A 72089-nucleotide genomic window follows, 5' to 3' on the forward strand; every position below is an offset into this window, starting at 1 on the left:
CGTCGAGTATATATTGGGAGACCCCTATAGGCATAAAACCTTTATCCTTAGGAAGTCGTGTCGGCCGCCCAACTGATCGCAATGCACTGAACACAACATTCAGGAAGATTGACCACCCGTACCTTAAAAATTATTCTGCGGTTTTGCGAAAAGTTTGGCACACCCTCTACCTAGAACTCCAGAGCAGTTCCTTTTGAACTTTTTCAGACTCTATAATGGAAAAAGTCCATCCGAGCATTTGTCACTTCGGGCTCGTTAAAACATCGAAGGAGACTAGAGTCATCTTTAGCTTTTTCTCGACTCTTTAAAATTGAAAAAGTAAGTTGTGTCTAAAGCGTCGTTAAAATTTATTTTAAACGGAACAATCACCCCTTTTTCCTGCGTTGATCTTTAGGTTGAGAAAATGGAGCACACCAACCAAGGAATTCCCCTTGCTGGAAATCCTAGTCCCTTCTCCACTTGGGGAGATGTTGGTGCGCCCCATATGGCCACATTGTCGCTTCCAGGACTGACAGTTGGCTTGCCGGTCTGGCTCTTCTCAACCAATGTCGTTCAGAACACCACTATTCCTGAACAGTCGAATCAACAGTTAGACCAGACCAGAGTTACCCACCAGCCTTCTACTTCATCTAATTCTTCCTCTCCTCCTTCCTCTTCGCTTGACGGAACTGGTAAAGCCAAAAGCCAAGTTCCTAAGGAGAAGAAGGAAAAGAAGAAGAAAGAGCCAAAAGCGACTGGGGGCAAACAAGTGTCGTCTGACAAAAATCCACACACAGCACTGACTAGGCCTAAATCGCCATGTGTCATATGCAAGGGAGACCACTTCCACAGAGATTGTCCCTGCATCCCTCGGATACTAAGGGACTGGTCTCCCCGTTTGCACAATTCGGTGGCGTCAACCTCTGATAGCCATGTTGACAGCACACCGTCAACTAGTGAAAGTGAAGCCACAGGATAGAGAGGGAAAGCTAGATTTCCATGCAAACTGTGTGAAGGCGACCATGCCATCCACCGTTGTCCCTTCTTAGACGAGGCTAAAAGAGTTTTGGAAGATCGCCCGGTTTTACCAACGCAACTTCTTCCTGGATATCAAAGACTCCTGCCAAGTCCTTCACCAGTTGAGAACCCGGCTGGCCCGCTCAGGTGGTCAGCCGAAGCACCTATCATTGAGGATGAACCGTCTGAATCCATACCTGACAAAATTCAAAAGGTTGAAGTGGCAGTTGACCCGGTTTTGCCTTCAGAGGTTCTATCTTCGAATGATACCATCACAGAAGAGAATAAAAACGACACCATCCAAATTCTCTTCATCAACACAGACCCCAACGAACAAGGGGGCAATTTTCCCATTCCTTTATTGCAGGAAGGAACTTCGTCAGAGTCATACCCGGCCGTATATTCGGTCCCACCACCAAGCAACCTAGTTGTCTCGTTCGACTGGAACCAACTAGGCAGACCCCGTTTGCCACCAAGCATACCATTCAGAATTATCATTCAAATATACAGAATGGTCATGGCTGGCACCATCATCGATGAGGGGGCATCTGTGAGTATCCTTTCCTCTATTGCTTGGAAAGCACTTGGTTTGCCGCGCTTTTGCCTGAAATGAGAAATCTGACAGGCTTTGATAAAGGAACCAGTTGACCTTTAGGGATCCTCCCCAATGTGCCTATCACATTGAAAGGGAAGACCATTCAAATGAACGTGATGGTCGTTCAAGGACCCTTGGATTATAACCTACTCCTTGGACGAGACTACATATATTGCATGGGAGCCATCGTCTCCTCACTCTTTAGAGTAATGTGTTTTCCACACGAAGGAAGAGTGGTCAAGCTCGTAGACCAGCTTTCATTTCCCAGATCACGCATCGCAAATAGTCATATACCATCCCTAAATGATCTCTTCACGCAAGAAATGTCTCAACCCACGGTCCGTCCTCCTGATGAGCGCGAGTAATCCGGGAGGATATGACTAGAACCCAGGGGGCATGCGTCCTGGTCTGCTTCGGCAGGAAAACTTTGGGTATAGGGTAGGTTTCCACGGGGGAATATGACTAGTCTGTAGCCCGCCCATGCTGGAAGAGGGTTATTCTAGAATAAGATTCTTTTGTTAAAGTTATGTGAGTTGACAGACGGAGTCTCTCACCTTTGTCTATTTCGGTAGATATCGCTGAAGAAGTGTTTTGTTTGAAAGATTAACGAGACAATCTTTGGGTAACCTGAAAGAGGTAGGCCTCTCCCGGTAAAACAAATGTTTTATTGGACTAAGAAGGGGTAACCTTGAAATCGTACTTTATGCCTGGGGGCATGCAAACATTTTGGAGTGAAAGCAAGGGGCGGCTATTTATTTTTTAAATTTTTAGGTCCTCCCTTTAAACCTGTAGGTCTAACCCTTTAAACTCGTAGGATTAGTCGTTTCCGAACTTGCATAATGAAAGGATCTGGAGCAAAGCTTTATAAGATCTAAGCTCCATAAAAAATAGCATCTTCCATGAGACATTCTTATCATATGATTGGATTAATCGAGCAGTTTTAGCACACAGTTCATGCTCGTTAAAAAATAAACGCAAGATCCGAGCAGTTTTAGTGCATAGTTCATGCTCGTTAAAAAATAAACTTAAGACTGAGCAGTGTTTTTCCATGTTTAAGCTCGTTAAAAGATGAACTATCTTCCAGTAAATAACCACCGTGAATGTAACATCATCAGCCATTAAAGCCTTGGTCGTGTTTGCACCGTCACCTCCACTTTTCCATTGGCCGATCGTTCACCTCCATATGATTGTTTACCCATTTTGAGGAACAGCTGCGAAGAGTGATTTCATTAGCCATCCTTGTGACACTGCCGTGATTGGAAAATTCCAACCCGTACCTGGAATCAGCTGCTAACCCGTTTTATCACTCGTTCCTCAAAAGACGAGTCTTCTTTAAGCTCTTTTCATCTGACTCGTAAAATATGAAAAAATTGCCGAGTTTTGGCCTTCCAGCTCGATAAAGTGACCGGAAGAGCTATCCCTCCTCTAGATTTTAATATTTTTGGACCTGAGGGATTATTGCACAAAAAGATCGAGCGCTTGTTTTTGTTCAGCTCGTTAAAACTATCGAAAACTCATCCCTTCTGTATTGTTTTATACTTTTTCGGACTTAAGGGATTAGATGACAAAAAAGGACTTTCGGAGTTGACTTTACGTACCTTTTCAGACTCTCTAAAAATGAAAAGGACTGAGTTATCTTTGTCGTTAGACTCGTTAAAAGCATTAAATAGCGACAAACTTGTCTTTAGACAAGAACGAGTTTCACTATCGCTAGGCTCGTTAAAACATAGCGATGGGCTTGCCCGAAGGGCAAGTTATAGAACAAGCATATGTTATCCTCCTCAAGCTTGAAAAAAATAAAGAGGTACTGGTCAGCAATGACTGGGGAAAATTTGGGAGAAACTCAAGAAAACTTTGATGGTAGCAAGTCACTCTTGAACATGACACTTCCACTCCGTGCCTGAGTCGGGTTGGGTTGTTTCATTCACCAGTCACATCACCACGGTCTCGCCATACCATCCATATTTGGGGTGATGCTACCGATCCATCGCATAAGTGTCGCCATATGTTCAAGAGAAGTCGTTCAGAGAAGTCAACCGTGTCCCATCCACTGTCATACATCATCCTTCATCCTTTCATGACCGCCACCCTGAATCATATGTCATCAGATCGTTTTCACCTCCATCAAAATCATTTGCTCCATTCCGTGTCACTGATGTGGGATTCATTAAGGCCCTCCTTTGACGGATCACTTCTTGTCGACATCAGCTCATTATCCAAGAAGTTGATCTAGGAACAACCCCTTCAGTACTTTGAAGCTTGCATGCCTCAATGGCAAGTTTCTCACTTCCGGCGACAGGTATAAATCAATGACCTTCGACCGAAAGATTTTGCGTGGTGTTCGACGCCAAGTCCTTTATTCACACCACGTGAATTGTACTGCAGCACCTTGAGGGTCATTATCATTATCGGTGATTCCTCTCGCGCTTGTTAACGGTTTACCTCATTGACCGGTAATCAAGCGATGTCTTTCCATGTTCGACTTCAGAACATTTCTCACATGGATCGACTTGTACTTAGAGTGAAGATCGAACGAGTTTGAAGACCCCGGATCTAGTTTCATCCATCCGGGCTGCGATATATATTCAGGAAAGATAAAGACATTGACATGTACATCATTGCAGCAGATAATCATCCTACCCAAAGGATGATAATTTCATCAAAATTATCAGTCTACCATCAGACGATTGTCTGTTCTATGTACAGAAAAATGAATTTATAAAGCTGAGCATGGGAATGCCCACCTCAGATAGATCATGAAAGCAGTATGAAAAATAATGTGTTGTATTGTATCTTATTACAGGTTTCCTCCCAGCATTGGATGAACTTCGGATCCTCCTGATAAAGCATTTCACCCGATAAACGGCCTCATACTTTAGGGGGCAACTGTTGTAGACATTTTTGTGCCTTACAGCATTGAGCATGAAATGTCCATAATCCAAGGGATCCAAAGTCCCTAAACATGTTGTTCCTACCCCTAGAGGAACAAGGCTAACAAACCACAGCAATTCACAAAAGTTCTCCACCAGAAACGGCTCAAAAACAAGTCAATTCAGGATCAATTCAGAGGCTCCACTAGCTGTCTGCGCTGAAATGCAGAAGTTATACTGGCTAGGTGCACTGCAACGCAGGTAGAAGCACTACCAGGGTGCGCTGAGCGGGAAGTGACAAATGGCAAGTTCATTCAACGAGGTGGAAAGACCTTGGAAGCTTCCAGAATCTTCTCCAATGACACTTGCCTCAAGAAGTTCGACTAGTGATGAGTAAGAGGCTCTTAGTCTCCAAGTGGAAGCAAGAACTGACAGAGGGAGGGGACACTAGTCAGATCTCAAGCTGACTCATCCTCTCTCCAAACATCTATATATGGATCTCTCCTCCATGAGATCCGAGGGCTGGAATTTTGTTATTGCAAAGAATTTCTCTTGGTTTGAGATTGGAATCATTGGGTTCTTAATGCTTTAAAGGAAGGTGAAGATAGGAATTTTATTTGTTGGGAAGGAGATGTTGGATTGGAGCCCTCTTGGTTGTATCTCCTCCTAAACCTTGTTATTCATCAATAAAGCTATCTTGGTTTCTCCTATATACTGATGTATCTTTGATGTATGATTGCATTAGTATGTTTAGTTTATTTCTAATCCTGAACTAGTTATGAATATGAATCTATGTCTTTGTGTAGTGTTCTCTTCTTGTGATCTTGCAGAAACCTGTTGAAGTTGGGCGAGTGAGAAGGCAAGTAGCTGGGAACTCTCAAAGAGAAGAGAAACCGGATCGAGGGACAAACGGAAGACACCGGTTAGTCCATCCATCTCTCTTCATTCTTAATTCATAAAGGAAGAATACTAGAATAGCGGTTTCTGTTTGTTGCTAAGGCACTGTCACACCTTAGGTGGATAGGATCGTCCTGCATAGGAATTTTTCCCCACAACAATTATGCCAAGGATTGTCCCCATCATGATGAGGTTAGTATTTTATTAAGATGTGCCCCAGGGACACTGGTTGTGTTGAAAGAACCCTTTCCATCACATAAGACTTCACTGGTAGATCAAACTCAATCCTCTACATCTTTAGGTTCTCAAGTTTTGATGAGTGGAATGACACCTATCTCTATTGCTACTCGATCAAAAGATTATCATACTCCTACCAAACTAGTTGTGGAAAATGATGCCACTAATACACATTCTACTTCCACTCCACCCAATTCTGGTCCTCTTCATATTGAACGACCTAGTAGTGATTCCAATATCTGACCACCTCCCAAAGGTGTTCTTCGGAAGTCATCATATAATCTGAATGCGTGTGTTGGTCAACATTATAATATTGTGGAAGATTTAGCTCAAGCACCTTCGGTGATGCAAGCTTTGGAAGTCTTCCAGAATTGTCCATCGCAAAGGAAAGAATTACTAGCCGCCATACGAGGAACTAATCTTATAGATTTGAATCTAATTACTTTTAACCGTGAGAACCATGTTCCTCATCTCTCACATGAAATCACCTTCTTGATACAATTTATTATTAAGGGGAAGACTATTCATAGGACTGTTATTGATGAGGGTGCATCTACTTCCATCATGTCCCTTTCATGTTGGAAAGCTATTAGCTCTCCACCTCTCAACCAGTCCCCCAATAACTTGGAAGCCTTCGATGGTAGATGTTCACATCCATACTATATTCCCAATGACTTGTTGATATCATTGGAAGGAAAAACTGTTAACCTGGAAGTAGAAGTTGTTGATGCTAATCTGAATTACAATCTTCTACTTGGTCCTAGCTGGACTCATGCAATGTTTTGCATGGTTTCCGCTTTGTTCCGAGTGCTCCGTTTTCCTCATTAAGGGAAAATATTCACTTTTGATCAGCTCGCCTTTTTCTCTTCCAACTCTTTAAATTCTAATCATCCATATGTTTGGAATACCAATATCCCTTATGAGAGTGTTGGGGAAGGTCTTTTTAATGACTCTTACCTTATGGGAAAATTTTCCCCTCCACCTCCGAACGTAGCTTTAATTAACATGATCTTGACTTGTCATGATCCTTCGGTCATTCCCCATCATGATCAGATTGAATTTTTTTGCGATGTTATGTTCCTTAGCCCTAAAGAGCAAGAATATTAAGTTGTCATTTCGGTTTCTGTGAAAACATCTAAGATTCATGATCATTTTAGTTTGAGTCTAGATGCATATTCGCAATCTCCCTGGCTTGGTTCTTGGGGCTCTACCGACCCTTTTAATGAGACATTTCCAACTGATGAAAGTATCACAGAAGTCATGTCTCTTGAGGAAACTCCATGGAATGATGCCCATTATCGCTCCTTGTTTCTCCCAAGCTTTAGTGATATCTCTTCTTGTCTAGAAACCTGCGTTTCTGATGTAACAACTCATCCGCTTCAGACACCTATTTTTGTTCGTGAAGTGTTGTCCGAAGGAAACATGGGGAACATGTTGAATACCTTTTCCAGTGAAATCTCAGCACAACCTCAGGTTGTCAAAATATTTCACTTGGGGGCATATTTATCTTGCAATGAGCTTAACATTTTTGTGTCCCCCGTCATGATACTTTCTCACTGAGTATTTACCATTTTCCAATTATCACAAAGGGGCATTGATCCTCTCACTCGTAACCCTCACTCACCCGAGGGGCATGGGGGAATTTCCATTTTTTATGTCATCCCACTAATTGGCCGAGTTGATGCTTACATGTCATGCCAACAATGAAAATATGGTTTGACTCTCTCTTGATCAATTACATGAGTCATGAAATGGGCTCCATCTGAAGTATTATGCATGATTTCATGTAAATACTTTGTAATTTAATGTGTTATTCATTAGTGTGTGTTTCATTTTGATGTGTTTGTTTGCTTTTGAAAACATGTTTTCCTCTGCTTACCATGTGTTTTACTTGGTTTGTAGATGTCATCAAACCTTTTTGTGGGTTTTTTTAATGGATCTTGTTGTAGTGCACGTAATTTATCTTCTGCCACATGGGTAATCTCTGACCCTAATGGTGTGTTAGTGAATTTACAAGGCATATTTTTAGGTCGTACTACTAATAACATTGTCGAATATAGTGCGGTTATCTATCTTTTGTGGGAAGCCATTGCTCTTGGCATTAGAGAGTTAGTCGTTAATCTTGATTCACAACTCATTGTACTACACTTAACAAACAATATTTAGTTAGAAACCCTCGGATTTTGAGAATGTATTTGCGAGTTCGTCTTTTTGAATAAGACTTTGTTTATATCACTTATCAACATATTCTAAGATGCTTAAACACATTAATAGACACATTAGCTAATTATGTATTAGATAGACATATGCGACATATGTAAAACAAAAACCATCACATAGTGAAAAAAATAGGAAAACATGTATATATCTATATATATATATATATATATATATATATATATATATATATATATATATATATATATATATATATATATATATATACATATAGATATATATAGTGTTTGCAAAAAGTTTATTACATCGAAATGTCAAAAAATGTGTTCTGAGACAAATTTCTTCTCAAGCCTACATAAGTGCAGAAAATAAAGACTAGAGATGGCTATTCACCCACATGGTGGTCATGATAGCATGACACAACTCTAATGACTCAATTCAATAACCAATGTAGTCTGGCAGGTAGCCCTACAATGTGCCTCTGATATCATAGTGGAACCTCATTAATTGATGCATATTCTGGAATGCCCCTTGCCAGTACTTCCAGATTACACTCAACCTCAATGATCGATTCTACTCCCTCCTCATAAGGAGCATCCTCTATCTAGTGTTCCATTCACCTCGCTATTGGAGAAACCCCTGAAGGTCTCTCTGGTCCAACATCTACAAAAATCACAAGCATAAAATCTCAGTGCACATATATTAAAAAAAAAAAAACTTCAAAAACTTTAAAAATTGGTTTTTACCTACATCAATCCATTGTGCACCTGGTGGAAGTCGAATATCAGGATCTACTTGGAAATATATGCCAGTATATGCCTAATCATCTATCACGATTAGTTGTTGTTGCAACCATCCAAAAAATGCTAGGGGAAAAGACATCTATCGACTGCCTCCCTACTGAGGCATAAGCTCACCCCACCTCATCAATGTGGATCTCTGGGTGCTGGTGCATTTATTTCTATCCACTGATATCGAAACAACGGCGCATGTTCTAGGACAAACATCACCAATATGGATCTAAAACTGATTTTTTTCAGCCTTTCAGACTTGCACTTCGTAAGTTGGCTCTTCATATTGACCAACAACCCCTCACACCAATCAAAGACCATTCGAATTAGACAATCAATTGTGTACTAGAAATGAAACTTTGTTTATTCATGCAATGCCTAAGCCCCATCTATTCAGGCCATAGTATGAAGGATTGTTCGTAGTGTGATATTTGTGATGGTCTTTTTATCTATCTTCCCACTCTGGGTCTTTCAAGTGCCTGGACAATGCCTCACAATCAACATATCCATGCTCTCTCGTTGAGTGCGAGAACCAGGAAACTAAATCTATTTTCCCTTTCTAAACAAATCAATAATGAAATAAATGTCTGCAAAATTTATTTCGAGTTCTTGGTCCCCAATCATGAATAGTTATCGATCCAGATCCCACCAACTAATCAAATGCTATAGTAACTCTACCTGCCTCCTAATACTAGGAATCCAGAAGAATTTCAGCAACCCACAGTCTCAAAGGGTAGCAATGCAATTTGGGTGTTGGGTTACTTGATGGTCCTCGACTTCGTGTCCTCTTTCTTTACATTTGATCACCATTTTTGGTTGCTTAAATTGTAAAACATCCATCAAACAACATTCCATGAGTTTCTATGGAAGGAAATTAGGAAATAAAGCATTAAGTGTGGAGGATTTTCCATAAGATTCGCGACTTTGTACCAGTGTGACTATCCATAAAAATTTTTGTGCTTCCAGCATGCTGCCATAGTTGGTCACAGGCTGAACAATGTAGATCTGATGGGTAAAACTCGTGTTGGTCACCCTCAACATATTTTTTTCCTAAGCCCTCCAAGCAGCCTAGTCTATGGATGAAAGTACATAAAAATACAACCAAATTGAAGGGAAGGGAAAAATATCTTACTTGCAGTGAACGACTTGACAAATGGTGTCCGATATTGATCGTACTCTCCGCTTGAAGATCGAGGTAAAATAGGGTAAAAAATCTCTCTAATTTGCATAATGGTAAAATGGTGAAAACGATTTACTTTTTGGGCCTTTAATAAGTTTTTAAATGACATTTTTACCAAATTAGGGCATTTTTCACTTATATTTTAATATTTCTCCTCGAAATTGGTAATGTATGTTTCAATTGTGTAGTGACAAGTCATAGAACATGGTGACAGTGATTAATTCTGACAGATTCAACGATTTTTATTTTATCAATTTTTGGACTCGTAAAAGATAAACAAAAAAGCAACCCCCTGGAGTCATCTTTAAGATCTTTTTTTACTCTCGAAACATGAAAAGGTTGTCGAATACTTGTCATTTCAAACTCGCTAAAATAAATGAAATGACGTCTACTCAGTATAAGTTTAGCCCTTTCCCGACTGAGATAGACTTGTTGGCATTATGACAGAGGTTTAGCACTATGACACAGGTGTTGTCCTTGATGGCAACTCACTCAGATGACAGATCTTAGTTCAGGCTCTCAGAATGAAGGAAACAGAGATATATGTAGGTTCCCTTTGACCAACGCATGTATACACGTGGGTTAGACGACCAAAAGGTGCATATACGTATACACACACTTTCATGTAGGAAAAAGTGCGTACAAGTTGGAAAACTTGGTTTTGGTCCGTGGTATTTGGTCCTTGCTATTTTGATCCATGGTATTGGTACAAGGCATCTTGTCCGAAGTGTTTACCCCAGGTATTTGGTCCAAGGTATTGCTTCTAAGTGGTTTTGGACCATGGTATTGAGTAAGGCCTAAGACTATAAAAGGAGGAGGAGATCATTAGGCAAAGGAACTCAAGCATTGAATATCTAATGAAGAGCAAGATCTAAACTACTGGTCATTGGGTAACGGTGCATAGCTGGATCTGAATCAAGGAGGAACCTGAGCGCATGATCAAGGATAAGTTCTATTGATGGGTCAAGATCTTAAAACTTGAAGAAAAATATCTTTGTGTGGTTTTGATCTTTTACTATTGATGCATATCGTAATCTGTAAACTTGATGATCTGTGTATAACTGATGTCTGATTAATTACAAAGGTTAAATCATCTTTTATAGATCTGTATGAAGGTTCAATATATCAAAGGTGCGTATACACGCTGGTTCTGCATTCTAAAACAATGTATACATAGGTTGGCCTTGGGAAGAGTGCGTATGCAAGCAAGTTTTTCACATTGAAGTAGCATACATCTCATAGAGTATGCTTTAGCTACTTCTGTTTTGCTACTGTAGTATTTTTGGATTCTGGCTTGGGTTCTGGTTACTGGTACAGTATTCTGGTTACAACTTTCAGAGAAGAGATTGGTTGATTCAGTTTGGTTGGTACAAGTAGATTGGTTGATGCAGAAGTTTGATTGATGTTATTGATGGATCTAGTCTGAAAATTTATGAAACGAGGTCCCTAGAAGAAAATAGAAGGTTGTAGCCTTCTGTAGGTCAGCACCTACATACTAGTAAACACATCAGCTAGTACAAGAGCTAAGGGGGTTGAAGCTCCCTTCCAGGAGGAACTGGAGAACAAAAGAAGGTTGTAACCTTCTATAGGTAAAAGCCTGTGTACTGGTATAAGACTACACTAGTACAGAAACATTGTAAAAAGAAGTTTCTTATTAAAAGAAGATAGAGACGAATTGTAGTAGGTGGTTTTCACCCACATTGGGTTTCCACCTTATATCTTGTGTTCTTGTGTGTGATTTTCTGCTCTATTTTTACTGCACCTGGTTACTGTTTATATGGTTGGTGATGGATAGATTAATGATCAACATCTAAAGAATTAACTAAATTATAAGTCTGCAGGTTATACGCTAGTTATATCAACTATAGTTGCGTATATACACAGGTTTCACTAACTGATGTAGCGTATACAAATCTGATTGTGAAATGAAAAATAATTGACTTGCTAATACTGATTCACCCCCCCCCCCACATCAGTATTATTTCCAACAACTGGTATCAGAGCAGGTCCTTCAGAAGAAGCTTGATCGCTTGAAGGAAGATCCATCATCGTGAGTAACCAAGAAAAAGAAGGATCTATCAGACCTCCAATCTTTGATGGGAGCAACTTCGTCTATTGGAAGGTAAGAACCACAGCATATCTTCAGTCTGAAGGAACAAATGTCTAGGAGATTGTAGAAGGAGGATATACCTTTCCCTCAGCTATTCCTACAGATGCAGCAGGTAAAAAGCAATATGAAACCAATGCTAAGGCTATCAATATATTATTGGGAAGTCTATCACAATCAGAATTTGTCAAAGTTATGCAGCTCAAATCCGCCAAGTAAATGTGGGACAAGATTGTTCTAAGCTATGAAGGAGATTCTCAGGTAAAACGTGCAAAACTACAAACTCTCAGAATACAATATGAAACTCTCAAAATGCATAATGATGAAAGTATAGCTAATTACTTCTTACGAGTAGATGAAATTGTTAATTGCATGAAGAATTTGGGTGAAGAGATAAAAGAAGTTACTTTAGTTGAAAAGATTTTAAGATCCTTGTCTACTAAGTTTGAATCAAAAGTGTCTACCATAGAAGAAAAGCAGGATCTTCATACTATTACTATGACACAGCTGCACGGAATATTAACTGCTTTCAAAATGAGAAAAAGAGGTCCATCAGATATGAGAGAAGTTGCATTCAAAGCTGCAGGAAGAGAAGAATTAGGGCATATTTCAGAAGGAGAGGAAGAAGTAATCTTCGTCAAAAACCTTCAACGGGGTTCCGGAAGATTCAGAGGTAAACTACCTTTAAAATGTTTTGCTTGTGGAAGATTCGGTCATTATGCTGCCAAATGTCCTCATAAAGACAAGTTTGATAAAGGTAAAGAACCAGCAAAATGGAATAGAAAACAAAGTGTAAGTAAGAAGAGTTACTATACGCATGAAGATAGCGATGGTCTATCAAACAGTGATGAAGATGAAAATAGTGATAACTATAGACTTCTGATGGCTTTTGAAGATGATGATTTCTTGGATGCTTTAGATGAAGATGGTCTTTATGAAGAAATTTCTAAACTTAAATTTTGTTTAGAAGAAAAGAATATGATTATAGATACTCTGACATTCCAACTTGCTGAAAGGGAAAAACACAATGAAAAATTAGAATGTGAAATTGTGGGTCTAAGAAAAGATATTGAGAAAACAAAAGCTCTCAATCTCAGATTTGTGAAAGGATCAGAAACTTTAGATGAAATAATCAAAGTACAACATTCTCCTCAGATAAAAATAGGTCTTGTATATACTGAAGAAGCATCTCAAGCACCAAAGTCGTCAACCTCCAAAAGCTATCTTGATGCAGCAAAGAAAAGGGAACAGTTTGACAATCATTAGCAAAGGCATAAAGCAGATCACCAGGTAAATCGGGTCCAACCTACTTCAAGGATGAAAAGAAGCTACAACCAACCTCAGGTAAATCATACTCAATTTGGTTCAAGAAGGAATGCCAATGGAAACTACAATCACCAGGTCAATAGGTTCGATAATCGCAGGAATTTCTTTAATGGCCAATGTTTCTCATGTCATAACTTTGGACACAAAGCTACTCAATGTGTTGCTTACAAGACCATCATGACTAGAGAAGCATGAAATCAAAGGAATGTGACTGGGATCATGAAAAGGACCTGCAATAACTTCTTTGCTCTTGAAAATGAAATAGAATGCTCTATTTGTAACAACTTTGGTCATGAAGATTCTAAATGCAGGAATAATTTTCGGCAAACATCTCAGAAGGAGCAGACTTCATTGGGTCCCAAAACATGGGGAAAGAAAGAACCGCAAACAGAAAGATTTGGTATAGCTCTGTATGCTGAAGGACAAGAAAATCAATGGTATATCAACAGTGGATGCTCGAAACACATGATAGGTGATAAAGAAAAGCTTCAATCTGTTGAAAATAATACTGAGAGGGGGGGTGAATCAGTATTATTTTGTCAAATTATTTTTCAATTTATACAAAGAAATGTATACGCTACTTCAGTTAATGAAAACAGCGTGTATACGCAACTCTGTCTAATTAAACTCACGTATAACTTGTAGACTTATATTTAATTTATTCTTTAGATGTTGATCATTAATCTGTGTGTCAGAACCATATAACAATAACCAGGAACATAAAAGTAGAGCAGACAGTCACACAACAGAACACAAGATATAAGGTGGAAACCTAATGTGGGTGAAAACCACCTACTACAATATGTCTCTATCTTCTTTCAATTAGAAACTTCTTTTTACAATGATTATGTACTGGTGCAGTCTTATACCAGCACGCAGGCTTCAACCTGCAGAAGGCTACAACCTTCTCTCGTTCTCCAAGTTCTCCTGTAAGGAAGCTACAACCCCCTTAGCTCTTGTACTAGCTGAGGTACTAGTATGTAGGTGCTGACCTACAGAAGGCTACAACCTTCTCTTTTCTTCCAGGGACCACGTTTCATAAATTTTTAGACTGGATCCATGAATATCAATCAAACATCAAGTAGATCTGCAACAACCAATCTCCTTTGTACAAATATTGAATCAACCAATAACTTCTCAGAATGTTGTAACTAGAAAATAGTACTAGTAACCAGACACCAATTATGAACCCAGAACATTGCAGCAATAAACAAAAGCCGCTAAAACATATTTCAAGAGATGTACGCTACTTCACCAATATAAACCTGCGTACATACACAACTATGTCAAATCCAACCAGCGTATACGTAGTCTTCACTTGCTTAACCTGCGTGTATACACGCCTCTGCTGTGTCAAACCTGCGTACAGATCTATAAAAGATAATTTATCCTTTTACTTAATCAGACATTAGTTATACCCAGATTATCATATTTATAGATCTAATCATGTGCCAAATATAATAGATCAAAATCACACAATGATACTACTATTCAAGCCTTGAGATCTCAACCCATCAATAGATCTTAACCATCGTGTAATGCTCAGGTTCCTCCTTGATTCAGATCCAGCTACAGCTCACCAACCAATCACCATTATTCCAAATCTTGCTCCTCTCAAGATATTCAACACATAAGTCCATGCCCTTGCCAAATGATCTCCTTCCCTTTTTATAGTCTTAGGCCTTACTCAAACCATGGTCCAAAACCATTGAGAACTAATACTAGGGACCCAATACTTGGGTTCAACACTTTAAATGCAATACCAAGGACCAAAACCATAGGTTCAAATATGTCAGACTAAATACCATGGACAAACCATAAGTTTTCCCACATGTACGCCCTTTTCTTTGCATGAAAGTGTGTGCATACGTATACGCGGTTTATGATCAGTACACCCGCGTGTATACGTGACTTTGTTACGAGGAACCTGCGTATACCTCATTTTCTTTCATTCTGAGAGCCTGAATTGTGATCTGCCATTTGAATGAGTTGCCATCAAGGACAACACTTATGTCATAGAGCCAAACGTGTGCCAAACCTGTGTCATAATGCCAACAATCTCCCCCTTTGGACTTGATGGCAACCCAAAGTTACTCAAAGTCATTCTCCCCTTTTGACATCAAGGGAAAATGGTTATGCTCCCCCTGAGTCCATGCTAAAGTCTCAGCTTTGCTGTGCTGTCCAAGCTCCCCCTAACTTGTAGGCAAGGTCTGCAAGAATATGTTCTATAAAAGAAACATGACTTTATACATCATAAAGGACCTTCATATCACCAAAGACTCATACATACATCCATCTCCCATCCAAATGGGAATATACCAGTATTGACTCATCCACCCAACTAAGTGGGGATACATGATAAAATAAGAACATTACATCATTCATCCCAGGCATAGTGGAGGAACCCAAATAGGCCATTAGATGACCTTGATAAAAGAAATATAAGGCATAGAGACAAAATATCTACAGCGAGACTCTGATAGTTATCAACAACAAACATCAGCAACATTTGTCAATCATTATTCAGACCAGTACCCATGTTCTCCTTCTGCACTTGTTCTACCTGAAATCAAACCAACTGTGAATTTGAACCAAGATCTTCTAAGATAACGCCAAAAATGCATTATTAGAAGAATATATGCTCCCCCTAAACCTGTGCCATATGGTCTCTGTCAGACCCATATCGGACTCTTTTCATCTTGAGCCTAACCTCACTGCTTTTCTTTAAACCAACATGTACCTTAATAAACCGGTGTATGTACGTGGATCCTCCTCATTCAACTCGCGTACAACCACTTTTCTCTGAAACAGACAAGATTCAATAGAAAGTTGATGCATCAACTACCCCCAGCTTCTGTCTGAGGTATTCAAATGTCTCCCTGGGCAGTGGTTTGGTGAGGATATCAACAACTTGTTCCTTAGAGGGAACATACTCCAATTTGACCTTTTGTTCAAGCACTTGTTCCTGGAGAAAATGATACTTGATCGGTATGTGCTTAGTCTTTGAATGCATGATAGGATTCTTTGAAACACTTATTGCACTTGTATTATCACAAAAAATGGAGATAGGGGGAGTACAAGCGATTTGAAGGTCTTGCAATGTTTGCATCATCCAAAGGAGTTGTGTGCAGCAAGATGCAGCAGCTACGTATTCTGCTTCAGCTGTAGATAATGCAATAGTACTTTGTTTCTTGCTAAACCCAGATACTAATCTAGGACCCATGAAGAATGCACCACCACTAGTGCTTTTTCTGTCATCCACGCTTCCTGCCCAATCCACATCTGTATATGCATGAAGTGTGAGATCTGTACTTCTAGGATACCATAAGCCATAGTTTTGAGTTCCTTGAAGATACTTGAAAATTCTCTTAACTTCCTGAAGAAAAGTTTCCTTTGGATTTGCCTGAAACCTTCCAGCTATTCCCACTGCATGAATAATGTCTGGTCGGGTACCTGTTAGATAGAGTAGACTACCAATCATGGATCTATAGATTGGTTGATGTACTGCTGTCGATTCATCATTTGCGCTAAGGCTGCATCCCGTTACCATAGGCATACATACTGGTTTCGAATCCTCCATCCCATATTTCTTCAAGATCTGCCTGAGATACTTGGTTTGTGATAGAAAAATGCCGTCTTTGTTTTGTTGGACTTGTAAACCAAGAAAATATGTGAGTTCACCAAGCATGGACATTTCAAACTCTTTCTACATCACCAAGGCAAAATTTTGTCTCATATCTTCTTCATTGCTACCAAAGATGATATCATCAACATACACAACAAGTATTAGCAACTTATCATTGTCAATTTTTATATATAGATTGCTATCAGTTGATCCTTTTATAAAACCTTGTTGATGGAGGTACTTATCCAACCGATAATACCAAGCCCTTGGAGCCTGTTTAAGGCCATAGAGAGCCTTTTTGAGTCTGCATACAAGTTTTGGATCATTTCCAAGAATAAACCCATCTGGTTGTTCAATATATACTTCTTCATCCAAGTCTCCATTTAGGAAGGCAGACTTCACATCCATTTGAAATAATTTGAACTTCTGAAAGCTAGAAAGAGCAAGGAACATTCTTATGGCCTCAAGTCTAGCAATTGGTGCAAAAGTTTCTTCAAAGTCTATCCCTTCTTGTTGAGCATACCCTTTGCAAACAAGTCTAGCCTTGTTTCTAATCACATCTCCATTTTCATTCAGCTTATTTTTGAATATCCATTTTGTTCCTATGACATTCTTATCTTCTGGTCTAGGAACCAACTCCCAAGTGTTATTCTTTTCAATCTGCTCAAGTTCTTCCTCCATGGCCTTGACCCAACATTCATCTTTACATGCCTCTCTTACATTTTGTGGTTCAGTGGAGGAGAGCAATGCTAAATAGCTTGAAGCTTCTAAAATGGTTCTTCTTGTCTGTACACCTGCCTCTTTCTGCCCCAAAATTTGAGACTCTGGATGATTCTTCTGAACGTACCTGGATGGAGTCTTTTCTTCTATCCTTATCTGTTCTTCTGGTGCCTCATGGGTTTATTCTTCATCATGATTCTGATTTGATGTTGATGGATAGTCCTCATTATCTTCAAAATCTTCAGATTTTACCTACCTAGGAGTGTTTCCTTCTTCATCAACCACTACATCAATACTTTCAACAATTTTTCCAAGTCTTTTATTGTAACACTTGTATGCTTTGCTGTGGGGAGAGTAACCAAGGAGAATGCCTTCATCTGCTCTAGGTTCAAACTTGCCAAGATTTTCATCAGTCTTCTTGATGTAGCATTTGCTTGCAAAAATTTTGAAGTATTTTACCATGGGAGTCTTACCATACCAAAGTTCATGAGGAGTCTGAGTGCTGTTTACCTGGATATTTGTCTTGTTGAGAATAGTAACTGCAGCAAATGCGGCTTCACCCCAGAAGGTTGCGGGAGTTCCAGACTCATCAAGCATAGCACGAGCCATTTCTTGAACCGTTCTATTCATCCTTTCCACTACTCCATTTTGCTGAGGAGTCCTTGCAGTAGAGAATTCCCTTCTTATTCCATGTTCTTCAAAAAAATCGAAAAATTCATCTGAAGTAAATTCTCCTCCTCGATCAGACCTGAGGCATTTGATTCTGCGATCTGATTCATTCTCCACCAAGGCTTTGAATGATTTGAATTTTTTGAAATCTTCTTCTTTATGCTTCATAAGTCCTATCCAACACATCCTGGAAAAGTCGTCAATGAACAATATAAAGTATTCTTCTCCTCGAGGTGACCTTTTCCTAGATGGACCACATACATCAGTATGGACAAGTTCAAGTGGCCTGCTAGCTGATCCTTCCTTCTCAGGGAAATTAGTTCTGGTTTGCTTACCAAATTGACATGATTTGCATATTGTATTGTCTGGAATTCTGATGTCAGGTAGATCACGAACCACCTGATATTTGCATGCTTTCCTTATCTGTGAGAAGCTTAGATGCCCCAATCTTCTGTGCCATAGCTAGTGTTCATCATTCTTGCTTAGATAGCATTTTTGTTGTCCTCCCTTGAGTATATATAAATTATTTGGAGTTCTTATGCCTTTGATCACTGTTTCTCCTGTATCAAGCTCACGAACAATGCATCCATTTGATCGAAATATTATTTCATTTCCTTGATCACACATTTGACTGACACTTACTAAATTATGCTTTAAGCCATCAACATACATAACATTTCTAGCCTTGACCTTTTCTTTCAAAAGAACAGAACCTTTACCTTTTATGAGTACAGGGGTGTCATTTCCAAATGAGACTTTCTTTTCCTTTTCTAAGGTACTATATGACTGAAGTTTATCTTTATCACCTGTCATATGTTTTGAGCATCCACTATCGATGTACCACTGATTTTCCTGTCCTTCTACATATAAGGCTATCCCACATCTTTCTGGTTGCGATTCTTTCTTTTTCCATGTTTTTGGACTCAATGAAACTTGCTCCTTCTGAGTTGTTTGTCGAAACCTGCTCCTGCATTCAGAATCTTCATGACCAAAGTTGTTACAAATAGAACATTCTACGTCATTCTCAAGAGCAGAAAAGTTATTGTAGGTCCTTTTCATGATCCCAGTCATACTCCTTTGTATTTTAGCTTCTCTAGTCATGATTGTCTTGTAGGCAGCACATTGAGCTACTTTGTGACCAAAGTTATGACAAGAGAAACATTGGCCATTGAAGAAGCTCCTGTGATTATCAAATCTACCAACCAAATGATTGTAGTTTCTATTGACATCCATTCTTGAGGCAAATTGAGAATGATTTACCTGTGGTTGGTTGTAGCTTCTGTTCATCCTTGAAGTAGATTGCCCCCGATTTACCTGGTAGACTTTGTTCATTCTTGAGGTAAATTGTCCCTGACTTACGTGGTGATCTGCATTATGCTTTTGCTGTGGATTGTCAACCTGTTCACTTCTCCTTGCTACATCAAGATAAATTTTGGAGGTGGATGGCTTTTGTGCTTGCTTCTGTGCTTGAGATGCTTCTTCAGTATATCCAAGACCTGTCTTGATTAGAGGAGAACGCTGCACTTTGATAATCTCATCTAAAGTTTCAGATCCTTTAGCAAATTTAAGATTAAGAGCTTTTTTTTTCTCAATATCTTTTCTAAGTCCCACAATTTCACATTCTAACTTTTCATTGTGTTTTTCTCTTTCAGCAAGTTGGAATGTCAGAGTATCTATAATCATATTCTTTTCCTCTAAACAAATTTTGAGTTTAGAAATTTCTTCATAGAGACCTTCTTCATCTATAGCATCCAAGAAATCATCATCTTCAAAAGCCATCAAAATTCTATAATCATTACGTTGTTCATCTTCATCACTAATTGAATATCCATCACTATCTTCATGTGTATAATAGCTCTTCTTACTTACATTCTGTTTTTTGTTCCATCTAACTAGTTCCTTACCTTTGTCAAGTTTATCTTTATGAGGACACTTGGCAGCATAATGACCGACTCTCCCACAAGCAAAGCATTTGAAAGGAAACTTACCTCTGAATCTTCCAATTCCCCGTTGAAGGTTCTTGACAAATTAGATTCTTCCTCTTCTTCTGACATATGTTCTGACTCATTGTAATCTCCTTTTCCTGAGGCTTTGAATGCAGCTTCTCTCCTATCTAATGGTCCACCTTTTCTCATTTCGTAAGCAGTTAGGATTCCATGCAGCTGTGACATGGTAAGGCTCTGTAGATTCTGCTTTTCTTCTATGGCAGAAACTTTTGAATCAAACTTAGGAGACAAAGATATTAGAACCTTTTCAACCAAAACAACTTATTTTATTTCTTCACCCAAGTTTTTCATACAATTAAAAATCTCATCTATACAAAGGAAATATTTAGCCACACTTTCATCATTGTACATTCTGAGATTTTCATATTGAATTCTGAGAGTTTGAAGTTTTGCTCGTTTTACCTGATCATCTCCTTCATAGCTCAGAACGATCTTGTCCCATATTTCTTTTGCGGTTTTGAGCCGCATAACCTTGATGAATTCTGATTGAGATAGACTCCCTAATAGGGTATTGACATCATTTGCATTTGTTTCATACTGCTTCTTACCAGCCGTATTTGTAGGAGTTTCTGAAGGAAATGTGTATCTTGTTTCCACAATATCCCAAACTTCTCTACCAAGAGATTGAAGATAGGCAGTGATTCTTACCTTCCAATAGACAAAGTTTCTCCCATCAAAAATTGGTGGCCTGATTGATGCTTCCTTTTCGTAGTTTCTCATGATGATAGATCTTCCTTCAAGCGATCAAGCCTCTCCTGACGGACCTGCTCTGATACAAATTGTTGAAAATAATACTGAGAAGGGGGGTGAATCAGTATTATTTTGTCAAATTCTTTTTCAATTTATACAAAGATTTCTATACGCTACTTCAGTTAATGAAAACAGCATGTATACGCAACTCTATCTAATTAAACTCGCGTATAACTTGCAGACTTATATTTAATTTATTCTTCAGATGTTGATCATTAATCTGTGTGTCAGAACCATATAACAGTAACCAGGAACAGAAAAGTAGAGCAGACAGTCACACAAGAGAACACAAGATATAAGGTGGAAACCCAATGTGGGTGAAAACCACCTACTGCAATATGTCTCTATCTTCTTTCAATTAGAAACTTCATTTTACAATGATTCTATATTGGTGCAGTCTTATACCAGCATGCAGGCTTCAACCTACAGAAGGCTACAACCTTCTCTCATTCTCCAGGTTCTCCTGTAAGGGAGCTACAACCCCCTTAACTCTTGTACTAGCTGAGGTACTAGTATGTAGGTGCTGACCTACAGAAGGCTACAACCTTCTCTTTTCTTCCAGGGACCACGTTTCATAAATTTTCAGAATAGATCCATGAATATCAATCAAACATCAAGTAGATCTACAACAACCAATCTCCTTTGTACAAATACTAAATCAACCTATAACTTCTCAGAATGCTGTAACCAGAAAATAGTACCAGTAACCAGACACCAATTTTGAACCCAGAACACTGCAGTAATAAATAGAAGCAGCTAAAACATATTTCAAGAGATGTACGCTACTTCACCAATATAAACCTGGGAAGAGTGCGTATGCAAGCAAGTTTGTCAGATTGAAGTAGTGTACATATCATAAAATATGTTTTAGCTACTTTTGTTTTGCTGCTGCAATATTTTTGGGTTCTGGCTTGGGTTCTGGTTACTGTTACAGTATTCTGGTTACAACTTTCAGAGAAGAGATTGGTTGATTCAGTTTGGTTGGTACAAGGAGATTGGTTGATGCAGAAGTTTGATTTATGTTATTGATGGATCTAGTCTGAAAATTTATGAAAAGAGGTCCCTAGAAGAAAATAGAAGGTTGTAGCCTTCTGTAGGTTAGCACCTATGTACTAGTAAACACATCAGCTAGTACAAGAGCTAAGGGGGTTGAAGCTCCCTTCCAGGAGGAACTGGAGAACGAGAGAAGGTTGTAACCTTCTATAGGTAAAAGTCTTTGTACTGGTATAAGACTACACTAGTACAGAAACATTGTAAAAAGAATTTTCTTATTAAAAGAAGATAGAGACGAATTGTAGTAGGTGGTTTTCACCCACATTGGGTTTCCACATTATATCTTATGTTCTTGTTTGTGATTTTTTGCTCTGTTTTTACTGCACCCGGTTACTGTTTATATGGTTCTAATGCATAGATTAATGATCAACATTTGAAGAATTAACTAAATTATACGTCTGCAGGTTATACGCTAGTTTCCTTAACTACATTTGCGTATATACGTAGGTTTCACTAACTGATGTAGCGTATACAAATCTGATCGTGAAATGAAAAATAATTGACTTGCTAATACTGATTCACCCCCCCACTCTCAGTATTATTTCCAACAATTGGTATCAGAGCAGGTCCTTCAGAAGAAGCTTGATTGCTTGAAGGAAGATCCATCATCATGAGTAACCAAGAAAAAGAAGGATCTATCAGACCTCCAATCTTTGATGGGAGAAACTTCATCTATTGGAAGGTAAGAACCACAACATATCTTCAGTCTAAAGGAACAGATGTCTGGGAGATTGTAGAAGGAGGATATACCTTTCCCTCAGCTATTCCTATAGATGCAGCAGGTAAAAAGCAATATGAAACCAATGCTAAGGCTGTCAATATATTATTAGGAAGTCTATCACAATCAGAATTTGTCAAAGTTATGCAGCACAAATCCGCCAAGTAAATATGGGACAAGATCGTTCTAAGCTATGAAGGAGATTCTCAGGTAAAACGTGCAAAACTACAAACTCTCATAATACAATATGAAACTCTCAAAATGCATAATGATGAAAGTATAGCTAATTACTTCTTATGAGTAGATGAAATTGTTAATTGCATGAAGAATTTGGGTGAAGAGATAAAATAAGTTACTTTAGCTGAAAAGATTTTAATATCCTTGTCTACTAAGTTTGAATCAAAAGTGTCTGCCATAGAAGAAAAGCAGGATCTTCATACTATTACTATGACACAACTGCATGGAATATTAACTGCTTTCAAAATGAGAAAAAGAGGTCCATCAGATATGAGAGAAGATGCATTCAAAGCTGTAGGAAGAGAAGAATCAGGGCATATTCCAGAAGGAGAGGAAGAAGTAATCTTCGTCAAAAACCTTCAATGGGGTTCCGGAAGATTTAGAGGTAAACTACCTTTCAAATATTTTGCTTGTGGAAGATTCGGTCATTATGCTGCCAAGTGTCCTCATAAAGACAAGTTTGATAAAGGTAAAGAACCAGCAAAATGGAATAGAAAACAAAGTGTAAATAAGAAGAGTTACTATACGCATGAAGATAGTGATGGTCTATCAAACAGTGATGAAGATTAAAATAGTGATAACTATAGACTTTTGATGGCTTTTGAAGATGATGATTTCTTGGATGCTTTAGATGATCTTTATGAAGAAATTTCTAAACTTAAAGTTTGTTTAGAAGAAAAGAATATGATTATAGATACTCTGACATTCCAACTTGCTGAAAGGGAAAAACACAATGAAAAATTAGAATGTGAAATTGTGGGTCTAAGAAAAGATATTGAGAAAACAAAAGCTCTCAATCTCAGATTTGTGAAAGGATCAGAAACTTTAGATGAAATTATCAAAGTACAACGTTCTCCTCAGATAAAAATAGGTCTTGGATATACTGAAGAAGCATCTCAAGCACCAAATCCATCAACCTCCAAAAGCTATCTTGATGCAGCAAAGAAAAGGGAATAGTTCGACAATCGTCAGCAAAGGCATAAAGTAGATCACCGGGTAAATCGGGTCCAACCTACTTCAAGGATGAACATAAGCTACAACCAACCTCAGGTAAATCATACTCAATTTGCTTCAAGAATGAATGCCAATGGAAACTACAATCACCAGGTCAGTAGGTTTGATAATCGCAGGAATTTCTTTAATGGCCAATGTTTCTCATGTCATAACTTTGGACACAAAGCTACTCAATGTGTTGCTTACAAGACCATCATGACTAGAGAAGCATGAAATCAAAGGAATGTGACTGGGATCATGAAAAGGACCTACAATAACTTCTCTGCTCTTGAAAATGAAATAGAATGCTCTATCTGTAACAACTTTGGTCATGAAGATTCTGAATGCAGGAATAATTTTTGGCAAACATCTCAGAAGGAGCAGACTTCATTGGGTCCCAAAACATGGAGAAAGAAAGAACCGCAAATAGAAATATTTGGTATAGCTTTGTATGCTGAAGGACAAGAAAATCGATGGTACATCGACAGTGGATGCTCGAAACACATGACAAGTGATAAAGAAAAACTTCAATCTGTTGAAAATACCACAGAGAGGGGGGGGGTGAATCAGTATTATTTTGTCAAATTCTTTTTCAATTTATACAAAGATTTGTATACGCTACTTCAGTTAATGAAAACAGCGTGCATACGCAACCCTGTCTAATTAAACTCGCGTATAAACCTGCGGAGGTACATAGAAGTACGCGGCGCGATAGAAGCAAAGAGTGCGTGAGGTACGCGGCGCGATTGATGGCACAGGTGTGTGGGTATGCGCTGTAGTAGAAGGCTCTCTGTGGGTATACGCAGAAACACAGAAATTCAAGTGCGGGGATACACAGAGGAGCGGAAGGTGAAGTGCGGAGCCACGCAGGACATATAATGAGAAACTGCGGATCTGTCTTAAGGCATTTATTGGCTGACTTTTCTTGTTGATAAGATCTGACAGATGGCACCAGTTCAGGGGGAGCATATGTTTTTAATGCATTGTTGGCATTATGGTTAATAGTCCTTGGTGATGAATATTATATGGCTAAATGATATATCTTGCTATGATGTGGTTATGAGTTGTCCATCTCATATGATTCTTGGGGTTTACATAGTTGATTTTCAAACCAAATGCTACATGTGTGGTGCTTACTTGGTGATCTTCATAAGGATAAGGAGAAGCACTTAGCTTAAATTCACATCTTCTTGATGATGAGTCACTCATATGCTGCTGTTGACATATGCATAAAGATCATATATTACAGTTATGATGCATGATTCCTTTCATTCTTGGCACAAATCGATGAGGATTATTGGCTGGATACAGGGATGATTATTCAAAGTTGCATTGTTGAAGACATGATGATGATGAGCTCTTACCTATATGATGATAGGTTGTTTCGTACATATGTTGATTGATGCAGATATTCCCAAATGATGATCATGGTGGCTATGGTGTGAAATTCTGTTGATGCGGACATACCTTGATGATTCATTCACTAATGCAAGTTGCTGATCTAGTTGTTGTTGACAGATACTATGGAGCAGATCATACAATGTTGTTGCTGATGTTTATCTTAGGTGATTGGTCTCTGTTATGAATGTCATATCACGACTCATGATGTAATAGTGTGTCTCTATCTATTGTAGTCATCTCTTCAGGTCATGCAACGACCTATGTTGGTTTCCCCACTATGCCTGGGATGAAGATGTAATGTATTTAGTTCCTGATGTATCCCCACTTGGTTGGGTGATGGATGTATGTATTAAGTCTTTTGGTGATAGGAAGGTCATTTATGATATATAGAGTCATGTTCTTCTTGTAGAACATCTTTTTGCAGACCTTGCTTACAGTCAGGGGGAGCTTGAGCATGAACAGCACTATATAGCAGAGCAGACATTTCAGCTTGTTTTCAGAAAGAGCATTATCAGATTGGTGCACCATGGCATATACAAAGGGGGAGCTCATTCAGAGATTTCAGCAGATCTGGTTTATCGTCAGGGGGAGCATGTTCTTAGGGGGAGCATAACCCTTTGCCCTTGATGTCAAAGGGGGAGAGTGATTTGGTGTTGTTGCCATCAAGTCCAAAGGGGGAGATTGTTGGCATTATGATGTATGTGTTGTACTTGATGGCAACCCACTCATAGAAGAACATCTCACTTATATACATTCGGATGAATCTACAGAAGAGATATCAGATGTGACATAATACATGGGATGCAGGACAGCTTAAAGGAATCAAATGACAAGTCCTTAGTATGACAAGTAAGCCTTGCCATCAAGTCCAAAGGGGGAGATTGTTGGCATTATGGCTAAAGTGTTGTCCTTGATGGCAACCCATACAGGTGATAGATCACAGTACTTCAGGTCAGTAGCAGAGATTGATGATCAGCTATCAAAAATTGAAGAAAATAAGGGGTACACAGGCACACCGTACAAAAGGTACGGACACGCGGCATGTCTTAGAAAAGGTGCGTACATACCCGCAGGTACACCATGTAAAAGGTGCGGACCCTAGTTCACGCACTTTCATGCAGTGAAAAAGTATTCTCACGTGGGAATCCAATGGTGGACCATAGTATTTAGCCCGACGTATTTGATCCTATGGTTTGGTCAGTGGTATTGTTTTATATTATTATTATTATTATTGAGCCCCATGTTTTTGGGCCCCTTGTTTTGGTTATCTATGGTATTGATCCATGATTTTAGGAAGAGCCTGCCTATATAAAGCAAAGGAGATCATTTGGCTAGGTGTGTGTAAAATTAGAAGATCTTAAGAGAAGCTAGATCTGAAATTCTTGTAATCGGTTTGTGAGAGAGAGTTGAATCAATATAAGGGAGAAACATGAAAATTACAAGTTGGATCTACTAATGGGTTGATATCTCCTCGGCGCATGTTCAGATCTATAGATCTGACAGTCTGGGTTATTCTTGAAGTCTTGAAATTATCTATACCCGCAGGTACGCAAGTACAGTGAAAGAAAAGTGCAGAGATACGCAGGCGCAGAAGTGTTGCAGGTGCGTAGATACGCAGGCCCAGAAGCGCTGCAGATGCGGAGGTGCGCAGGCAGTTCATTGGACACAGAGCGTAGGTACGCAGGAAGTCTGTGAGGCACAGTGCGTGGGTACGCAGGAACGCAGTCGGAAACAGTGTGTACTTCTACGCAGGTGTTATATGGGTGAAGCTGTGTACTTCTCATGAAATCTATTTAGCTGCCCCTGTTTATTGTTGTGTTCTGGGTTTTAAAGTGATGTTTGGTTTTTGATATTATGTTCTGATAACAGCAGTGATTGATTGAATGATTATGATTAGCTTCAGTATTGATAGATGAATGGATCAGGTTCATAATGACTTATCCTTATATGATCTGGTGGACTAGATCTGGTTGACAACTCTCATTGTATATGTATTGATCTGGTGATTGGGTGATTCAGAAAGTTGTTTGATTATGAGCTTCAATGTTGTTGTTGGGTCCAGTATGAAAATTGGATGAAATGTGGCCTTTCAGATTATGTGTTGTGCTTCAGTGTATCCAGTCTGAAAATTGATGAAACGTGGTACCTGGAGGAGAAAAGATTGTAGGCCAGCACCTACGTACTAGTATCTAAGCTAGTACAAGAGCTAAAGGAAATCTTCGGAGCATTGTAGCAGGTAGCAGCCTGCGTACTAGTAAATGGATCGGCTAGTACAAGAGAAAAGGGGGTTGTAGCTCCCATACTGGTATAAGACTGCACCAGTACAAATATTGTAAAAGGATTTTCTTATTAAGAAGAAGATTGAGATGACTTGCAGCAGGTGGTTTTCTCCCGCATTGGGTTTCCACCTTATATCATGGTGTTCATGTGTGTGCCTTATGTGTGATGATCTACTATATGTTACTGCATCTGTTAACTGATAATATGGTTGATAATGTTCTAATGCACTCATTGAAGATCAATTAACTTAATCATAAGAAGTTGTGGAAGTAGCATATATGAATCTGATTATGGAAATGAAAAAGTTTTATTAATGTGATAATACTGATTCACCCCCCCTCTCAATATTATCTCCAACAATTGGTATCAGAGCAGGTCCTTTGGTAGAAGCTTGATCGCTTGAAGAAGATCCGTGGAACAATGGGAAAGAAGCTTAAGAACAAAGCTCATAAGAAGAAGAAGACATCTCAGAATAACTATGACAGTGGGAGAATCGATTGGGGATTATGTATAAGAAGATCTTTATATTCAGAATCAGATTCAGAATCATTATCAGGTATGAATATATTATCCTCTGATGTTCCAGCTATCTTTCCTTTTGGAAGAGATGAAAGTGATAGCGAAACTACTGAATGTGCTCTTATGGGTGAACAAGAAAGATATCAAATAGAGGCAGAATTTAAAAGGCTGACAGACAAAATTAGAGATCAACAAGATCTATTGAACAAAAGGGAATGTGACTTCAAAGAAGAAGCTAACAAACTAAAGGCCCAACTAGAAGAAGGAAACAAGGTAAGAAAAATGCTCAAGGACAAGGAAGACCAATGTCAAAAATTGCAGCATGAAGTGACATCATTAAGAAAAGAAGTCAACGAAAGAAGCACAACCATCAAGAAACTCAAAGATAGATCCAGCTACTATGAAAATCTTGAAGCTACAATCCTCTCACTAAAGGGAGATCTTGAAGAATCAAAGAAGCCGAATGAAGATCTACATCAAGCAATTGAAAAACAAGACAACGAAGTCATCAGCTTAAAATCTCAGCTGGAATGTGCATTCAAAATTCGTCAAATGCAGCAGGATCTGAATGAAGAACAAGAAAAGGAGATTCTCAATCTAAGGGAACAAATGGAGGAAGGAAGGAAAGCTGAAGAAGATTTGAAAAAGCAATCTCTTGAAAAGGAAGAATAGCTTCAGGTTGAGGTAAATATCTTGAAAGGTAAATTAGAAGAAAAGGATAAGCTTTTACAATTTCAAGATAGTTCTAAAGTTTTGGATGATATTCTTAGTAGTCAAAGGTCTCCTGCTATAAAGACTGGTCTTGGTTTCCATGAATCTGTTGAAGGTGAATCTAGTTCACAAGGTGAGGCAAGGAACTCTAAAGAGAAATCTAAAGTGATCAACGAAGAAATGAAAGATCAATCTCATCATCAACCAAGGAAAGAGATTCCTCAAAGAAAATCCTTTACTCCTCCTATGAATAATGTTGAATGTTATGTATGTCATAATCTTGGACATGTTGCAGCCAGATGTAGAAGTAGAAGGGTTCAAGACCATCATGCAGAAAGATCATCTCATTCAAGGTACTTTAATGGATATTTCTTTGCTTGCAATATGTATGGTCACAAAGCTGCTGATTTCTACAAAAGGAATATGAAACATGTAAGATGTTATGCATGTAACAAGCTTGGACATATAGCAAAGGAATGCAGGAACAAAGCACGGACATCACACCAAAAGGAGAAAACATCATCACGATTGAAGATATGGAAGAAAAAGGAAGTTCAGTCAGAAAGTGGCGGCACAACACAACATACAGACATACCAGAATCAGAGGGATCTGAAAGTACAAAACTTCAGTGTCCTGAATCTCATATGCAATCTCCATAAAGGGAAGTCGCGTATATACGTGAATTGGATACTGCACAATCGTGTATATGATTGTTTGAAGAAAGGCAGTAGGGAAAGTGAAGTTGGAAGTGAATCTATGAAGTGTGACCTCTCGAGCACAAGATCAGATCTGAGAATCTGACTGTCAGTAGCACAGAGGAGGACTATTTAATTGGGTTCTAATCAGAGGTACGCAGGTGATACACAGTGAAAGTGCGAGCGTACGCAGAGCAGCAATGGTCCTGGTGCGTAGGTACGCGACGACATAGAAGCAGTAGTTGCGAAGGTACAGTATAAGTACGCGGAGTAACAAAAGGGCACATGCGGACGGACGCGGCGAGACAGAAGAAGAGGTGCGGAGCAAGATCGAAGGTACACGGCGCGATGGAAAGAAAACCTGCGGAGGTACATAGAAGTACGCGGCGCGATAGAAGCAAAGAGTGCGTGAGGTACGCGGCGCGATTGATGGCACAGGTGTGTGGGTACGCGTTGTAGTAGAAGGCTCTCTGTGGGTATATGCAGAAACACAGAAAGTCAAGTGCGGGGATACGCAGAGGAGCGGAAGGTGAAGTGCGGAGCCACGCAGGACATATAATGAGAAACTGCGGATCTGTCTTAAGGCATTTATTGGCTGACTTTTCTTGTTGATAAGATCTGACAGATGGCACCAGTTCAGGGGGAGCATCTGTTTTTAATGCAATCTTGGCATTATGGTTAATAGTCCTTGGTGATGAAGATTATATGGCTAAATGATATATCTTGCTATGATGTGGTTATGAGTTTTCCATCTCATATGATTCTTGGGGTTTACATAGTTGATTTTCAAATCAAATGCTACATATGTGGAGCTTACTTGGTGATCTTCATAAGGATAAGGAGAAGCACTTAGCTTAAATTCACATCTTCTTGAGGATGAGTCACTCATATGCTGTTGTTGACATATGCATAAAGATCATATATTACAGTTATGATGCATGATTCCTTTCATTCTTGGCACAAATGGATGAGGATTGTTGGCTGGATACAGGGATGATTATTCAAAGTTGCATTGTTGAAGACATGATGATGATGAGCTCTTACCTATATGATGATAGGTTGTTTCGTACATATGTTGATTGATGCAGATATTCCCAAATGATGATCATGATGGCTATGGTGTGAAATTCTGTTGATGCGGACATACCTTGATGATTCATGCACTAATGCAAGTTGCTGATCTAGTTGCTGTTGACAGATACTATGGAGCAGATCATACAGTGTTGTTGCTGATGTTTATCTTAGGTGATTGGTCTCTGTTATGAATGTCATATCATGGCTCATGATGTAATAGTGTGTCTCTATCTATTGTAGTCATCTCTTCAGGTCATGCAACGACCTATGTTGGTTTCCCCACTATGCCTGGGATGAAGATGTAATGTATTTAGTTCCTGATGTATCCCCACTTGGTTGGGTGATGGATGTATGTATTAAGTCTTTTGGTGATAGGAACGTCATTTATGATATATAGAGTCATGTTCTTCTTGTAGAACATCTTTTTGCAGACCTTGCTTACAGTCAGGGGGAGATTGAGCATGAACAACACTATATAGCAGAGCAGACATTTCAGCTTGTTCTCAGAAAGAGCATTATCAGATTGGTGCACCATGGCATATACAAAGGGGGAGCTCATTCAGAGATTTCAACAGATCTGGTTTATCGTCAGGGGGAGCATGTTCTTAGGGGGAGCATAACCCTTTGCCCTTGATGTCAAAGGGGGAGAGTGATTTGGTGTTGTTGCCATCAAGTCCAAAGGGGGAGATTGTTGGCATTATGATGTATGTGTTGTACTTGATGGCAACCCACTCATAGAAGAACATCTCACTTATATACATTCGGATGAATCTACAGAAGAGATATCAAATGTGACATAATACATGGGATGCAGGACAGCTTAAAGGAATCAAATGACAAGTCCTTAGTATGACAAGTAAGCCTTGCCATCAAGTCCAAAGGGGGAGATTGTTGGCATTATGGCTAAAGTGTTGTCCTTGATGGCAACCCATACAAGTGATAGATCACAGTACTTCAGGTCAGTAGCAGAGATTGATGATCAGCTATCAAATATTGAAGAAAATAAGGGGTACGCAGGCACACCGTACAAAAGGTGCGGACACGCGGCATGTCTTAGAAAAGGTGCGTACATACCCACAGGTACACCATGTAAAAGGTGCGGACCCTAGTTCACGCACTTTCATGTAGTGAAAAAGTATTCTCACGTGGGAATCCAATGGTGGACCATAGTATTTAGCCCGACGTATTTGATCCTATGGTTTGGTCAGTGGTATTGTTTTATATTATTATTATTATTATTGAGCCCCATGTTTTTGGGCCCCTTGTTTTGGTTATCTATGGTATTGATCCATGATTTTAGGAAGAGCCTGCCTATATAAAGCAAAGGAGATCATTTGGCTAGGTGTGTGTAAAATTAGAAGATCTTAAGAGAAGCTAGATCTGAAATTCTTGTAATCGGTTTGTGAGAGAGAGTTGAATCAATATCAAGGAGAAACATGAAAATTACAAGTCGGATCTACTAATGGGTTGATATCTCCTCGGCGCATGTTCAGATCTATAGATCTGACAGTCTAGGTTATTCTTGAAGTCTTGAAATTATCTATACCCGCAGGTACGCAAGTACAGTGAAAGAAAAGTGCGGAGATATGCAGGCGCAGAAGTGCTGCAGGTGCGCAGATACGCAGGCCCAGAAGCGCTGCAGATGCGGAGGTGCGCAGGCAGTTCATTAGACACAGAGCGTAGGTACGCAGGAAGTCTGTGAGGCACAGTGCGTGGATACGCAGGAACACAGTCGGAAACAGTGCGTACTTCTACGTAGGTGTTATATGGGTGAAGCTGCGTACTTCTCATGAAATCTATTTAGCTGCCCCTGTTTATTGTTGTGTTTTGGGTTTTAAAGTGATGTTTGGTTTCTGATATTATGTTCTGATAACAACAGTGATTGATTGAATGATTATGATTAGCTTCAGTATTGATAGATGAATGGATCAGGTTCATAATGACTTATCCTTATATGATCTGGTAGACTAGATCTGGTTGACAACTCTCATTGTATATGTATTGATCTGTTGATTGGGTGATTCAAAAAGTTGTTTGATTATGAGCTTCAATGTTGTTGTTGGGTCCAGTATGAAAATTGGATGAAATGTGGCCTTTCAGATTATGTGTTGTGCTTCAGTGTATCCAGTCTGAAAATTGATGAAACGTGGTACCTGGAGGAGAAAAGATTGTAGGCCAGCACCTAGGTACTAGTATCTAAGCTAGTACAAGAGCTAAAGGAAATCTTCGGAGCATTGTAGCAGGTAGCAGCCTGCGTACTAGTAAATGGATCGGCTAGTACAAGAGCAAAGGGGGTTGTAGCTCCCGTACTGGTATAACACTGCACCAGTACAAATATTGTAAAAGGATTTTCTTATTAAGAAGAAGATTGAGATGACTTGCAGCAAGTGTTTTTCTCCCGCATTGGGTTTCCACCTTATATCATGGTGTTCATGTGTGTGCCTTATGTGTGATGATCTACTCTATGTTACTGCATCTGTTAACTGATAATATGGTTGATAATGTTCTAATGCACTCATTGAAGATCAATTAACTTAATCATAAGAAGTTGTGGAAGTAGCATATATGAATCTAATTATGGAAATGAAAAAGTTTTATTAATGTGATAATACTGATTCACCCCCCCCTCTCAGTATTATTTCCAACAGCTACAACCCCCTTAGCTCTTGTACTAGCTGAGGTACTAGTATGTAGGTGCTGACCTACAAAAGGCTACAACCTTCTCTTTTCTTCCAGGGACCACGTTTCATAAATTTTCAGACTGGATCCATGAATATCAATCAAACATCAAGTAGATCTGCAACAACCAATCTCCTTTGTACAAGTACTGAATCAACCAATAACCTCTCAGAATGCTATAACTAGAAAATAGTACCAGTAACCGAACACCAATTCTGAACCCAGAACACTAGAGCAATAAACAAAAGCAGCTAAAACATATTTCAAGAGATGTGCGCTACTTCACCAATATAAACCTGCATACATATGCAGCTATGTCAAAGCCAACCAGCGTATATGCAGTCTTCACTTACTTAACCTGCGTGTATATGTGCCTCTACTGTGTCGAACCTGCCTACAGATCTATAAAAGATAATTTATCCTTTTACTTAATCAGACATCAGTTATACCCAGATTATCAAATTTATAGATCTAATCATGTGCCAAATATGGTAGATCAAATTCACACAGTGATACTGCTATTCAAGCCTTGAGATCTCGACCCATCAATAGATCTTAACCATTGTGTAATGCTCAGGTTCCTCCTTGATTCAGATCCAGCTGTAGCTCACCAACCAATCACCAGTATTCTAGATCTTTCTCCTCTCAAGATATTCAACACGTAAGTCCATGCCCTTGCCAAATGATCTCCTTCCCTTTTTATAGTCTTAGGCCTTACTCAAACCATGGTCCAAAACCATTGAGAACTAATACTAGGGACCCAATACTTGGGTTCAACACTTTAAATGCAATACCAAGGACCAAAACCATAGGTTCAAATATGTCGGACTAAATACCATGGACAAACCATAAGTTTTCCCACATGTACGCGCTTTTCTTTGCATGAAAGTGCATGCATACGTATACGCACCTTATGATCAGTACACCCGCATGTATACGCAACTTTGTTACAAGGAACCTGCGTATACCTCATTTTCTTTCATTCTGAGAGCCTGAACTGTGATCTGCCATTTGAGTGAGTTTCCATCAAGGACAACACTTATGTCATAGAGCAAAACCTGTTCCAAACCTATGTCATAATGCCAACACAATCATATAATGCCTTAGAGAAAGAAAAGAAGGTCTCTTTCGGTAATGACACTCCTGCTATCATAAAAGGTAAAGGCTCTATTCTCTTAAAAGAAAAGGTTAAAGCTGGAAATGTTATGTACGTTGATGGTCTAAAGCATAACCTTTTGAGTGTAAGTCAAATGTGTGATCAAGGAAATGAAGTAGTATTTCGATCAAATGGATGTGTTGTTCATGAGCTTGATACAAGTGAAACCGTGATCAAAGGTATAAGAACTCCAAATAACTTATAGATACTCAAGGGAGGACAACAACAGTGCTATCTAAGCAAAATTGATGAACACTGGCTATAACATAGAAGATTGGGGCATTTAAGCTTCCCTCAAATAAGGAAAGCATGCAAATATCAAGTTGTTCGTGATCTTCCTGATATCCGCATTCCAGAGAATACAATATGCAAATCATGTCAATTTGGTAAGTAAACCAGGGCACATTTCCCTGAAAAGGAAGGATCATCTAGTAAGCCTCTTGAACTTGTTCATACTGATTTATGTGGTCCTTCAAGGAAAAAGTCACCTCATGGAGAACAGTACTTTATGATGTTCATTAATTATTTTTCCAGAATGTGTTGGATAGGACTTCTGAAGCATAAAGATGAAGCATTTGAAAAATTCAAATCCTTCAAAGCTTTTTTTGAGAATGAATCAGATCGTAAAATCAAATGTCTCAGATCTGATCGAGAACGGGAATTTACCTCGGATGAATTCTTTGAAATTTGTGAAGAACATGGAATAAGAAGGGAATTCTCCACTGCAAGGACTCCTCAGTAAAATGGAGTGGTAGGAAGAATGAATAGAATGGTTCAACAAATGGCTCATGCTATGCTAGATGAATTTGGAACTCCTGCAACCTTCTGGGGTGAAGCTGCATTCGCTGTCATCACTATCCTCAACAAAACAAATGTTCAGGTAAACAGCACTCAAACTCCTCATGAACTTTGGTATGGTAAGACTCCTACTGTAAAATATTTCAAAATTTTTGGAAGCAAATGTTACATCAAAAGGACTGATGAAAAACTTGGCAAGTTTGAACCTAAAGTAGATGAAGGCATTCTCCTTGGCTACTCTTCCCGAAGTAAAGGATATAAGTGCTATAATAAAAGACTTGGGAAAATTGTTGAAAGCATTGATGTTGTGGTTGATGAAGCAGGCAAAAATCCAAAGCAGGTAAAAACCAAAGAGCATGAAGAAGATGAGGACTATCCTGAAGAAGAAACCAATGAAGCACCAGAAGAACAGAGAATGGAAGAAGAAAAGACTCCATCTAGGTACGTTCAGAAGAATCATCCAGAGACTCAAATTTTGGGGCAGAAAGAGGTAGGTGTGCAGACAAGAAGAACTATTACAGAAACTTCAAGCTATCTACCATTGCTTTCCTCCATTGAACCACAAAATGTACATGAAGCATGCAAAGATGAATGTTGGGTCAAGGCCATGAATGAAGAGCTTGAGCAAATTGAAAAGAATAATACTTGGGAATTAGTTCCTAGACCTCATGATAAGAATATCATTGGAACCAAATGGATATTCAAAAACAAGTTGAATGAGAATGGAGAAGTTATTAGAAACAAGGCTAGACTTGTTTGTAAAGGATATGCTCAAGAAGAAGGTATAGATTTTGAAGGAACTTTTGCACCTGTTTCTAGACTTGAAGCCATAAGAATGTTTCTTGCTCTTTCTAGCTTTCAAAACTTCAAAGTATATCAAATGGATGTAAAATCTGCCTTTCTTAATGGAGATTTAGAAGAAGAATTATATATTGAGCAACCGGATGGATTCATCCTTGGAAATGATCCAAAACTTGTATGTAGACTCAGAAAAGCTCTCTATGGTCTAAAACAAGCCCCAAGGACCTGGTATTATTGTCTTGACAAATACCTTCATCAACAAGGTTTTTCAAAAGGATCAACTGATAGCAATCTATATATGCAAATTGACAATGATAAATTGCTAATACTTGTTGTATATGTTGATGATATTATTTTTGGTAGCAATGAAGAAGCCATGAGTCAAAACTTTGCCTTGGTAATGCAAAAAGAATTTGAAATGTCCCTGCATGGTGAACTCAGATATTTTCTTGGTTTACAAGTTCAACAACATAAAGATGGTATTTTTCTATCAAAAACCAAGTATCTCAAGCAGATCTTAAAAAAACATGGCATGGAAAACTCTAAACCATTATGTACCCCTATGTAACAAGATGCAGCCTTAGCGCAAATGATGAATCAGCAGCAATACATCAACCAACCTACAGATCCATGATTGGTAGTCTGCTCTATCTAACAGGTACCCGATCAGACATCATGCATGTAGTAGGAATAGTTGGAAGATTCCAAGCAAATCCAAAGGAATCACACCTTTAGGTAGTCAAAAGGATCTTCAAATATCTTCAAGGAACTCAGAACTTTGGGTTATGGTATCCTAGGGATACAAATCTTACTCTTCATGCATATATAGATGCAGATTGGGCAGGAAGCATGGATGACAAAAGGAGCACTAGTGGTGGTGCATTCTATATGGGTTCCAGATTAGTATCTTGGTTCAGAAAGAAACAAAGTTCAATTGCATTATTTACAGTTGAAGAAGAATATGTGGCTGCTGCATCTTGCTACACACAACTTCTTTGGATGATGCAAACTTTGCAAGACATTCAGATCACATGTACTCCACCCATCTCCATTCTATGTGATAATACAATTGCAATCAGTGTTTCAAAGAACCCAGTCATGCATTCAAAGACTAGGCACATACCTATCAAATATCATTTTCTCTGGTAACAAGTGCTTGAACAAAAGGTCAAATTGGAGTATTTTCCATCCAAAGAACAAGTTGCTGCTATATTCACCAAACCACTACCTAGAGAGACATTTGAATACCTCAGACAGAAGCTAGGAGTAGTTGATGCATCATCTTGCTGTTGAAATTTATCTGCTTTAGAGAAAAATGGTTGTACGCGACTTTCATGAAGCGTATCTGTGTACATATACCGATTTTTGTGGGTAGAGTCGCGTATTTGTTGGCTTGAATAAAATCATTGGGCCAGACTCAGGATGAACAAAGTTTGATATAGGTCTGTCAGAGACCATCTGGCACAAGTTCAAGGGGAGAATATACTTCTAAATGCATTGTTGGCATTATCTTAGAAGATCTTGGTACAATTTCACAGTTGTTTTGATTCAGGTAGAATAGGTGCAGAGGGAGATCATGGTTAATGGTGACTAACAAATGCTGCAGATGATAGTTGCTGATGACTATCATGATCTTGTTTTAGATATTTCGTCTCTATGTCATGTATATCTTTTATTATCAAGGTCATGTAACGGCCTATTTTGGTATCCCCACTATGCCTAGGATGAATGATGTAATGTTGTTGTTTTGACATATTCCCACTTGGTTGGGTGGATGAGACAATCTTGGTATATCCCCACTTGGTTGGGAGATGGATGTATGCATGAATATTTGGTCTTGTTCTTCTTATAAGAACATATTTTTGCAGATCTTGCTTATAGACAGGGGAAGCATGGACAACACTCTTCAGCAGATCAGAGAATTCAGCATGTACTTAGGGGGAGCATAACCCTTTGCCCTTGATGAAAAAGGGGGAGAGTGACTTGGGGTTGCCATCAAGTCCAAAGGGGGAGATTGTTGGAATTATGACACAAGTTTGGCACTATGACACAGGTGTTGTCCTTGATGGCAACTCACTCAAATGACAGATCTTAGTTCAGGCTCTCAGAATGAAGGAAACAGAGATATACACAGGTTCCCTTTGACCGAGGTGCATATACACGTGGGTTAGATGACCAAAACACGCGTATACATATACACGCACTTTCACGCAAGAAAAAGCACGTACGAGTTGGAAAACATGGTTTTGGTCCATGGTATTTGGTCCTTGGTATTTTGACCCATGGTATTGGTCCAAGGTATCTTGTCCGAAGTGTTGACCCTAGGTATTTGGTCCAAGGTATTGCTTCTAAGTGGTTTTGGACCATGGTATTGAGTAAGGCCTAAGACTATAAAAGGAGGAGGAGATCATTAGGCAAAGGCACTCAAGCATTGAATATCTAATGAAGAGCAAGATCTAGACTACTGGTCATTGGGTTATGGTGCATAGCTAGATCTGAATCAAGGAGGAACCTAAGTGCTTGATGAAGGATAAGTTCTATTGATGGGTCAAGAGCTTAAAACTTGAAGAAAAATATCTTTGTGTGGTTTTGATCTTTTACTATTGGTGCATATCATAATTTGTAAATCTGATGATCTAGGTATAACTAATGTTTGATTAATTACAAAGGTTAAATCATCTTTTACAGATCTGTATGTAGGTTCAGTATATCAAAGGTGCTTGTACATGTTGGTTCGACATTCTAAAATAGCGTATACGTAGGTTAGCCTTGGGAAGAGTGTATGCACGCAGGTTTGTCACATTGAAGTAGCATACATCTCATAGAATATTTTTTAGCTACTTCTTTTTTGCTGTTGCAGTATTTTTGGGTTCTGGCTTGGGTTTTGGTTACTGGTACAGTATTCTGGTTACAGCTTTCAGAGAAGAGATTTGTTATAGACATTTTTGGGCACTGCAACCCCAATCAAACATGTCCATAAACCAAGGACTCCTAAGTCCCTAAAAGTGTTGTTCCATCCCCTAAAAGAACAAGGTCGGCTGATTACATCATCTCCCAGAAGTTCTCCATGAAAAACTACTCAGAACTGGTCAAAGCTGGACCATCTCACCTGCTCCATGGTCAAAGTGCGATGCATCCCACCTAAATACACACGGGAGGTGCGATGCATACTGAAAAGCCCTTCTATGGGGTGTGATGGGCGAGAGTGGACAAATGGCAGAGTCAATTTGTGAGGTGGATGATCATGGAATCTTCCAGAAACTTCTCCTGTGACACTTGCCTCTCTGAATTCGCCCAGGGATGAGTAAGAGATCATCAATCTCCAAGTGGAATCAAGAACTATCAGAGAGAGGACACTAATCAAATCTCAGAAGCTGACTCACCTCCCTGTAATCATCTATATATGGATCCCTCATCCTAGAGATCCAAAGGCTGGAATTTTGTATCTTGTAAGGAAGTGCTGCTAGTTTCTTGGTGTAACATCATAGTGTTGGGTGATCTAAGCTTTTCATGAGGTGAAGAAGGGCTTTCTTGCTGAGAGGATGACGTTGGGTCAGAACAATTGGTTGTAATCCTCTTTGCTATTCTTGATATTAATAAAGCTATTCAAGTTTTCCTCCACATTCTTGTATGTTTGATGATATATGCATTTGTGTGGTCAATATATATATCTGGTCCTATGTTGTTTGTGATAGTAGATCTCTGTTCTTGGATAGTGTTATGCTGCTTTGATTCCACAGGTGCTCTTTGAAGCTGGGTAGACGAGGGAGTGAGTGGCAAAGATCTATCAGAAGGGAGAGGAATCAAGCAAGGAACCAAGTGCAAGACAGAGGTTGGTCTCCTTTGTTCCCCTCTTATCTACTTCTCATAAAGGAAAATGAAAGTAGTTTTAGTTTGTTTGTTTCTAAGATAGCTACCAGTCTTAGTGGGACTAGCAGCTCTGCATAGACACTAGATTTCCTGATAACAAAATGGCGACTCCGCTGGGGAGTGAATAGATTGTTTGTTTGTCTATATTTGTTTGCTTTATAAACTTACAGACGGAGCCTGAAGTCAAGCCAGCTAGCCTTCGAACTGCATTTGATATGCAAGTGCAAAGTAGATCAATGTTGCTTCAGTCTATCTCCGGGTTTTGTTTATGAAATGAACAATCGATTTACAAACTCTCTAATTGCCCTTATGGTGGCTCTAGTAACCTCCTTAGATCTACCCCTGTGATTTATTTACTGATTATCACTTACTCGGCCTAAATCCCTGAACTGTGCTGCAAACTGTGATCAAGAACTGGATCAAAAGTCTCGCACTGTACCATCGCACCCTCTCTTCAAGGATATCAGTATGCATCGCACTTCCCAAGTGCAGTAGGTGGGATGCATACTGGAATTCCTATGTAACAGGTGCGATGGTCAGAGAAGGCTAATTTTGCCTCCAGACTTTGGTTTTTCTTCGCTATTTTCAGCTCTATTCAGGAGTTTTGCTATCTGTAGTCAGTATACCTCTCTGGAAACCCCCTTCCTTGCCATTATTCTGCCTCCATTGTGCAAAGAACTGTAAATGTTTTTATGTATTGTGAGCCATTTTCAGTTCTCTTTTACAAAGAAGTAGCGTAATTGAACTATCGTTTCTTGATTTGGAAGTGTCACAAGTGTCGTTTTCAGTCATAGAAGAGAATCTGATTGTTCTTGATAGTCGATTACACTGTTACTCTTGTATTTGATTTGAATTAGTAGTTTTTTCAAGTGTCGAAAGCAATTTTTCCACTCCAAATCGCAAAGTTTCGTCATTGTCTTCATTTTGTCTTGAAAAGAAGCTTGTTATTAATGTCGCTTTGAAAAATAATTCAGATTTGTGCTTAGCTTTCTTTTTATCATTCACACATTAAGAAGGCTGAAAAAAATACATGCATGTGCATTTGCATTTAGACTGTTTGTTGGTTTGATTTAGGACAGTGCATATAGTGTGTGCTCTCTGCTCTATGTTGAAAGAATATCATCTCTCTTTCTTTAGTAGCTAGGATTTTCATTACAAAAAGAAGATTAAACGATTGTTTATGATCTTAGATTACATTTTAGGAATTGTATATCTACATCACGTGGTGAACCTAAAAGGAAAATTTCTTAAACAAGATCAACTGTAAAATAAATTTAATGAATCTAAAAATGCTTTGGAACCTAACGCACAACATTTAGAAGTCTAGGCTAGAGATGTATTCCAGCGTTGTAAAGCCTGGTAACTGTTGTTTTCATTGCTGGTTGGGTGATTCCTCCACTTTGAGACGACAAGTGCCAGTATAGACTTGTTCTCCCACGTACCGTCGAGTATACATTGGGAGACCACAATAGGCTATATCCTTTATCCATAGGAAGCCGTGTCTACCGCCCTATCGATCGCAATGCACTGAACACAGCATTCGGGAAGATTGACTGTCGTACCGTAAAAAGTATTCTGCAGTTTTGCGATTGGTTTGGTAATCCCTCTATCTAGATTTCCAGAGTAGTCTCTTTCGTTCCTTTTCAGACTCCTTAAAGGAAAAGGTCCATCTAAGCACTTGTCACTTCAAGCTCATTAAAAATCGAAGGCGACTAGAGTCATCTTTTGTTTTTTCTCGACTCTTAAAAACTGAAAAAACAAGTTGTGTCAAAGTGTCTAAAATTTATTTTAATCGGAATAAACATCACCTTTCCTAATTGGTCTTAGGTTGAGAAAAATGGAGTCCACCAACCAAGGATTTCCCTTTGGAGGAAATCCTAGTCCTTTCTCCTCTTGGGGAGATGTTGGTGCACCCCATATGGCCACATTATCGCTTCCAAGATTGACAATCGGCCTGCCCGTATGGATCTTCTCGACCTATGTCGTTCAGAACACCGTGATTCCTGAACAATCAAGTAAGCAACTAGACGATACCAAAGCTACCCCCCAACCTTCTACTTCATCCGATTCTCCCTCTCCTCCTTCCTCTTCACTTGATGAAGCTGGTAAAGCCAAAAATCAAGTAACTAAGAAGGAGAAGAAGGGGAAGGAGAAGAAGAAGAAGGAGCCAAAGGCGAAAAGGGGCAACCAGGCATCATCTAGTGAAAATCCACACACTGCACTGTCAAAGCCTAAATCTCCATGTGTCATTTGCAAAGGAGATCACTATCATCGAGATTGTCCCTGCATCCCTCGGATCTTAAGGGACTGGTCTCCTCATTTGCACAATCCGGTGTCAACAACCTCTGATGATCATGTTGAAAGTACACCGTCAACTAGTGAAAGCGAAACGTCAGGACAGAAAAGGAAAAGTAAATTCCCTTGTAAATTGTGTGAAGGTGATCACGCCGTCCACCATTGTCCCTTCCTAGACGAGGCTAAAAGAGTTTTGGACGACCGTCCGGTTTCACTGTTACGACTTCCTCCTAGATATAAGAAACTCTTGCCAAGTCCATCACTAGTTGAAAATCCGACTGACACGGCATTGTGGTCGGTCGAAGCATCTATCATTGAGGATAAACCATCTGAATTCACACTAGACGAAAGTCAAAAGGTCGAGGCGGTAGTTGACCCGGTCTTGCCTTCAGAAGGTCCATCTTCAGATGATATAGTCACCAGAGAGAACAAGAACGACACCATTCAAATTCTTTTCGTAAACACAGACTCCGATGAACATGGGGGAAGTCCACCCGTTCCTTTACCGCAGGAAGGAAGTTCGTCAGAGTCATATCCGGCCGTCTATTCGGTCCCACCTCCAGGCAACCTAGTTGTTTCCTTCGATTGGAATCTACTAGGCAGACCTCGTTTACCGGCTAGTGTACCATTTCGAATCATTGCACAAATATACAGAATGGTCATGGTCGGTACCATAATAGATGAAGGGGCTTCTCTGAGTATCCTTTCCTCAACTTCTTGGAAAGCGCTTGGTTCTCCATCGCTTTTGCCTGAAATGAGAAATCTAACAGGCTTTGACAAAGGAACCAATCGACCGTTAGGGATCCTTCCCAATGTGTCGATAACATTGAGAAGGAAAACCATTCACATGAACGTAATGGTAGTCCAAGGACCCCTAGATTATAATCTACTCCTTGGACGCGACTATATTTATTGCATGGGAGCCATTGTCTCCTCGCTCTTTAGAGTAATTTGTTTTTCGCATGAAGGAAGAGTGGTCAAGCTCGTAGACCAACTTTCATTCCCCGGCTCACACATAGAAAATAGTCAAATACCATCCCTGAATGGTCTTTTCACGCAAGGAATGTCTCATCAATCCCCAGTCCGTCCACCTGATGAGCGCGAGTGATTCGGGAGGACATGACTGAAACCCAAGGGGCATGCACCCTGGTCTGTTTCGGTAGGAAAACCTTGGGCATAGGGTAGGTTCCCACGAAGGATATATGACTGGTTTGATATGGGATTAGACCGGAATAAGATACCTTTGTCAGAAGGTAGGCCTTTCCCGATAGAACAAATGTTTTGTCTGCAAATTGAGGGGTAACCTGGAAAAGGTAGGCCTTTCCCAATAAAACAAATGTTTTGTCTGCAAATTGAGGGGTAACCTGGGAAACTCTACTTCACTATACCTGAGGGCATGCAAACCTTTTGGCATGCAAGCAAAGAGCAACCATTTATTTTTTAAATTTGTAGATCTTCTAACCCTTTAAACTCGTAGGATTGGTCGTTTCCTAACTTGCATAAAGAAAGGATGCGGGGCAAAGCTTTGTAAGGTGGAAGCCCCATAAAAATGGCATCTTAGATGAGACATCCTTATTATACAACTGGATCGAGCAGTTTTTATGTGGAGTTCAAGCTCGTTAAAAATTAAACATAAGCAATGAGCAAATGTTTCCCCCAGAGTTTAAGCTCATTCATTAAAAAATGAACCAATTTCCGGTAAATAACCATCATGAATGCATTATCATCAAAATTTGAACCTTGGTCGTGTTCTCATCATCACCTCCACTCTGTTTTGGCCGATCATTCACCTCCATTTGATTGTTTACCCTTTCTGAGGAACAGCTGCGAAGAGTGATCCTGTTAGCCATCCTTGTGACACTGCCATGATTGGAAAATTCCAAACCTTACCTAGAATTAGTTGCTACCCGAATTTATCACTCGTTCCTTGAAAAACGAGTCTCCTTTAAGCTCTTTTCATCTGACTCGTAAAATATGAAAAGATTGTTGAGTAATTGGCCTCTCTGTTGTAGATCTAACCCGGAAATATTATAGATCTGATATGAAAATATAAGATAATGCAAACAAACCCAGAAACAATAACAGAGAAATAGATAGAAATGCTTCTTTATTGATATCAAACCCTTAAGGTAGGGCAACACCATACGTTCACTCCTTAAGGAAGGAGAGCACTCCACAAGCCATATGCCTGTTCATACAATAACTCTTCACTATCTCCCAAGTGGAGTCTCTAGCCTTTATATAGGCCTCATACATATAATACCATGGGTCATTACCATGGTTCCCTCATGCCATCAACTAATACCATGGGCCCATTACATTATTATTAACTACATGTGGTCCCTTACATGACATGGGTTAACCACCTTATTTATTACTATGGCCCCTCCCATTATTACATTATTACCTTGGGTACCTCCCTTGGTACCCCATATTATCCCCCTTAGGTATATAACATTCCACCCCCCTAAGCATGTTTCGTCCCCGAAACATGGGAAGAACACAAATAATAAGATCTACTCAAAAGAGTAGTCCACTGGTACCATGCACGTGCATCTAGCCATCCAAGAGAAAGGTGAACCCTCGATCTCGCTGGTGCCTCGCTCGCTTGAGATGGAAGTTGACCGTGGTAGCTCTTCTGTGTGGATGTGTAGTAGGTGGATCTTCGTGCCTCTCGATCTGTCATGCGGGGGTTGTTGTCCATGTGGCTAATTGGTTTGCATCTTGATGGTTGTCTTGCGGGGTGATGTGGGTGATGATATGTTGAAGTTTTAACCCATGATGGCTTTTTCTTTACTTCACCCTGCTGTGGTGGTTGTTGTGGTGTCTTCTTTTTCAATATGACTTCAACCACTGAGCCCTCCTCTGATGTATCATCACCAGTAACCTTTTCTTCTTCAGCCTTTGTTTGTGTTTGATTGTTGATCATCAAAGGCTCATCATCTGATATGTCAGTCCCTGGAACATCTTCTGCTTCCACCTCCATGTACTCTACCTGTTTATTGATGGAAATATCTTGTAATGTAATTTTCTTCTTTTTATACCAGAGCTTCAGGAATTTCTTCTGCACATTAATATTGATAGTACCCGCAGATTCCATCCAAGGATATCCAAAAACAACATCCATATTATCCAGATCTGAAGCATAAAAGTCACTATGAAACACATACTTATCCATAGAAAGCTTCAAATCCTTATAAATTTGAACATCCTTATCATCAACCTGTGTATGTTCAATTTGTTTTGCTGGGACTTGCAATTTTTTTGCCAAATTAACATTGATAAATTTATGTTTACAACTAGGATTGATAGAAACAATGATCTTCTCTTTCTGAATCAATCCATGAACCTGCAGTAAGGATATACCAGTAGAACATAACCCCTTACATGGCTCATTCTCCTTTTTTCTAGCACGAGACCAATTGTCTAAAAGGACTTTTTCAAATTCGGCATCTGAGAGTTTGGTCAACTGTTTGTCATCAAGTGAGAAATACCATTTGTAAGCCTCATCTTTGAAACCAAACCACACTGAATCCCTCCAATTTTTTTCCCATGCTGACTTTTTTGTTTTATGTATTCTTCAATAGTAAAACCATTATCTTTCCCTGTAAAATATAGCTTCTCCATGGAGAGGGTTTGAGAAAAATTCACTTACTTGGCGAAAATTTGAAATTGTCACAGTTTCGTCAATATTGCTCAGAATCTCTATTATAACCTGTTTTTAGAAATGGAACACCCATTCTGCATCTGCCCATGTGATAAAAATTTTGATCCAAGCAATGAAATTTCAAATCTGTATTGCTACTCTCCCGTCGTCACCAAAATTTCTGCAAAAAAGAGCTGATTTTAAATCAGCGATATCTCCCTCATCCAGACTTCGATTCGACTGATTTTTTTTTTTTAAATTGGGTAATTTTTCTCAAACAATTCAGATCTACAATTAGATTTTGTAGATCTTGCACTAGGACGTCTAGATCTGCGCCACAAACTCGCTGCCCTGAAAATTGTCTGCAACCCCACTGATTTTTAAATCAGCGATATCTCCTTCATCCGGACTCCGATTCAACTGATTTTTTTTTTTAATTCGACTATTTTTGCACAAAAAATCCAGATCTGTAATTACATTTTACATATCTTGCACCAAAATGTACAGATCTGACCTGAAAAGTCGCCGCCCCCGAAACCCTGCAAAAAATAATAAAAAAAAAAATTCTCCACTGTTTTCCCAAGAAAGTGCTCTGATACCAATTGTTGTAGATCTAACCCGGAAATATTATAGATCTGATATGAAAATATAAGATAATGCAAATAAACCCAGAAACAATAACAGAGAAATAGATAGAAATGCTTCTTTATTGATATCAAACCCTTAAGGTAGGGCAACACCATACATTCACTCCTTAAGGAAGGAGAGCAGTGCACAAGCCATATGCATGTTCATACAATAACTCTTCACTATCTCCCAAGTCGAGTCTCTAGCCTTTATATAGGCCTCATACATACAATACCATGGGTCATTACCATGGTTCCCTCATACCATCAACTAATACCATGGGCCCATTGCATTATTATTAACTACTTGTGGTCCCTTACATGACATGGGTTAACCACCTTATTTATTACTATGGCCCCTCCCATTATTACATTATTACCTTGGGTACCTCCCTTGGTGCCCCATATTATCCCCCTTAGGTATATAACACTCTCCAACTCATTAAAGTGACCGGAAGTGCTATCCCTCCTTTAGATTTTAATCTTTTTGGACCTAAGGGATTATTAAACAAAAAGATCGAGCGCTTGTTTTGTTCGGCTCGTTAAAATTACTGAAAATTCATCCCTTTTTGTATTATTTTATACTTTTTCAGACTTAAGGGATTATATGAAGAAAAAGGGTTGTTGGAGTTTTCTTTACATCCCTTTCAGACTCTCTGAAATTGAAAAGGACCGAGTTATCTTTGTCATTAAACTCATTAAAACCGAATAGCGATGAACTTGTCCATACAGACAAGAACGAGTTTCACTATCGCTAGGCTCGTTAAAACATAGCGATGGGTTTTCCCGAAGGGAAAATTATAGAAAAAGCATATGTTATCCTCCTCAAGCTTGATAAAAATAAAGAGGTACTAGTCAGCAATGACTGGGGAAAAATTGGGAAGAAAACATGAAGAAACTTTATTGGTAGCAAGTCGCTCTTGAACATGACACTTTCACTCTGCATCCAAGTCAGGTTGGGTTGTTCTGTTCACTGGTCATATCACCATTGGTCCATCACACCATCCACATTTGGGGTTAACACTACCAATCCATCATGTCAGCGTCACCGATATGTTCAAGAGAAGTCGCTCAGAGAATTCACCTGTGTCTCATCCACTGCAATACATCTACGCTCCATTCTTTCATGACTGCCACCCTGAACCTTATATCATCAGATCATTTTCACCTCCATTAAAATCATTTGCTCCGTTCTGTGTCATAGATGTGGGATTCATTAGGGCCCTCCTATGACGGATCGCTTCTTGTCGACATCAGCTCATTATCCAGGAAGTCGATCTAGGAACAACCCTTTCAGTACTTTGAAGCCTGCATGCCTCAATGGCAAGTTTCTCACTTCTGGCGACAGGTTTACATCAATGGCCTTCGACCGAAAGATTTTGCGTGGTGTTCGACACCAAGTCCCTTTTTCACACCACGTGAATTTTACTGTCGTACCTTGAGGGTCGTCATCATTATCGGTGATTCCTCTCGCGCCTGTTAACAGCTTACATCACTGGCTAGTAATCAGGCGATGTCTTTCCATGTTCGACTCCATAACATCTCTCACATGGATCGACTTGTACTTTGAGTGAAGATCGAACGATATTGAAGACCCCGAATCTAGTTTCATCCATCCAGGCTGCGATATATATTCAGGAAAATAAAGACATCGAATGTACATCATTGCTGCACAGATAATCATCCAATCTAAGGGATGATGGCTCTACCAGAATCATCAGTCCGCACTGAGACGATTGTCTATCTTATGTACATGAAAATGAATTTATAAAGCTGAGCATGGGGATGCCCGCCTCAGCTAGATCATGAAAATATTATGAAGATAATGTATTGTATTGTATCTTATTACAGGTCGCCTTCCAGCTCGGAAAAACTTCGGATCCTCATGATAAAGCATTTCACCCGACATCAAAAGATTAACGACCTCATGCTTTAGGGGGCAACTGTTATAGACATTTTTGGGAACTACAACCCCAATCAAAGATGTCCATAAACCAAGGACTCCTAAGTCCCTAAAAGTGTTGTTCCATCCCCTAAAAGAATAAGGTTGGCTGATTACATCATCTCCCAGAAGTTCTCCATGAAAAACTACTCAAAACTGGTCAAAGCTGGACCATCTCACCTGCTCCATGGTCAAAGTGCGATGCATCCCACCTAAATACACACGGGAGGTGCGATGCATACTGAAAAGCCCTTCTATGGGGTGCGATGGGAGAGAGTTGACAAATGGCAGAGTCAATTTGCGAGGTGGATGATCATGGAATCTTCCAGAATCTTCTCCTGTGACACTTGCCTCTCTGAATTCACCCAGGGATGAGTAAGAGATCATCAATCTCCAAGTGGAATCAAGAACTATCAGAGAGAGGACACTAATCAAATATCAAAAGCTGACTCACCTCCCTGCAATCATCTATATATATGGATCCCTCATCCCAGAGATCCAGAGGCTAGAATTTTGTATCTTGTAAGGAAGCGTTGCTGGTTTCTTGGTGTAACATCATAGTGTTGGGTGATCTAAGCTTTTCATGAGGTGAATAAGGGCTTTATTGCTGAGCGGATGACACTAGGTCAGAACAATTGGTTGTAATCCTCTTTGCTATTTTTGATATTAATAAAGCTATTCAATTTTTCCTCCACATTCTTGTATGTCTGATGATATATGCATTTGTGTGGTCAATATATATCTGGTCCTATATTGTTTGTGATAGTAGATCTCTATTCTTGGATAGTGTTATGATGCTTTGATTCCACAGGTGCTCTTTGAAGCTGGGTAGACGAGGGAGCGAGTGGCAAAGATCTATCAGAAGGGAGAGGAATCAAGCAAGGAACCAAGTGCAAGACAGAGGTTGGTCTCCTTTGTTCCCCTCTTATCTAATTCTCATAAAGGAAAACGAAAGTAGTTTTAGTTTGTTTGTTTCTAAGATAGCTACCAGTCTTAGTGGGACTAGTAGCTCTGCATAGACACTAGATTTCCCAATAACAAGATTGGTTGATTCAGTTTGGTTGGTACAAGAAGATTGGTTGATGCAGAAGTTTGATTGATGTTATTGATGGATCCAGTCTCAAAATTTATGAAACGAAGTCCCTGGAAGAAAAGAGAAAGTTGTAGCCTTCTATAGGTCAGCACCTATGTACTAGTAAACACATCAGCTAGTACAAGAGCTAAGGGGGTTGAAGCTCCCTTCGAGGAGAAACTGGAGAACGAGAGAAGGTTGTAGCCTTCTGTAGGTAAAAGCCTACGTACTGGTATAAGAGTGCACCAGTACAGCAACATTGTAAAAATAAGTTTCTTATTAAAAGAAGATAGAGACGAATTGCAGCAGGTGTTTTTCACCCACATTGGGTTTCCACCTTATATCTTGTGTTCTTGTGTGTGATTGTCTACTCTATTTTTACTGTACCTAGTTACTGTTTATATGGTTCTGATGCACAGATTAATGATCAACATCTGAAGAATTAACTAAATTATAAGTCTGCAGGGTATACGCTAGTTTCCTTAACTATAGTTGCGTATATACGCAGGTTTCACTAACTGAAGTAGCATATACAAATCTGATTGTGAAATGAAAAATAATTGACTTGCTAATATTGATTCACCCCCCCCTCTCAGTATTATTTCCAATAAGACTATTGTACAAAAAAGGAATACCTTAGTCAAACATGGCTAAAAGGTTCTCTTGGATATAATTTTCTACCTTTTCAAATTCAAGAGACGATTTACGAAAAGGGACCTTTGGAGTTTTCTTTTTCGCCTCTTTTTCAAACTCTCTAAACATGAAAAAGATGTTGAGTTTCACCTCCGTCCGACTCGTAAAATTTAAATGACGCATGACTTGTCATCATGACGAGATTGAGTTTCTCTTTCCTAGGACTCGTTAAACTTACTAGGTTGGATTCATCCGAAGGATGAATTTATATGGAAAGAATATTCTATCCCCTTCAAGCTCGTGATAAAAAATAATGGGGTAATCACTAGAAATATTGGGGGGGAAATGAAAGTGAACATCTCTTGTATTTTTTGTAAAAGAAGCATGTTGCTCTTGAACATGACACTTATATGTTGCTTGTGTTAGGTTTTGGATATGCTCACTTCATCACTTTCATTCCTAGGTGTGGGAAATCCATTTTTCCTGTTATCCGATTATACTGATTCATCATCATGACCTCTAATCCCATGTTGAGTCAAATGCTGCCAAACTCCGAAGTCATGTCGCCGATATGTTCAAGAGAAGTCCTATATGCAGTTTTCACCACTTGTACATTGTCTGACCTTTCTTCCATAGTCCTGAATCAAACTTACCTACTCTACTATATCCTTTATTTCATGTCAATGATGTGGGATACATTATGGTCCTCCTTCAATGGATCATTTATTGTCGACTTCATCTCATTTTCTAGGAAGATGATCTAGAAACTCCCTTCCAGTGCCTTAGAGCTTGCATTCCTCAATCGCAAGTTCTATGCATTCGACGATAGGTTTATATGACTGGCCTTCGATCGAATTATTCTTCAGGTGTTCGACTTTAGATTCATTATTCACACTCATGGATTGTGTTGATTGTACCTTAAGAGCCATTGTCATTATTGGTGGTTTCTCTCGTACCTGTTAACGGTTTGCATCATTTATTGGTAATTAGGTGGGTTTCAATCATGTTCAACTTGGAGACATCTATTTGCATGCTAAAATTTGTACATTGATCGGATTGGGATAGAGCTCAAGACCCTAAATTCCATCTGATAAAATCCATGTTGCGTGAAGTTGTGAGATATTTATGATTGTACACATGATTATACAGATGGCTGCAACCATGCCATAGGTCCATATATATGATCCTTTCTATTCGAATGGCTGCATCCATACAGTGGATCTATGCACATGATCCCTTCTATTCAGATGGATGCACCCATGCCATGGATTCATATATTATTAGATGCCTATTCATGTATCATTAGGCATGTTTATGTTATAGATGTTAGATATGTATATGTATATGCTTGATTTGCAAGCATCCTAATAGTGTTTGTCCGGTCCTTGCCTTTACTTGTAAAGCATTTCCCCATCACTCCCTATTCTACCTTCATACTTTAGGGGGCATTTTTTACATAGTATTTTGTCACACCAGATGTTCACTTCCTGTTCCACATCCCAAAGTGTCAAAATTTTGACAACTATGAAGTATATTCATCATGAAATACATACTGAGACATCCCTAAAGAATGGAAAAAAAATGCCCTGAGTCAATTCTGGAAAAGGTTGAATGAAACCCTAAGGACCAGCACTCTTTGCTCCACTTCCTTCCCATGCTAATGGCAGGTTGTAGTTCTTTGACCTAGCGCTTCCAGCATGGCTTTTGATATGAAACCCGCGTTGAACCTCTTCTGGTAGGTTTTATCAAAATGGAGGAGAAGATTCATATTCTGGAAACTTCGAGAAACATTGAGCTAGATGTTGTTGGGTAGAGATCTGGTCAAGGTCTTCCATTTGGATCTTTTGATCCTACCTTTAAGGGCCTTCCCCTTAATGTGTGGACCTTCCTCCTTCTTTTTTGGATCCCTAACTCCATCTCCCTTCCTATAAATTAAATCCCTTCCATCCTCAAATGGTTGGTCATTGCTTGCCTACATTCCTATGTTGAGATTATGCCTAAATGTTGCCCATATAACTTGGAGAAGGAGTTCTTGAAGAGTCTTAGCTTGAACTTTGACATCCACCAAATGGAGGTCTCCAACATCAAGGCAATGGTTGTATGCTTCCCTCTTTTATGATGTGGGATACATTATGGCCCTCCTTCGACGGATCACTTCCTTTGACTTGAGCTCATTATCCAGGAAGATGATCTAGAAACTCCCTTTGAGTACCTTAGAGCTCGCATGACTGAATGGAAAGTTCTTCGCATTTGACAATAGGTTTACATCACTAGCCTTCGATCGAATGATTCTTCAGGTGTTCAACTTCAACTTCATTATTCACACTCATGGATTTTGTTGATTATACCTTGAGAGCCATTGTCATTATTGGTGGTTTCTCTCATACCTGTTAACGGTTTGCACCATTGACCGATAATCATGTGGTTTTCTATCATGTTCGAATTCGACAAATCTATTCACATGCTAGAATTCGTACATTTATCGGATCAAGACATAGCTCAAGACCCTAGATTCCATCTAATAAAATCCATGTTGCGTGGAGTTGTGAGTTATTTATGATTATACACATGATTATACAGATGGCTGCGACCATACCGTAGGTCCATATATATGATCCTTTCTATTCGGATGGTTGCGCCCATGTCATGGATTCATGTATTATTAAATTCTTATTAATTTATCATTAGGCATGTTTATGTCAGTTATGTCAGATATGTATATGCATATGATTGATTTGCAGGTCTCCTGACGGTGTTTTTCTGGTCCTTGCCTTTTCTTGTAAAGCATTTCACCCATCACTCCATGTTCTACCTTCATGCTTTAGGGGGCATCTATTACACAATATTTTGTCACACCTCCTATTCACTTCCTATTCCACATCCTGAAGTGCCATGATGTTGACAACTGTGAAGTATATTCATCATGAAACACATACTGAAACATCACTAAAGAATGGAAGGAAAACTACCCTGAGTCAATTCTAGAGAAGCTTGACTCAAACCCTAAATTTTAGGACCAGTGCTCTTTGATCCACTGTCTTCCCGTGCTAATTTAAGGCTACAATTCTTTGACCTAACACTACCAGTGCGAGTTTTGATATGAAAACCCACACTGAACCTCTTATGGCAGGTTTTGTCAAAATGGAGAAGAAGCTTCGTATGCTGGAAACTTCAAGAAACAATGATCTAGATGTTTTTAAGTAGATATATGGTTGAGCTCTCCCATTTCAAGTTTTTGATCCTACCTTTAAGGGCCTTCCCCTTGAGATGTTGACCTTCCTCCCTCTTTTGTGGATCCCTAACTCCCTCTCCCTTCCTATAAATCAAATCCCTTACTTCCCCAAATGGTTGGTCATTGATTGCCTACACTCCTATGCTAAGATTATACCTAAATGTTTCCCATCCAACTTGGAGTAGGAGTGCTTAAAGAGTCTTGGCTTGGACTTGGACATCCACCAAAAGGAGGTCTCCAACATTAAGGAAATGGTTGCATGCTTTCCTTTTTGATTCATTTATATATATATACGATGTTCACTTTCCATAAATGTCTAAATATTTATGCATTTAGCTTCTCCTTGATCTATCAAGTAGTTTATGTTTGATATATATTATGTATGCTCTGGTATCTTGTATTTTCCTTTGATCTCTCTTGCAGGTACTTATACGTAAATAAAAAACAAGGAGCGAGCCTTGAAGCTAGGAGATCGAAACCAAAAGGATTGAGCAATTAGCATCAGAGCAAGTTAGGTTTCTCCTTCTGTTTGCATTTTTAAACATAAGATAGGAAAGTTTGCATTAGTTTGTTCAGTTTGTTGCTAGACCCACTTATTGGGCTAGAGAGACCGACTCTCTCTGCAAAGTAGATTTATCTTCACAATAGTTTGACTCCATAATTTCAAGATATGTATGTAGTTTTGCTTCAGTATAATCATGTACATATGTGGATCCGTCTCTATAGGGTTGTGTATATATTATGCAAAATAAATGTCAGTATGTGAAAATCTCTATGCGAGTGTTGTGCATGGTAAGAGCATACATACGCAAGTCTACTTTAGGTAACTTGCGTATACATTCTAGGGTTTTGCAGTATGGCGTGTTGATGATAATTGATAAAATTTGTTTTGTTTGTTTTTGTCTGTCGAGGATGTCTCTCTCATGATAATATGTGCTTGAGAGTATTGATTGGGTTAAATATGGAATGGAATGTTGATTATGATGCTACAATATGATGATCTATGATTGGTTCAGTGATCTACGTATGGTTGAGTGCTTAACTCGATGTTGCAGTGATTCATAATGCAGTAATCAATTATTTGGGATCAATGTGCAAGTATGATACATAGAAATCATATATGTATATGGATCTGCTTAAGAAAAGTAACATATGCATTCGAATGTATGTCTGATCATGATTTGCAGAAACAACTCTATGTTTTTGTGATGATGAATAGTATGGTTTGGTGTAATGATGAATGGTTGTGCATTGGTATGATTTAATTATGATAGTTTATGTCTGTTACGGAATGGTTTGATCTAGTTGCAATAGTTTATTTTGATTTAGTAATTGATTTACCTAGTTTAGTAATTCATTATTTGGTTTCATAGTTTTTACTTATATTGGGCTTAAGGATGGAAGTGGTCGAGTATGAAATATTATGAAACTTGCTCTACAAGAGTTTTTGATCATCATAGCCTTCATTAAGGGAGTCAGAGCTTCCTTCTAGTGTTAGCTGGTAAATTTGTGTAGGGGGTAGGTCCTCCCTTCAAGTAGGAGTCGGTAAATGAGAACAGGGGGTTGGAGCTCCCTTCTAATGGGTGTTGGAGAATGAGAGAAGGTTGTATCCTTCTGCAGGTGGGTGCCTACATGCTGGTAAGAGTCTGTGCCAGTGCAAGATTGTGAGAATTTTTCATTTATAATAAAAGAAGAAGATAGATACGACGACAATGGTGGTTTTCTGGAACATTGGGTTTCCACTTAAAATCCTCATGTTCATGTTTGTTGATATGTTTCTTGTGTGTTGATGATCTATATTCTCTTTACTTCTCATGGTTTATGCCTAATGAATGAATAATGAAGTACTGATGCACTGGTTAAATATGAAAAATTAATGAAATAAATGATAAATTAGCTATCTGGATATATGCGGTTTTCATTTACCACAGTCTCATACATAAGCGGTTTTCCTGAATGACAACAACATATAGAAATTAGAATATGAAATGAATAGCTAAAGTGAGTTTAAAAATACTAATTCACCACCCCCTCTCAATATTTTTCCTAAAGCCCTATTGGTATTTTAACCAAATTTCAAAGTGTGTTGAGTGGAGATGCCAAAACATGGAAAATTTGACTATTTTAGGCCACTTTTGATATTTGTTAGATCTACAATGGAGGAAACATGAGTCAAGTCACAAATTTGAAAAAAATATTTACTGAATATTTTTCCTCCTAGCAATCCCACAACATTGTTTAGTGTATATTATATAGTTTTTCTAGCCCTGGGAGATAACTAGTTTGACTAAAAATGGATGAGAATTCTAAGTCTAGGAAAAGTGCAAAATGTACAAGGTGTAAAATTCTAGATTGCCATAGATTTTGACTAGAGCATCATATTAAAAATTTGAAGGATGGTGTGTGTAATATATATATATTCTAAATGCAATTTTTTTCTCTACCTTGATGTATTTTCTTCTATTGGTTGCTAAAGTTGGCCTCTAAGATTAATCACACTGGTGAGACAAGTGAAAATTTGGGAAAATTTGTTAAATTTAGACAACCATAACTTTTAACTTATAAATGAAAATGAGACATGAGCATAGTCATTGCAAATCTTATTCATAGAATATTATATTCGAAGTCTTATAATTTGGATTATTGCATCAATGTTCTTCATTGATTGAAATGAAGAAGGAACAATGTAAACTTTGAAATGGGAACTATAAACTCAAAATGGGAACTCTGGTCAAAAACCCCAAAAAAACATGAAAAACAGTGATAAAAACGAAAAGTGTGTATACTGGAACAATGATTTTTTTTAGGGTCAATTTTGAACATGTTTTAAAAATGGCAGTGAAAACAATTTTTTCATGCAAATTTTGTACAAAAAATATCCTGAAAATGAAAAGAGTTGATACTAGAACAATGGTTTTTTTAGGGTCAAGTTTCAACATTTTTAAAAAATCGCAGTAAAACCGAATTTTTATGTGCAAAAAAACAGTTTTTTTTAAGGAAAAAACACACTAATTTTTTAGGTAGAATAACATTTTTCTTTACTAAGTGTAATTTCAACATGTTTTAGTAATGACGATAAAGATAAAATAATGGGATCTGAAACACATTAAAATTCTATTAGTTTTCATCCATGGTGTTAAACACATAATAACATGACACTAAAGATCGCTAAAATTCTAATTGTTTTCAACCATAACATTGAAGATACAAAAAAATGGAAAATTTTCAACCATAAAATTTAAAAAACCATGACATTATGAAAAAATTACATCACTAAATTAATCAAAAGGTCATTATTTGTAGATTAAATGAAACATACATTATATCTCTAAGTTATTGTTGCATTGTAGATATTCTAAACAATAAAAATCATCATAATTAAAACATATAATCCAACAAACATAAAAATGACTCATAACTTCTGATTTAACACCATATGGAAATCAAAAAATTTATTTCAAGATAAGATGCAAACATCAATTATATAAACTATCTTAGACAATTATTCAAAATCACTCATATTTTTATGCACACCATCAGAATTCACATCTTTAGATGAATGACTGGATGCAGATGAAGATGTTCCATATTCTTCTCTTTCATTAACTAGTGCCCCATCTGAGTCCACATGCATGCCCACCATTTCAGGTGTCAAAGTTATTCTGGATCTACAATTGGTTTCAGCAGAATCCCATCTCAACATTGTTCCTTCTAGTAACAACCTTTTCACAATCTCTATCATCTTGAAGCGAAGAGTTCCTCTCTTTGTTAAATTGAAGTCATAAACAAGTATGTCAACATCCTCAAATTTTAAGACGTCTGTGTAGCGACGATTTATATTTGTACCCTTTATTTTTCTCTTTCCGCCAATTCTTTTATCAACTACCATCTCTAGCTTATACACACCATTGAATGGGTGTGTATTTGTGGCATACCAATGTACTTCAACACCTGTAACATCTTCATTTTCTGTAAGGACCTTTATAACCTTAGCAACCCAGAATGGATAGCCATTGGGATCTCCATCTGCTAGCACTGTGATCATGCAACCCTCCTTAATATCCTATACTGAACCCCTGTAAAGGTCTTCTATGGCTTCACATTGTGCACAAGATCTTTTGGAACAAATATACATCTCCCTTTCCTATGCCTGTGAAGAATTAATAATACCTTGAGATTGTTGTTGTTCAACAATGTTTCTTTCATCATGTTCATTTGACACATTTTGTGGCTGAATAAATGGACTTTTCAAAGGTATATCTTCATTTGTTGTTCTTGAAATGATATCACTTTGATATTGAAAAAAGACTCCCACTAAACTAAATCAGAAATATCAAAGTATTTATATCTGTATCTAATACATTTTTTTATTTCTTCTAAGCAATCAGAATAATTTATATCTCTATTCTGTCTGCGTGCATTATGAACTTCAACAACTGATTGTAATAACAATATACTTGATGCAAATTTTGGATGATCTGGAATGAACTTCAAAAATTCCAAACCTGATGATGGTGCCCATTCTGCAGTAACTGAATACTTCTTGCCCCGTATTAGTGTTTTCCCATCAATTTTTTTGATATGAAATCGATGTTGGAAGCTAATGTCATTAAGTTGTTCAATGCATTTCTCCTCACCATGAAATCCAAGAATAAACCTTCACATGTCAACAGTTTCTTCCAACACATCAAAAGTAGGCTCTGGCATGTATGATTTCTTAATACATTCAATTAATGATGGCAAGCTCCCAACTTCCTTCCTCCTCAATGTGACTGAGAAACAACTGAACATCTGATCAATATGGTCATGAGTGTGCCCAACAAGAAGGAAACCAACTTCTACCTTTTGAAAAATTATCAATTCAACAAGCATGTTTAGATATCCAAAAAAATTTGATTTTTGTTTTCATGGCAAGTGTTGTCCAATTGTAGATACAAAACTTCAAGAAGATTACCAGAACAATGAGAAAGCACATCATGAATTATGGTTATTGTCAAATTTGCATCATTATTAATATTTGGAGTTGTGAAGTACACCCTTGGCAACATTTTCCCATTGAAGACCATACAACTGACCAAGTGATACTGAACAAAAATTTCCTCCTCTAAATTTTTGGTTGTGCAAACAAAATGTGGTAAAAGTGTTTTCTTCTGGTCCATACCATCAATTATCAAACCCAAATATTTATTCAGATTATCATACCACTTCTTTCGATGCTTGTACAACTTTTTCCTTTCACTTGTTTGTTGTTCACGATGCTTCTAAAGTTCTTTGACAATGGAATCTACACAACATGAAAGAAAGTCATTAAGAAATACATTTTCATAGTTGATGACTATACAATTTTGAAAGTTAAAGTTATGAATTCTTACCTCTTTTTGACCCTTCACATTTATCCCTTTTTTATTTAAGAGAAGCACATTTGCTGAAAATTCCCATCCTTATCTTCTTAGGAATATGGACATTGTTGATTTCTTTCTTCCATACCTTCACAAAATATTGATATGTAATAAATCGATCATGTCCCTCAGCACCTTCTACATATTCTTTGTATAAGTTGTAGATTTCTCGTCATGAGAAATTATTTGGAATATGTATTGTCTCTGTATTTGGCATACACTCTCCATGCTTTGAAAAGAAATATTTCATCCATGACATTGCAGTATTTGATAATGGCCCAAATTGTCATTTATGATGTACTTATGAATAAAATGTGGGACCCTTTTCCAAAATTTCTTGGAATCTTGACAGATGAAAATTACCCATTGAATGAAACATTTTGAAAGCCTTTTCTATAGATAAATAAAGACCCAATATGATAATGATAACCTAACAATGTAGATTACATGCACCCCACTAGATATGAATTTTGCATGCTTTTATTCATTGACAAATATCTCTTCCTTTTCTCTAATGCAAACTTGAAATCCATATGTTTCAAGCAATATTTTTGACAACATTCACTTGAAATGAGAGCAGTGATAGAACTTCTTCTTGTCAGATATTCTGCTCTACCCCTTGTATAACTAGAACATCTTGGATTGATACGAAAAGGTTTGCTCCTACTCCTCGATACAATATTTCCTGGCAACATCTCCATCATTAGATCATCATTTGTATAAGCATTTTCATCATCATTCTGAGGAATGTTATCCTCACTATGATCATTTGTCCTTTTGAAATACTGACTTGGAGGATATTCTTCATCTTGCCCTTCTTCAGCGCTACTCTCATAGTCCTTAGAATTAGGACTAAATGGAAACTTTGACTCGATATTTATTGGATATTCTTCATCATGTGCATTGTCAGTTCTTCTCTCGTATTCCATAGGTTTAGGACTACATCGAAAATGTGACTCTTCACTTACTAAAAATTCTTCATCCTGCCCCTCATCACTGCTACTCTCATAGTCCTTAGGATTAGGACTAATTGCTTCATTCTATCCTTCGTCACTACTGCTCTCATAGTCCTTAGGATTAGAAATAACTAGAAATCGTGACTCATTATTTATTTGAAAATATTCATCACTATTGCTCTCATAGTCCATAGGATTAGGACTAAGTGGACACCGTGACACTCCATTCTTTTGAAATTCTTCATCATGCTCTTCATCACTACTGCTCTCATAGTCCATAGGATTAGGACTAAGTGGACACCGTAACACTCCATTATTTTGAAATTCTTCATCATGCTCTTCATCACTGCTACTCTCATAGTCCATAGGATTAGGACTAAGTGGACACTGTGACACTCCATTCTCTTGAAATTCTTCATCATGCTCTTCATCACTGCTACTCTCATAGTCCATAGGATTAGGACTAAGTGGACACCATGAAACTCTATTCATTTGAAATTCTTCATCATGCTCTTCATCACTACTACTCTCATAGTCCATAGGATTAGGATGAAGTGGACACCATCACACTCCATTCTTTTGAAATTCTTCATCATGCTCTTCATCGTTGTTGCTCTCATAGTCCATAGGATTAGGACTAAGTGGACACCATGACACTCTATTCATTTGAAATTCTTCATCATGCTCTTCATCACTGCCTCTCTCATATTCCACAGGATTAGGACTAAGTGGAAACTGCGATTCTTTATTTATTTGAAAATATTCATCATGCTCTTCATCACTGCTGCTCTCATAGTCCATAGGATTAGGACTAATTGGAAACCATGACCCTTTATTTATTTGAAATTATTCATCGTGTATTTCATTAGTGTTGCTCTCATAGTCCTTAGGATTAGGACTAAGTGGAAGATTTGACACTCTATTCATAGTGGAATAATTTCCATTATATTCATCAATATGAATAGAGTCGTTACGAGACGAAGATGTTGATGGTTCACAAAGCGAAACTTCATTATCAGAAGAATCCATGCCTTTCAAATAGAAGAGGTTGAATGATACAGATGCACTCTCTCCTAGTGATAATATATAGCTTAAAGAATGAAAATTTCCCTCCAAAGTTTCCCTCCAAAAAATTTCACCAAAATTTTTCCCTCCAAAAAATTCGTTTCACGTATTTCCCTCCATAATTTTCTTCTACAATTTATTAAATAAAATTTTCATATGAAATAAATCTTTTAAATTAAAATTAAAATTGTAAACTAAATATTTTACCTAAATTAATTTTTTACTTAAACTATATAATATTTACTAGACAATTGAATGTTTTTTAAAATTTTTATTATATCTTCTAAAACAAATTAATCCCACATTCACCGTGTTGTAAAACAATTCCGTAATGTTTGATATATCATAGTTTATCATATATTCATAACAAGAATTATATGTTAAATCCTTCCGTAATGTTCATTTTATCATAGTTCCCTATATCGCCATAACAAAATTTACATGTTAAAGTTTTTATAAAAACAAATTAGTCCCACATTAATCGTCCAGTAAAACAATTCTATAATTTTCGCTATAACATAAATTTCATTATCACTATTCCTCACATCACATAAGGTTTTTCGAGGCTCATTAAAAGACTTGGAGCGAATTTGTGGAGCAGCTACATTGCTATCAACAACATATTCAACGGAAGATTATCGCATTTGAAAGGTTAGTTTTTCTTTTGTCATGCGCAAGTTTTAAAATTCAACACGTTTAATGAAATTTTAAATTTTTTTTAGAAATTAAAAATTTAGATGATTGAGATTTACCCACTACGTTTGCAGTGGGCATGGTGGGCCCGGTCATTCTCCACGGTGGCCCAACGGGCCCATGGGGGAGGGGCGGGGGACCAAGCGCCCCACCTCGGGTGGTGGGCCATTGGGAAGACAGGGTGGGACAGGGGGTCGCGCACTAGCCCCCCCACCCCACCCCAGCATCCCAACGGTCGGCCTAGGTGGCGGGCCGTTGGGTCGCCGAGGTGGGGAGGGAGGGCTGGCACCAGACCCCCTGCCCCACCTCGGTGGCCCTACAGCCGACCCGGGTGGCAGACCGTTGGGCTGTCGAGGTGGTGCTGGGGTGTGGGAGCCAATGCAGGTGGTGGGCCGATTTTCCAGGCTACAGCGGCAGGGGGCTATATTTTTTTAATTTCTTATTTTTTTTAAATTGTTGTTGTTTACAAAATTAATTTTTATTTATCACTTTTTTTGTTAATTTAAACTATTATTTTTTTGTAATTTAATGATTTATATATGTGTATTTTTTTTGCAGGAAAATGGCATCAAAGAAGATTTATGTGAATCGTTTTTGACCAATGACTACTAAAATTAAAGGTGGATCTTCAAAAAGCATTTTTGAATGAACCAAACCTGAGCTGATAGCTACAAATCTTTCAAGTGCCTCAAATGATAAGAAAACGATTTCATACTGGAAGAAATGAAAAAAAGTGAGACTTCCAGAAAATATATGGTATGTGAAAGAAAGAGAAGGCGAAGATGTGAAAATATATCTATATGTTGATATCCCTAATGATAGTGGAATTTATGATGTGCTAGGAAAGGTCATAGACATGTGTTTGGTACTAGACAGTGAAGATGTTTATATACTTACAAAACCGCCCAAGTCACATGGTAGGATTAAATATCAATTATTCTATTCATTGCATGACACGAGAGAGGTATCTAGAAATTTGTGTAAACAAACTGTAAATGAAATTACACAAGATATCGTAAGTATTGTTATTTATTTTTGTGTTTTGTATTATTGTAACTGTCTCATTATATTTTTATAACTTAGTTTTTATTGACATATGATATTTTGTTTGACAGAATTTTGTTGAAAGTCTTTCAATTATGTTGGGAGGAATTCATTTCATAGAGAAAGATGTTATGAATGTTGTTAGCATTTTCTACCTAGGGTAAGAAGAAGATATGGAAAACAAGAAAAAAGCAGTAATTCATGATGCTACAAAACTACATCCAAAGGATCAGAAAAAAAAATGCCTCTAGTGGATAAATCTAGCAAAGGTAGACATGTTACGTTTGAAGATGAGGAAGTTGAAACTAACACTGAAGAATATGTTGTCATTACTGAGGATGACATTGGAACTAATGTTAGAAAGTAGAAGAGCCATAAAAGAGAAAAGGTAACAATGCCCAAGAATATCTCTGTTCTAGTTAATGATGAGGATGTTAGGAGGAAGAAAAGTAAAGTTGAACATTCTCAGGCAGTCATTACCAACAGTGAATATTGTAGTGAAAATTCAAATGAAAGAAGGGAAATCATTACACCAGGAGCTGATTTAGAGGATGGCATTATTAAAACAAAACAAAATGCCATTCGACGGAACTTGACAAAGAAAAACTTAATTGAGGGTGGTCGTACATTTCAGCTTAATGTGAGACAAATCTATAAGGCAAGTGAAGGACAATGTAAATATCAAATCAGAAAGCCACACCACCTACATGTTCACAACTTGAAGACATTGATGAGGTACAATCCATATGCTCATGTGGTTAATTATGTGCTTCTTGTTGATCCAATTCAAGTTCCCAACAAAGAAGCATTTGAGAAGTCAAAATGTTTTGAATAAAATTATTATGTGCTTGGAGGGAACCATTTTGTAGAAGCTCAAATACAATTGATGGAGGAATATCCCAATAACCCACATTTTGAAACAATGAAATGTATCATTTATGTTGGTTTATCAGATACAGAAGAACAGTTGGTGGCATGGGATCATAATTTAGATAATGAGTATAGGATGTCTATGAATTACATTCAAAGGGTTAGATTTATTCATAGTGAATGTGAAGAAAAATGTGGTGAGGATAAAATAAATGTTACTATAGATTTCCAAAAGGAATGTTGTATGGAAATAGGCTATCAAATTGAGGAGAAAATCAATTCAAAAGGCGACAGAGTAAATATTGATATGTTCATAGCTATTGATAACATTTTCCAGTTGGTATTTAGAACTGGAGAGATATGTGAATTGATTAATGATATTTTTAGCATGTGCAAGAACATTAGCATTAAAAATCAGAAGGCCAAAATGTCTAAACCATTGATACGTAGCAACAATAAATCAGGTCCTGAAATGAAGCAGCTTCCAGAAGATATGATCGTCACACCTTTGAGAGAATTGCAAGGAGTGAAGGATGATAAACTTTTCAAAGAAATATTATCTCGTGTGAGGTCAGGGGAATTATCATTGGAGGAAATGTCCGAGGAATTTCAAAAGTAAGTTTGTTGAATTATTTTTACTTATTTCTAGATTATAATTTTCTTTTAAATATAACATATTGTTCTTGGTAGTATTTGTTATACATATCATTATATTAACTTTTTTTTACTTTATCTATTTAGTCACAAAGTTTACATGAAAATACAAGAACAAATGGCTAAATTCTTGAATGAAGTTAGTTCGAATGATGTTGTACGCAACTATCCAGATTCAAGTTCTACATCAACATTAAAAAAAAAATTATCTTGCATTTAAAAAGGTATGTTGATTTATACATTCAATTTTATTCATCTGTATACTATTTTTATTTTATAACTTATACATATATTTGTTTATTTTATTAAATATGAGGAAAGATGCAAATGGAGAACTAGATAGTTTCAAAACCTTTATTGAAAAAATTAAGATCGAAAGGCTAAAGAAGCATTGTATTAAGAATGTTGAACTTGATCCAACTCTTACTCATTTCATTTGGAATGGGATTCACACTATTCAATATCAAGTAATACAAGGCGACTGTGAAGACATTGCTAAACTCATACCTAAAAGGGATTATGCCCTAGTTATTGCAGATATTCCCAATGGTTTCAATATCCCAAACATTGACTATGATAGTGACCCTTATACTTATCAAGCTCTTAGTACAGTGGTTGTGGGATTTTTAGAAGTCGCATCATCACCATTATGGAGATTTGTGACATTTCATTCAGACACACAATTGGCAATGTTATTGTCAACCTTCAAGGGGAAAACAAACTCAAGGATGTAGCTTACATGGTAATACGTTGAAAATGTATGTTTGATTAATATTAAAAAATTCATTTATGTACAAGTTAATTGAACTTTTTCTATTTAATGTTACAGGAAAAAGTCATATTTTCTTAACCGTGAAGATCAACCATTTATAAATGATTGTGAGTTCATCCATATTGATAGTTGGGCAAAAAATGATAGCTATATGTCTATGTTTTTTAATCGGGTAGATGGAAAGAGTCATAGCAAAGTACTGACTTATGATGTTGTTGTGAGAAACTAACATATGAAGACAAAGAAGCAAAAGGAGATATAGTTAACATTTATCAAAAACCACAGTTATTGATTAACTATCTTATAGACATATGTTCAAATCAAGGAGATTGGGTTCTAGATTTATTTTCTGGCTCAGGTAAGTTTTAATATATGGAATTGAATTTCAATATCTTCTTTCTTAATATATATGTCATTATATTAATTTACTTCATTATTTATTTTGTGTTTGATAATTAGGTATAACACTAGCATGTTGCCTACAAAATGGAAGAAATTGCATTGTCATTGAAAAAGATCCAGTACAGTGTAATTTTATTCAGCAAAGAATTAATTCTCTTCAATTGCTTCTAGATGCAATGCAAGAAATTGGGTTGAAGAAAGGGGATTTTAGTGAATTATGTGTGGCAAAAAAGGAAAAGGAACCTTAACCACCATTACATGGAATGATTGGAAAGGCATACATTGGGAGATTCACAGACATCAAAGATCCATTAGAAGAGGAAAATGAGCAAAATGAAGCAGAAAATATTGCGGAAGAAGACAATTATGAAACTCTAGAGGATCAAGAGTTTGGATTACGTGATATTGTTGATTAAATTTAAGTTATGCTTGGAAATGAAGCTCATTATTTGTAGCTATTAATTAATTATACTTGTAATGTTTTGACTTTGACATTTTATGAGAAGAATAAGCATTCAATTAATGTTCTTATGTGTTCAATATTTGTATTATGATATTTTCGCATTAATTTTTATGTTAATCATTATTTTTTTTAAGTGATTATTATTATTTTTTTGACATGAAATTCATTAAAAAAATATTATTTAACCATTTTTTTCTTAAATTTTTCCTATAAAAAATGTGATTTTGACATGTCATTTCTAGCAAAAAATTATCAAAATGTGTAATTTTTTAGTTATATTTATGTTGAAAATGGTTATTTTCATGTCAATTGTTAAAAATTATTGTTTTTTAGAGACAATTATTTGATGTGCATTGAAAAATTAATTAATGATATATAAATATGTAGAATATCGAAACTTTAAAATATCGACATTCTTCTTTAAATATGAAAAACAATAAAAACCTCACTACAAAAAAAAAAAAAAACAAGAAAATATGAAGAAGAAGACCACTTCAAAAATTGTAAATTTAGAAAATAATTATTTACATTTCATACATTGTAAAATTTAAATTCAAAAAATAGGTCTTTTAAAAAAAGGGCCTGATGCACAATCACCACTTTTTAAAATCAGCGTGCAAATCACTAACATTCTAAAAAGTAATGTACTTGAAAAAATTTAAAGTGCCAAAAACTATGCTAAAAAAATATGTGTATTCTGCATCGCCACTTTTCAAAATTGGGTCACTCTTTTGCTACTTCTATGAAACAGGTACTCCTATCAGTTCTCGTTTCAAAGTTTACATTGCTAAGGGCATATAATCTAATTAATAAAAATTATATTGTGCATAATTTCTAACAAGAATGGTTTCTTTCACATTTATAGATTTATGGGTGTACAAGGAATATATCAAATTCAAAATGAGGACCAAAAATATGGAGGTTGCATAATGAACTTATAGCCATGAAAAGGAATTTAAAGATTTAAATATCAATTTGAGCAATGTAAAAATAGAATCCAATGTGCATAGAATCATAATGGAGCTAGTACAATTGGTTGGAAAATTACAGTTTGAGTGTGGAAGTGAATATTTATATGACTGATTGAAATATTAATGATATCCCAAGAAGAACACAATCAAAGCAATACTCATCTACTAAAGGGTTTAAATAATTTGTAGCAACAAATGAAGGACTCTAATACAAAGAAAGAGTAAGAGCATAAACCTCATGATAAAAGGAATGGTCGTAGATGATCAAGGTAGTCAAGAAGTGATAGTAGAAACTATCATTCACCCATACATTGAATAAGAAGATCCCATGCATTCTTAGAGTCAGAGAGCATCATAAGTTTGTCTTTTATCAGGAATCAAAAGAGAATTGATGAGTTGGATTATTTACAAGGAGATCTTATGAGCCTCAAACCAACAACATTTTATGGAGAGTGTATGAAATGTTGAGATTTTGAATCATGGTTATTAGGCTTGAGGAAATATTTCTAGCTTCCTAATTCCTCCTCAAATATTCAAGCATGAATTGTTATCTACCATCTTCATGGGAAAGACAGGATCAACTAAAAAAGGTTAATAATTTGGATGAAAAATAGTCTCTTGGAAGTAATTTAGGAAGTAGTCCATCAAAGATACTTATGAAGGATTATTATAAAAAGAATATGTGATTTGAATTCAAGCTTGGAAACATGACCATGGAATACTATGGAAAGAATTTGTTGGAGCTCTTAAGGTGTGTGGGTTTCATCAAGGGCGAGTAAGTGAAATTCTAGAGACTCTCAAGTGGGACATCATATTTCTATAGGAATAAGATCCAATTTGATCAACCTGGGATATTGGAGGAAAAAATTAGAAATGATCAATATTTGTATGAACAAAATAAATGAAATCCATATTTCAAAAATACATGGGATGATAACAAGAAAGGAAAGATGGAGTAGATGAAGAAGGAATTCAAGAAAAATTTTCTTAGTAACATCCCTCAAACAAATCAATAAATATATCTAGCATAAAATAAGCCAAAATATTACAATTTTTGGGGAAAATTCCAACACATTATCCCACAAAATGTTGGGGATGTGAGGGAGATCACATGTACAAGGATTGTCCTCACAAAGGAGAAAGGATTAGAAATATTCACAACATTCAACAGGTAAATATAGTATAGAAGATGTGAAGAAGGATGCTAATAATTTATGCAGCCATGGATGACATGCGCAATAACCATCCATAGCTATTCTGAATAATTATGGAGGTAGTAATACTATATTGATCCTACTATCGTTTAAATATTTACGTTGAAGAGATGTTAGCATGAAAATTCTTTCGTAGTTTAGCTAGCCATTGGATCCAAGAGAAGAATCAAGAAACCTTTTAGGGATTTCCCAATTGACATGAATGGAGTTAGCATAAAGGAATATTTGAACATCATACCACTTGATTCAGATGAATTCTTAATTGGTATGGATTAGTTGGACAAGCATCATGTTATCCTAGATTGATACAACAAGTATTAAAAATATCTTTATGATAAAGGGAACTTGAGAATAGTTCAAGGTATTAAAATGCTATTAGATGAAAATATTTTTCAAGAAAATATTCCAAATATATGCGGCTCATATTGAAGAAGAAACTAAAGATAAGGTGCCAAGTATTGAGGACTATGTAGCTTTGATAGAAATTGAAGATGTGTTTATTAAGATACAAAATTTTCCACCAAAGAGAGGAGTTACCTTCTCTATTTATTGGATCCCTAGAGGCTCTCCACTCTCCAAGACTCATTAGACGATGAGCATGCCACAATTGAAAGAGTTACAAATGCAACTAGAAGAACTCTTGAAGAAGGGGTACATATGCCCAAGTGTCTCACCTTGGGGTGCCGAAGTCCTCTTTGTGAAGAAAAAGGTTGTAACCATAAGGATAGACATTGATTTCATGTAGATGAATAAATTTAGCATAATTAATGAATGTCCTTTACTAGGAATTCATGATCCTTTTTATTAGATGAAGGGAAAAGGAATATTTTTCAAGATTGACCTAAACTCATGATATCACCAACTAAGAATTAAAGGAAAATACATAAGCAAGATAAAATTTAAGAAAATTTATGCCATTTTGTGTTTTTAGTGGTGCCATTTGGGTTATCAAATGCACCGGTTATTTTTTGTGCCAATGAATGGAGTGTTCAAAGCATGTGTGGAAAATTTTCTTATTGTTTTCTTTATTCATATTCTTATCTATTCAAGGACAAAGGAAAAAAATGAAAAACATTTGTTTTCCATGCTATAGGTGTTGAAAGAGCATTAGCTACATGCCAAGGTAAGCAATTTCTTATTTATTAGAAGCAAATATACTATTTGAGACATGCTATCTCAAAGCAGGGAACAATAGTTGATCTAGAAATGATTGAGGCAATCAAACATTGTCTAGAACCAAAGAAAATATCAAAAAGTGAGATCACTTATGGGTTTAGATGATTACTATAAGATATTCATTGAAGGTTTATCCAAAATTGAACATTCAGTCACTTCATTGCAAAATAAAGGAGTAAGGTTTGAATGGCCTTTAAAATGTGAATAAAGTTTTCAACACTTGATGGATTTACTAACTAGTGCATCTATCTTAAGGATCGTTGATCCAAATTAAGATTTTGTGATGTGTATAGATGTATGCAAGGAATGACATGACAAACGTCTTACAAAAAATGGTAATGTTATTTGTTGTGTCTATGGAGATGAAAGATCAACAAAAGGAATTATGCCACACATGAGGTAGATCTGGTAGCTATTACTCATGCACTAAAGATGTGGAGGCATTATCTCATCGTAAGAAAATTTGAGATGAATATAGTTTGTTGTGGTCCACAATAATTTTTTGAAAAATGAACAATAAATGTCTAACAATTTTAATGGTTAGAATTTCTTAGTGAATATGACTTTGATATAAATCACATCAAAATCAAAGAGAAAAAAGTGGTAGATTCATTCAATAGGAGGGTGCATGAGATGCATGCTATCACTGTAAGCATGCATAGATCAAATTTAAAAGATCAAATTTTAGAGGCTATAACAGCGAATTAACATTATTTGCAAGTCAAAGCAAGTTTCTAGCAAACTAATTTACATAGAAGTATAAATGTTATAGGATAAAAGAGGACGAGATTCTCTTGCATAGGGAAAATGTGTATGCCCATGATTCCAAAGATTTGAGAATGTCAATGTTAAAATAAATGCAAAATGTATTTTATGTTGGGCATCTAGGGTAATAAAAAACTATTGTAGCTATAAGAGGCCAATGTTTTTGGCATAAAATAATGAAGAAATATGTGGTTGATTACATAGTTAGGTGCATGGAATGTTAGAAGTTAAAGGATGAGTCTAGACATTCTATTTGATTGATACAATCATTTCCCATTCCTAAATGGAAATGGGAGTTTGTTACTATAGATTTCATCGTTAAATTACGTAGAATAGTGAAGTAGGATGATTTCATCATGGAAATGGTGGATAAGATCGCAAATGTTTCACATTTTGTTCTAGTGAAGTTGGCATGTAAGGAAACTAACATTGCAAAGATTTACATGAAATAAATTTCTAGGCTACATGGTGTGCCTAAGGAAATAGTTTCTTACATGGATCCCTATTTTTGTTCTACGTTTTGAATGTTTAAGGGATTTGAGATTTTTTTTAATTTTACAAAACATACCAATCATTTCTATATGGGTAGATAGAAAGGATCAATCAATTGATTGAAGATATCATTAGGATGTATGTTATTCATAAGCCTTCAAAGTGGGAAGAATATTTGTTAGTTGAATTTTCATATAATAACAAGTATCAACAATATTTAGAGATGATCCCATCCAAAACACTATATGGTAGAAACTGTAACACAATATTGAGTTGGGAAAACCCAGTAGATAAATACATTGTTGGGCTAGAGATGCTTAAGCAAATGGAAGAGTATTTCGTAAAGATAAAGTAGAAATTCAATGCTACATAGGATAGGTAGAAAATTTATGCAAACAAAGATAGAGCATGCAATGGATTTTCAGTGGGTGACCATGTATTTTTGAAAAAATTTAATGAAACTAGCATGCTGCAATGGGTCTTTTGAGATGCTAGAGAAAATTGGGCTTATTGCATACATGCCAGAGTTACCTACATCTTTGTGTGTGCATAATGTATTTCATGTCTCTTTTCTTAAAAAGTATGTTTCTGATCATAACCCCATAATTGATTGAGCTCTGATTCAAGTGGAGCTACTAAAAATGGTTGTTATTGATGTAAAAGGTAGTCTCGATGAAATAAAAAGTTACATAGTCAACTAGAAATTTTTTAGGCATTTTCAATGATAGTTAGCACACTTTATATCTCGTCGCGATTGGGGAGAAATATTTTTTTGAATACATACATATATATATATATATATATATATATATATATATATATATATATATATATATATATATATATATATATATATATATATATATATATATATATATAGATATAGATATATATTACCCAATTAGAAGTCATATCAGCCATGTTAGAAGATAGGCTTGCCCCCAACAAAATACATCACTTAAACTCATGTAAATATTCCACTCATTAGAGGAAATTTCAGCACAAAAGTGACCTCGTAAGGAAAAATAATAAAATAATATTCAAAATAATAAAATAAGAGTTATGAATTTTGGAGGGAAAAGAAGAAAGTTGCTTTTTTAATTGTATTTTTGGCTTATCTCCTTATAGTTTACTCAAATTTCAAGTGTAGACACTCATTGGATGTGAAATTAAATTTCACATCCAACGACTACCCATCATGCATACTTTTGAGAAGACCCACATTGACAAAAAATGAAGATACATTAAAAAAGCATTTTCAACATGTTTTTTAATGTATCTTCAATTTTTATCAATGTGGGTCTTCTCAAAAGTATGCATGATTCATACTCGTTGGATGATAAATTTAATTCCACATCCAACAAGTGCCTACACTTGAAATTTGAGCAAACCTGACGCAGGGTTTCCCCTGCTTTACCCATAGTATGCATAAACCTATGCAATAAACTATTTTTCCCAGGAATTTATGTGACCATCTGGTCAATTATTCATTAATGGTGATAGCTAAGGCCCCTTTTATTAGAACTCATGCGGAAACATATTAATAGACTAACCCAAAGTCTAAAACCTTTCATATCCTTTCCATCGGAACTCGATCACCTTCATAAACCTTTGTAGAACCTATGGCCACACATATATCACTTCCCACTCTTTAACATTAGTTACATAGCACTTATCGTATGAAACCCTTTTATCCTTTGATAATGTTGGACTTACATATAATTTAACACATAAACCCCTTATCTGTGCTTAATTCCATTATAAACCATTTATA

Source organism: Pinus tabuliformis, chromosome 1_2 (genome assembly GCF_031772625.1).
Source record: "Pinus tabuliformis cultivar Carrire ecotype Pingquan chromosome 1_2, CPIR1, whole genome shotgun sequence".
NCBI classification, from domain to species: domain Eukaryota; kingdom Viridiplantae; phylum Streptophyta; class Pinopsida; order Pinales; family Pinaceae; genus Pinus; species Pinus tabuliformis.